The following is a 72,089-nucleotide window of genomic DNA, read 5'->3' as shown; positions in this document are numbered from 1 at the left end:
ATCAAACTGTATGCTAATGCCTTCTAATAGTGCATAGCAATAGATTGATAATAGTGCTGTATAGCCATGTTTTATCATGCTGAAATTTAAAACAGTTGTTATATCAAAAGCATAGTAATGAGGATGTGCGATTTAGATTCTCTCTCACATATTGTATGCACTTCTCAACTGTATTGCCGTTATGAGTGTATCTGTGGCCCGAGCCCCGAATGTTCTGGCCTAGCGATGCCTAGGGTGGCCCACTCCGACATCGGCCCATCTGGCATTTGCCAGAGAGGCAGTTGGGCCCTGGGCATGCCTTAACCACTTCCCATCGGCACGTTGACTAAAAACGTCCGGGAGGTGGTTCTATATCTCTGAATGGACGTTCCAGAACGTCCATTCAGAGATCGCAGTTGCACGCTAATTGTGCAGCTGCAGATCGGGTTGCCCGCTGTCAGTGACAGCAGGGCAACCCTTAGAGAAGGCAGGGACAGTTCCCAGGTGTCCCTGCCTTCTAGATCGCTGTATACACAGCACTCACTCACTGTTATAAACAGTGCAGAAAGCGCTATGTGCTTCCTGTTCCAGCCTGGCGGTCATGTGACTGCTGGGGCCAGAGAGAGTTAAATGTCCCCCAGAGGTCTTGTATGACCTTATGGGGGACGAAAAGTGTAAAATAAAAAAAAGGTTTCACATGTAAAAAAAATAATAATCCCCAAGTAAGGAATAAAAAAAAAGTTAAAAATAGAAAAAAATAGATAAAATAGACATATTTTGTATTACCGCATCCGTGTAGTCTCTATAAATATATCACATGATCCACCCAGTCCGATAAACACCATAAAAAAATAAAAATAAAAACTGTGTAAAAAAAGGCTTTTTTTTCACCTTACATCACAAAAAGTACAACACCAAGTGATCAAAAAGGCGTATGTCCCACAAAATGGTACAAATAAAACCGTCACCTCATTCTGCAAAAAATGAGCCCCTACATAAGAAAATTGCTCAAAAAATATAAAAAACTATAGCTCTCAGAACATGGACACATTAAAACATAATTTTTTTGTTTTCAAAAATGCTATTATTGTGTTAAAGTGAAATGAATAAAAAAAAAGTATACATATTCGGTATTGCCGCGTGCCTTAACAACCAGCTCTATAAAAATATCACATGACCTAACCCCTCGGGTGGACACCGTAAATTTTTAAAAAAATATAAACTGTGTAAAAAAAAGCTATTTTTGTCACCTTACATCACAAAAAGTGCAACACCAAGTGATCGAAAAGGCATATGTCCCACAAAATGGTACCAATAAAACTGTCACCTCATTCTGCAAAAAATGAGCCCCTACATAAGAAAATCGCTCAAAAAATAAAAAAACGATAGCTCTCAGAACATGGACACATTAAAACATAATTTTTTTGTTTTTGTGTAAAGCTTAAATAAATAAGAAAAAGTATACATATTTTGGTATTGCCACGTCTATAATGATCTGCTCTATAAAAATGTCACATGACCTAACCCCTCATGTAAAAGCTGTAAAAATAAATAAATAAAAACTGTGCTAAAACAACCAATTTTTTGGTCACCTTGCCCCATAAAGTGTTATAATGAATGATCAAAAAATCATATGTACCCAAAAATAGTACCAATAAAACTGGCACCTTATCCCCTAGTTTCCAAAATGGGTCACTTTTTGGGAGTTTCTACTGTAAGGAGCATTAGGGGGGCTTCAAATGGGACATGGCATCTAAAAACCAGTTCAGCAACATCTGCCTTCCAAAAACCATGTGGCGCTCCTTTTCTTCTGCGCCCTGCCGTGTGCCCATACAGCAGTTTATGACCACATGTGGGGTGTTTCTGTAAACCGCAGAATCAGGGTAATAAATATTGAGTTTTGTTTGGCTGTTAAAACAAAATCACAGAAATATAGTGGCAAATATGGGGGAACTGCTCAAACCCCAAACACTGTAGCGTGTTTCTCATTGGGGGAGCAGTCCCATTGCATGTGGACTGCAGCAAACGACCATCCCCAGCAAAAAATGCGTACAATGGAGGATGCCGGCGCGGTCAACATGCACCACAAAGGCATCCTACACAAAACGGAGCATTGTGCGGATGAAAATATAATTATATAAATCACAGAAAAAAATGCACCAAACGGATATGCCACTGACTATACTGGCTAGTCATAAATGCAGATATTAAAAGCTGAGACCTTTGCCAATATATTCCTGTCAGGAACACATCAGAGCCCATCATGCACCACATCACGGTCTCTCAGCATGGCAAGGGTCCTACCACTACGCTAACTATGGTGTTAACACGTTCTGAAGGTGATGAAATCCAGCTCACAGCCAAGCTTCCACACAACCGCCCAGCAGGACAACTAATGCAATGTGAATAAAGCAAGACTGTAAGCCACACCCATATCAGACCGTGTGATGGAGGTTACCAGGTGCAAAAGAGTGTTTAAATGCCAGGTATGATGCATGATGGGCTCCGATGTGTTCCTGACAGGAATATATTAGCAAAAGTCTCAGCTTTTAATATCTGCTTGTATGACTAGCTAGAGGGGCGTCTTTTCAGCACCTAGAGGCTCCGTCTACTCACCATGTCTGCCACCCAGCTCGTCCCTCCAGCCCGCCCATCTCCTCTAGATTGACAGCCTCCATTGCGGCCGAATTCTCACGCCTGCGCCGTGTTCGTCTGTATTCGGCGCAGGCGCAGTGGCGGTCGGACCGCTCCTTGCTCCGTTATCTCCACTGCGCCTGCGCCGATGACGTCAGAGTGCTCCCAGGAACAGACGACGCCCGGCCTCAAGTGGAGATGCGCAGGCGCAGTGGAGATGTCGGTGCAGGGAGCGGTCTGACAGTCACTGCGCCTGCGCCGAATACAGACGCACACTGCGCAGGCGTGAGAATTCGGCCGCGATGGAGGCTGTCAATCTAGAGGAGATGGGCGGGCTGGAGGGACGAGCTGGGTGGCTGACATGGTGAGTAGACGGAGCCTCTAGGTGCTGAAAAGACGCCCCCATAGCACCTAGAGGCTCATTTGCATAGCAATAAAGGTTCATTTTTTAGGGTAACCGCTGCAGAGAAAAGTATTACAATAGCATGGTTAGGTACAGCAGACACTAGCAGATCGCTAGTGTCAGACAGCTAATTAGGTCAAAATGTGGTGGTAGAAACCCTTTAAGTAATAAATATTTTATGAGGTATCACTTTCTGTTTTAAAAGCAGAGAAATAGAAATTTTTTAAATTGCTCATTTTTAAAACTTTTTGGTAAATTTGGGATTTTTTTTATAAATAAAGGTGAAATATATTGACTCAAATTTATGACTATCATGAAGTACAATGAGAAAACAATCTCTGAATGGCTTGGATAAGTAAAAGTGTTCCAAAGTTATTACCACATAATAAAAATTAGGCCTGGTCAGGAAGGGGGCAAATGGCCCAGATGTGAAGTGGTTAACAAGAAACACCACTTGCCAAAAATCTGCCACATATAGCATCGAGCATCAGCCACTGCAATAAATCTTGTGCATTTTTAGATAGTCTAGTCTATGTATATACTGTCTAAACATTAGGATTATTATTTCTCTAAACTAACTTACTAATATTAAAGACATGATACATACCCTTAGGTATCCTTAGACAAAATATCTTGCAGTGTTGTACGGAGGTCATCACTCACATCACATATTGGGTATGTTGTTTCTGTCTCTACCTTTTATAAGAATTACTGTATTTTTCGCATTATAAGACGCTATCCAAAGTGTGTGTGTTGGGGAGCCAGTGCGTCTTATAAAGAGAAAGTGCCAAAAATCAAGCTAGCCAGCAGTATTGCAGGATCGCAGGAGCTTTTACTTAACCTACTCCTTATCCTGCGATTTAAGTGTGGGGCAGGCAGTGGCAGTTAAGCATTCAGCATATACCCTCATAAGGGTCCATTCACACGTCCGTTGTTTCTTTCCTGATCTGTTCCGTTTTTTGCGGAACAGATCTGGACCCATTCATTTTCAATGGGTCCTGAAAAAAATCAGACATTGAGCTGTCCGATTTTTTTCAGGACCCATTGAAAATAAATGGGTCCAGATCTGGTCCAGATCTGTTCCGCAAAAAACGGAACAGATCAGGAAAGAAACGGACGTGTGAATGGACCCTTACAGTGTGTCATTCGCAGTGTGAAATATTATTCAATTATTTTATTAAATATTTTAGCACACGTTTTGGTTCAAGATATTTTTTTTCCTATTTTCCGCCTCTAAAACCTACGTGTGTCTTATCATTAGGTGTGTCTTATAAAGCTAAAAATACTGTATTTTTTCAGATAGGAAAATACAGTATGTTAATTTTGAGCTATTACAAAAATGTACCAAGCAAATATTACACTGCAGTAGACATTTATGATATTCAAAAAAGGGAGCCTGGCGCTAATGACTACAAGTAATGTATTGCATGTATAGCTGGTTATTGCAGTCTGCTTTGTTTAATTAGACTTGTCTGTACAATTTCTTAATGCTAGGGTGAATAATTACTTTTTAATTAGCCCTGCCATGCCCAGCTTAATACATAAATTACTAGGTTATTAGAGCTACAAAAAAAACAAAAAGTTTGAACAATACTGACTTTAAAGGGGTTTTCCGGGATTTTAATATTGATGACCTATTCTCGGGATTGGTCATCCATATCAGATCAGTAAGGGTCTGACACCCGACACCCTTGCCAATCAGCTGGTTGAAGAGAAGGCCACGCTTCATGCGAGCGCAGCCTTCCCTTCATTGTTTACCCGCTTGCCGTCGACATCACAGCGGTGAGCAGGTGTAATTACAAGTTGTCCCATTCACTTCTATGGGGCGGCTCATTACACCTGCTCACCGCTGCAATGTCGACGGCAAGCAGTTATACAATGAAGGGAAGGCTGCTCTTGCAGGGAGCGCAGCCTTCTGTTCAACCAGCTGATCAACGGGGCTGCCAGGTGTCAGACCCCCACCGATCTGATATTGATGACCTATCCTGACGATAAGTCATCAATATTAAAATCCCAGAAAACCCCTTTAATCTCCTAACAGTCACATTAAAATTGGAAAAACCCTCCTAAAAATGTCACTTTTTTTATTGTAGATTTTTAATGTGTCTGCAGTAAATCTTGTTAGCACACAACTCAGAAGACACAGTTGCATTTTTAACCTCTTAGTGACAATTAATTTCAGTGACAATTAATTTTAGCCTTAAGGACCAATAATATTTTCCTCCTTTGTGTTCCAGCAGTTTTTTCTTCTTAATTATTTTTCTATTTTTCAGGAATAGGCTACATGCACACGACCGTATGTGTTTTGCGGTCCGCAAAAAAAACCGGATGACATCTGTATGCCATCCGGTTTTTTTGGCGGATCCATTGTAACAATGGCTAAAATGGGCAAGAATAGCACGTTGTTTTTTTTTTGCGGGTCTACGGAACGGACATACTGATACGGACAGCAAACGGAACGGACACGGAAACAAACAACGTTCGTGTGCATGTAGCCTTAGTTGTAGGTTTTTTAGTTAGTTAGTTTAGTGTAGTAAGTAACTTTTATTATTTTATTTTTAGGGAGAAAGATAAAAAAAACTGCAATTTTAAAATAATTTTGTGGAATTTATTTACGGCGTTCACTATGTGGTAAAAATAACATAATTTTATTATGTGGGTCACTATAATTTTATCATGATAGGTCATCAATATTAAACACCTGGAAAACCCCTTTACATACTGGGAAAACATTTAACTGTTGTAACTTGTAAAGTCCCAAAAAGAGAGAAGATTATAGAGTATATTTTTTCTGTGTGTTATGTCTCCCTCACCAGGAGAGATATGGTATTTATCCATAGAGCTAAAAATGACTTATTGGTCCTAAGAAAAAATGTATGATAGTAGATTAAATAATAATTATTTCAAATACTTATCATTGGCGAAACAGAATTTCCAACAGTATTGTAGAGATAGTGTTATACTTCCTCATTTCAGAAGGCTGAAGTCCAAATCTCTCAAGATTTCAAATGCACTTTGATATATTATGCTTCTGTGGGAGTTATCAACTATGGGGCTGATTCTATAGCATCTGAATGGTAAAATGGAGCTTAGCTGGTACTGGTCAAGAGCATGAACGTTATTTTGGAAATGATATGTATTATTATTGTAGTATATGATTTTCTTCTGTATTATGTAGCCCAGGTAGAAAAAGGGATTCATCTGCTTGCAGGTCAGGTCAACATTAGATATCACAAGGTGTGCTGGCCCTAACAAGTAGGTAGCAAGGTCTGCAGCTTCCAGAAAACCACGTAGGCTGCCCTCAGGAGCAGAGGTGGCCCATGCCAGAGATTCCCTTATACATCTCAACCTCAGATGATGTGATCGTTTGATCTCACAGGATCTTCTATGATGCCATAATGAGCTACTGTATGTCCAGGGGCGTAACTACCATAGCGGCAGACCATGCAACTGCTATGGGGCCAGGGAAAGAGGGGGCCCAGTCATAGTTGGGATTATCTCCTCTTCTACTGGAGGTGAAAACTTGGTCTGGATTTTACCCTCCAAAGGAACAATTTTTAGCAAATTGGAAAAATGGCCCAAGCCCTGTGTGGGGGACCTTGTTTGATCTTTGCTATGGGGCCCTTAGGGTACTTTCACACTAGCGTTTTTCTTTTCCGGCATAGAGTTCCGTCACAAGGGCTCTATACCGGAAAAGAACTGATCAGGCATATCCCCATGCATTCAGAATGGAGAGTAATCCGTTCAGGATGCATCAGGATGTCTTCAGTTCAGTCGTTTTGACTTATCAGGCAAAAGATAAAACCGTAGCATGCTACGGTTTTATCTCCGGCAAAAAAAACTGAAGACTTGCCTGAATGCCGAATCCGGCATTTTTCCCCATAGGAATATATTAGTGCCGGATCCGGCATTCAAAATACCGGAATGCCGGATCCGTCCTTCCGGCCTGCGCAGACCGGTAAAAATGTGGAAGAAATTACAAGACGGATCTGTCTGTCCGCATGACAAGCAGAGAGACGGATCTGTTCTTGCAATGCATTTGTGAGACGGATCCGCATCCGGATCCGTCTCACAAATGTTTTCAGTCACATCCAAATCGGCGGATCTGCCAGCCGGACTACGGAACTGCCCGCCGGATCACACTGCAGAAAGTGTGAAAGTAGCCTTACTTCTGGCTATGTCAGTCACATTGCCTGACATGTCACCTCTAAGGGTATTTTCACACTTGCGTTGTTTGATTCCGGCAGGCAGTTCCGTTGCCTGAAACGCAAACGCATGTCATTTTTTCTGACTGATCAGGCATTTTTCAGACTGATCAGGATCCTGATCAGTCTGAAAAATGCCTGATCAGTCAGAAAAATGCATTGCAATACCAGATCCGTTTTTCTGGTGTCATGAGGCAAAACTGATCCGGTATTTATTTTTTTCACATTTTTAAAGGTCTGCGCATGCATAGACCGGAATACCGAATCTGTCAATGTGGCACTAATACATTCCTATGGGAAAAAAAATGCCGCAAAGGCTATATTAGTAAATTCCATATAATCATCTAACAAACACACTGGTCAACAGTAACCAGAAAAAGGCCAAATGTGCATATTTATGGGGGATTAGGAACAGATTGGGCAGTATCTGCATATAGACAGCATTAGGGTACATCCACACGGTCATGTTTCTGCTTGCAATTTTAAAAGGCAAAACCAGGAGTGAATAAAAAAAAAAGAGAAGTTGTATCAGTCCTTTATACTTTCCTGTTATGATCCACTCCTGATTCTGTCTTCCAAAACCGCATGAAGAAACCTGACCGTGTCGCTGTATCCTTAGAGATTTTGCTTCAATTATATGCAGATAGTATTTAGAAGATTATCCAATCCAAAATCCAAAAAAGCTTTAAACAACAACCCCTCCACCTTAATCTTCAAATCAAACCTCACCATTTGTGCCCCTGACCCAAACCCATCCCCAACTTCGCCAATATGGCTATCCCTGCCTTAACCCGCCTCTTCAACCTATCACTAACTACTTGTGCCTTCCCTTCCTCTTTTAAACATGCCATCATCACACCCATACTTAAGAAGCCTTCCCTGGACACATCCTCTATCGTCTCACTACTCCCATTCACATCAAAACTCCTAGAACAGGCATGCTCAACCTGCGGCCCTCCAGCTGTTGTAAAACTACAACTCCCACAATGCCCTGCTGTAGGCTGATAGCTGTAGGCTGTTCGGGCATACAAGGAGTTGTAGTTTTGCAACAGCTGGAGGGCCGCAGGTTGAGCATGCCTGTCCTAGAATAACATGTCCATTTTGAACTGTCCTCCCATCTCTTATCCCACTCACTCTTTGATCCACTACAATCCGGCTTCAGACCCAATCACTCCACTGAATTGTCCTAACCAAAGTTGGCAACAATCTGGTAGCTGCAAAAGCTAAACGTCATTTCTCTGTGCTACCACTTTATGACCAGTCTCTCCTGTTACAAACCCTCTTCTCTTTTCCCTTGACATCAAAGTCCTGGCCCTCTTGATCTCCTAAATCACCAACAGAACCTTCATAGTTTCCCATTCACATACCGCCTCCTCATCACGTCTCCTTTTTAATGGTGTCCCTCAAGGCTCTGTCCTGGATCTCCTAATTCTCTCCACTTATATGTTTGGCCTGGGACAGCTCATAGAGTCCCATGGCTTCCAATACTATCTCTATGCTGATGACTCTCAAATCTACCTCTGTGACCCAGGTGGCTCTTCCCTGATGCTTTGGAAGCTGTCTGGCACAAGGAAAGGTATAGAGTGGGCTCGGCATGCATGTTGGTACCTGCATCCCTTGTAAGTAATGGAGGCCATTATGGCACCAAAAATGGTAAAAGGATGAGTGGACCCAGCATGCATGTGAATCCAACACTTCTTGAACTTTATGGCGGCCATTTTGGCGCATAACAGGTAGTATTTAGTGTTAGGACCCGTCTTACAGAGATCGCCTTGATGTACTGCAGACGGGCTCAGATGGTTTTGTACAAAATGCATTTGCCAAGCATCTCACTTTATAAATAAGCGTAGCATTAGCACTATAATATTTTTTGTTACTATGGCATTATTGTACTTTATCTGTCTTTTTTTCTTCCCTGATGCTGGCGTATTAGCCCTTGTATGCTGCAGTCAGTGCTGACCGCGGCATGCACAGGGTTTACGGGGGGTACGAGCACCCTCCCCCACCCCCTTGCACAGGCATCAGGGCTTGCCTCCTTTGAAGCCTATGAGACCCAGCCCTAGGCGGGATCTTATAGGAATGATGTCAGTGTAATGCATTACAATTCACAATGTATTTGTCACGGCCTTTGTTGTGCGCTGTGACACGGTTGCCGTGCATCCTGTTGCCAGCAGTAACGTGTTGTGGTTGCAGCATGTAGGTGCCTCCTCCTTTCTCCTGGGGCCTTCCCTGTCTGGTGCCGGAGGGGTTAATTATCTAGCTGGTGGGGATTTAGGTGTGTCCTGGGTGTAGCCACGAGGTTTATATTGCCTGTGGCCTGTTGGCTGGGTTGAGTAATCCTCCAGCCTTGCTGTGTGCTGGAGCTGTGCTCCTGCCAGGCCTCTACTATCTGCCCAGTGCTTGAGGGCCACCTTGTGGAACATCCAGAGAGGAGCAAAGCTCGTTCTCCTACAAAGGCAGACAAACAACTGACCTCCAGCTCACAACTCCAACATAGGAAGAGCCATGAGGCCACACCCAGCTCCACCTTGCATACACCTTAACCCCGTACACACCAAAATGGGAAGGAACACCAGACTAAAAAGGGGAAGTGACCACACATGCTAAAACAACACGTTGCCACTGGCAACAAGCATGCACGGCACAAGTGTCACGGTCCACTACCAACAGACCATGACACAGCCGTGACAGTATTGTAATGCATTTCAGAGGGGATCAGACCCCAAAAGTTGAAGTTCCACAGTGGGACAAAAATAAAACAAAGTGTTTTTCATAATAAAAAAATAAAAGTATCAAGTAAAAAAAACGCCCCTTTCCTATAATATAGACAGTGCAAAAAAATAGAAAAAAAAAGAAAAAACATATTAGGTATCACCACGTCCATAACAACCGGCGCTAAAAAAATATAACATGATTGACCCAGTCAGGTGAACGCCGTTTAAAAAAAAAAAGAACTGTGCCAAAACTGTGCCTCAAAAAAACTGTAATACCAGAAGGTCGTGTGTACCCCAATCAAACCGTCACCTCATCCCGCAAAAAATGAGCCCCTACATAAGACAATTGCCCAATAATATGTCTATATTAGGCATATTTCTCGCGCTGTAGTCTGCAACATTTCCCCGCTCATGCCAGGTCTAAAAAAGTGGGCGTGCTGTCTAAAATACCGCTCTTAATAAGTGACCCCCAGGATTTTTTCTTTTCAAAAATGCTTTTACTGTATAAATGTCCAGCTGAATTAATAAACAATTTATAGAGGGATCATAGAGTCCAGAGTGTTCCAGCAGAGTTGACCCTTTAAAACATAACTTTTACTTAATTATACTAATAAAATTACACCACCTTAGTGATTCACCAGTGAAAAAAGTATTGTGAAACAAATTATATAAAGCAATAAAGAATATTTACACGGGGTAACCAGCCATTGATATGGCTATGGAGGTTTGGTGCACACAGGGCAGCAAAAGGGGGAGTGCTGGAATGTCTAAGGGCTCTTTCACACTTGCGTTGTCCGGATCTGTCGTGTACTCCATTTGCCGGAATTACACGCCGGATCCGGAAAAACATGTAAGAACGCATTATTTTTTATTTCCGGATGCGTCTTTCCGGCTTTTTTGGTAAGAGACTGATCCGGAAATCCTGAAGCCAACATCAACGTTTTTTTTTCCGGATCCGGAAAAAACGTTGATGTTGGCTTCATGATTTCCGGATCAGTCTCTTTTCGCGCCAGCCAAGTCCTTCCTACTTCCTGGCGCAGGCGCAGACGCAACTTCCGGATCAGTCGTTGCGTCGTAACAACTGAAGATGTTAGGACGGATCCGGAATAATGCATTTCAATGGGCTATTATTCCGGATCTGTCGATGCGGAAAGTGTTCAGGATTTTTGACCGTAGCAAAAAGCGCAGCATGCTGCTGGATTTTCTCCGGCCAAAAAACGTTCCGGTCCTGAACTGAAGACATCCTGATACATCCTGAACGGATTTCTCTCCATTCAGAATGCATGGGGATAATCCTGATCAGGATTTTTCCGGCATAGAGCCCCGACGACGGAACTCTATACCGGAAAACAAAAACGCAAGTGTGAAAGAGCTCTAACCTGTCCCTGCACTCAACCTGAATAGATCCTCAGCCCAGGGACGTCTCCTGATGGTGGAGACTCCCTGTCCTCGTACCTGGACTTACTGCCCTACGTGCACCCTCCTCTCAGTAAGCAATACCTATGTGCCCCGTAGAAACAACGGGTATCTTCTGTGTCACAGGTAGATAATACCCGTATAGACAACAGCCCATATAGATAAAGAACTAAAACAGATAAACTTAGGTGTAGAGGTAAGGATGAATCCTATATCACCATTAACAGAAGCCCAGAAGAAACGTCACAATGGCAATGCGTTCCCAGGCTATTTGTCATAAGTACCCCAACGCGTTTCCCCTATTTCTAGGTTCATCAGGGGGTCAAAAAACAGTCATGGGTAAACCGTTACAAAAAGAGAGAGTTCATAGATATACTTATGATACACAGGGAGGACATAGGACCGGACACGCGGATACTGATATGTATGTGGGACCAAGCGGACCATTGGATATATCCCACCTGTAGATGGAAGGTAGAGAGATATCAGGATGAGCGCTTGTTAAAGAGTTATTCATATTTACACCCCCTAGGGTCACTTACTTAGTGTCCTGGACAATCAGATAGATCAGAAGCCCATTAGATGAGGGCAAATTCAGTATCCAGAAGGCTGTAAAAACATACAGTATAAGGTTCTGTTCCATACCAGAATCAAAACTAATCAGATAAAACCACATGGTCCCTCCTATGCCTCCAGATGGACACACATACTAAATTACCTGATTCCCTAAATACCCCATCCTCAGCTGTTTGAATTTGGCGCTCAGAGGCCGCCAAATGAACCACTTCCGGTTACGGGACGCGTCTGGTTATGTCACTTCCGGTCTCTGAACCGCATGCGTACCTCACTTCCGCCCTTTGAGACGCGAGCGGGCGTCACATCCGATTTAGAGATCGCACTGGCCGCTGATCCATTTTAACCAGTGATGGAGTACATCACCTCCGTCCCATGGACCGCAGACATCAATAGCATCCGGTCCTATGGAACGCATAGCCATGTAACATCTGGTATAGAGGTCAAAAGGCATTATATCTGTGATGTCAGTTGTCTAGACACCGGGAGGCGCTTCCGGCGATCCACTTGATCAAATATGCTACCATCCCAGTTAATGTCATCCACCGTTTAACGGCTATCAAAATATGTTGATTAGAGCTATTAAAACCACTATGACATTATTACAGTAGATATATGATATAACCATATTACAATAATAGTATATTAAGGTCTCTATCGTACAAAGTGCTGGATGGTATCACAGTAAATGGTACCTGTCTCTTGCTCACATCGCCAGCAGGTACTTGGACAGGACGGGTAAAAGGAATGCAAAAGATCAGGAGTCCTATACCACCTAGACATGATCTTAAAATTCTTCTCTTGTAAGTTGCAGCTTATGGATGATTTATGTGATAAAGTGAATGCCTTCCCCCATTGTTCATTGGAGAAGGATTTACCCAACTCCCTCTCCCACACTCTCACATAAGACAAGGAAGAAGAAGGCCCTCCTCCCTCCTGAAGCAGCCCGTAGACCAGAGACACTAAATGTGTGGGTGGTGAAGATTGTAGACAAAGGGATTCAAAAGGAGTGAGATCCCTGGCAAGTGCTTCAATGGGGCCCAACTTAGAAATAAAGTTTGTCAAGCTAGAATAGCTAAACCAGGCACCCTGGGAATGACCCTCTAAGAAAGAATCCAATGGGCGAATGGCTTTGTTCACAATAAGCTGAGATACCCGCATGTTTTCCTCACTCCGAAGGCCCAGTAACGTACGCCTTCTTACTCCCAATGGGAAATCAGGGTTGTTTAATATGGGGGTCATGGGCCCAGGGAATGAGGAGAGACCTAAAGAAACAGCCATCCTGTCCCACACTTGCAGTATACCTGACGTTATCGGGGGGTGGCGCAGGGGTCTTTTAGCCTTAGGTATCCAAAGCAAATTCTGGGTAGGAAAACCCACCTCTTTCCTCTCAAACTGAATCCAACGTTTGGATAGCCCGCAATGAAACCAATCCAACACATAAGATAGAATTGCCGCTCTATGGTATTTTTGAAGGTCTGGGACCCCTACGCCACCCCTCGACTTATGCCGGATTAAATGGCGCCAACCTAGTCTGGGGGCAGAGCCTGCCCATATAAACTCCAGGAACAATGTTCTAATGGCCCGGAAGAAACCGCACGGTAGAGGGATAGGAATAGTGCGGAAGAAATACAGTATCTTCGGAAGAACATTCATTTTTAGTGTGTGAATTCTCCCAAACCATGATAACGGAAGGTTCCTCCAAGCCATCAGATCCTTTTTTTATTTCTTTTAACAGTGGGGCAAAATTTAGAGGGAAGAGATCAGAAATCTTGGAGGGGATAGCTATTCCAAGGTAGGAATGTATCTGGGTGACCATTGAAAGGGGAATGAGGCCTGTAATGTATGAACTAAGTTAGATGGTAGCGTGATGTTAAGTATCACAGATTTGTGGAGGTTGACCTTAAAGTTGCTGAGATCGCCGAAAGCCGAGAACTCCTTTAAAATATTGGGAAAGCTAACTATTGGGTCAGAACAATAAATTAGCAAGTCATCTGCATAAATCGCAATTTTGGACTCCAAATCCCCTATCTGAAGGCCCTTGATGGACTCATTAGCTATAAGGGCCCTAGCCAGGAATTCCATGACCATGACGTACAGCAGGGGGGAAAGTGGGCATCCCTGCCTTGTACAGTTGTGTATCTGGAAAGGGCCAGAAAGCGAGCCATTGACCCGGACTTGAGCTGTGGGATTGTGATGAAGAGCAAGAATTCTACACATCATGTTAGGGCCTATACCAAAGGCCCTCAAAGATTCACTTAGAAAAGTCCAATCAACACGGTCGAACGCCTTTTCTGCATCAACCGAAAGAAGGCAAAGTGGAGATTTAGTCGCATTGACTCGGGCTATCAGAGCCAGGGAACGGTTGGTATTATCCCTGGATTCCCGGCCCAAGACAAAACCAGTCTGATCCATGTGAATCAAAGAGGGTAGGTAAGGTTTTAATCTATCTGCCAGTATTCTAGCATAAATTTTCACATCAACGTTTATTAAGGAAATTGGGCGGTAATTGCTACAGACCAAAGGATCTTTCCCTTGCTTAGGAATAACACAGATGTGAGCCGTCAGGGCCTGAGGAGGGAAAGAAGAACCGTCTGCTAAAGAGTTACACATTTTGGTAAAGGGGCTGGAGATGTCCTCAAGGAATTTTTTGTGAAGCCGTCTGGGCCAGGGCACTTCCCAACAACTAGCCTATTAATGTTGCATTTTACTTCATGGACTGAAATTTCTTCTTCCAGCAAGTCCCTGTGTTCTCCCGAGAGTTTGGGGCCCAACAGACCCGATATGTAATTCGTAATTTTTTGTGTTTTGACGTCTAAGTGAAGATCAGCAAACTTCCCTCTCAGGTTATAGAGCTCCTCATAATATGTTTGGAATTCTCGCTTATTTAGGGAGGTAATATAGGAGGAGTTAGGTCTTGGTCTCAGAACTCTTGCCAGCAGTCTACCACACTTGTCCCCCTGACCATAGAAGAGCTTTTGCAGTCTATCTCTGGCTCCCAGGTATTACTGGTCAATTATTTTCTTGAGGGCCAAACGTGTGTCGCATAACTCTTGATACACCGCTGAAGAGAGGGAGCCCTTATGACTCTGTTCAAGAGCAGACAGTTTCTGCAGTAAATACCTTATCTGCTCAACTCTCATTTTCTTTAATCTAGAGGCATGCATAAGGAGTTTACCACGCACAACACATTTCAAGGCCTCCGACTGGACGGTTAGGCTTGAGGGATCATTTTTGTGAATCTCCACGAAGTCTGAGACAGCTGTTCTAACATCAGCTACACAGACCGGGTCTTTTAATATGTTATCATTAAGTTTCCAAGAACCCTGGGAGCGGGTATGGTCGCCAACTTCCAAGGTCACCCAGATAAGGGAGTGGTCCGAGAAGAGGATTAGTTCAATACCGGCAGAGGGGCGAGCATCGAGGAGGGAATGAGAAAGGAGGAGATAGTCAAGACGGTAGTAGTTATTGTGTGAGGCAGAATAGAAAGTGTAATCTCTAACTGTGGGGCAGAGAATATGCCAAATGTCTACCAGTTTAAGGTGTTGTATGTGTCTCTTAAATCCACGGGCCACCCCAGCAGGAGCAGAAGACCTACCTGAGGAAACATCCACAGAGGCGTCCAAAGGGAAGTTCAGGTCACCACCAAGTATAATCAGTAGGCCACCAGCAAATTCCTCCAGAGCAGCAAATATCGCGGTGGAAAATCTGGAATGGCCTGTGTTAGGAAAATAGACATTCGCTATTACCAACATTTTAGCATGTACGGACACCTTAAGGAAGAGATACCGACCTGACTTATCTATAACAGTATTTAAAACAGTACAAGGGGTCGACTTGTGTATGGCTATAGAAACCCCTCTGGATTTGGATTCCGGGAATGTGCAGTGAACCCACTCAGAAAAATATCTATTCTTGCAGGTAGGGACATGCCCAGTTTTAAAGTGGGTTTCTTGTAGAAGAGCTATAGAGACCCTGTGCTTATGAAGGCTATACAAAATTAGATTTATCTTAGCAGGGTCATTTAGACCATTAACGTTATAGGAACAGATCTGAATAGAAGCCATAGATCAATATAAAGAGGAGTATCTTTACATCTCGCAGCGCAAGGGAATGTCACGGATGGTGTACAGGAAACAAGACAATACAATATAAACAATGACTCACTGGATCCACAACTAAGGAACAAAAGGGAGACCCCTGCATGAGACCTGCCGCTCTCCCTTATTGCTCAGCCTATGCGACCACCCCAAAGGTGGATGGGCGCATATCCATGTACCTCGACTATCTTACACCTGAAGACCCTACAATAGTGAGGGGATACGACCACCGGCTCCCTACACAGACACGGAGGGAGTCAGGGTCACCTGGATCCAGAAAACAGAAAATCATAAATATATAAACAGCACTTATCTTGCAGACGACTGGGGACTGTGGACTGAGAACTAGGAACAGCATGCACACACACTCCAGGAAGTTGTATAAGCCGCACACTACTGCATTCTGGGGAGGAACTTAAAGGGCAGCAATCAGTCCAACTGCATGACAGCTGAGATAGACTAACGAGATGAGGAACTCAACCAAAACAAAGAAATTCAAAGAGGAGGATCTGAAAGGCTCCTGTCAGAGCTTCTCAGCTGTCTGGCTGTGGCTGTGACAGTACCCCTCCCTCTACGAGTGGACTCCGGACACTCAGAGCCCACCTTCTCAGGATGGGACCTATGGAAAGCCCTGATGAGACGAGAGGCCTTAATGTCCGTCACTGGGACCCACATCCTCTCCTCAGGACCATAACCCTCCCAATGAACGAGGTACTGGAGGGAACCGCGGACAAGACGAGAATCCACAATCCTAGAGACCTGAAATTCAAGATTTCCATCAACCATAATCGGAGGAGGAGGCAAAGGCGAGGGTACAATAGGTTGAACATAAGGTTTCAATAAGGACTTATGAAAAACATTATGGATCTTCCAAGTCTGAGGAAGATCAAGGCGGTAGGCAACAGGATTGATGACAGACAGGATCTTGTAAGGCCCAATAAACCTAGGACCCAACTTCCAGGAGGGAACCTTCAATTTGATATTCTTGGTAGACAACCACACCAGATCACCAACATTCAGGTCCGGACCAGGCACACGTCTCTTATCTGCCACACGCTTATATCTCTCACTCATGCTCTTTAGATTATCCTGAATCTTTTGCCAAATAGATGACAAAGACGAGGAGAATCTGTCCTCATCAGGTAAACCAGAAGACCCCTCTCCCGAGAAAGTCCCAAACTGCGGATGAAACCCATATGCACCAAAAAATGGTGACTTATCAGAGGACTCCTGACGACGGTTATTTAAAGCAAACTCAGCAAGGGACAAAAAAGAACACCAATCCTCCTGATTATCCGCCACAAAACAGCGCAGATATGTCTCCAGATTCTGATTGATGCGCTCCGTCTGGCCATTCGACTGCGGGTGGAAAGCAGAAGAGAATGACAACCGAACCCCCAAGCGAGAACAGAAAGCCTTCCAGAATCTGGAAACAAACTGCGTGCCCCTATCAGAGACTATGTCTGAAGGAATACCATGCAATTTGACAATGTGGTCAATAAATGCCTGCGCCAGCGTCTTAGCATTGGGCAAACCAGGAAAAGGGATAAAATGCACCATTTTGCTAAAACGGTCCACCACCACCAGAATCACAGTCTTCCCCGAGGAACGAGGCAAGTCCGTTATGAAGTCCATAGACAGATGTGTCCAAGGACGGGAAGGAATGGGCAAAGGGAGGAGAGGACCTGATGGCCGTGAATGAGGGACTTTGGCACGAGCGCAAGTCTCGCAAGCTGCCACAAAACCCTCAACCGACTTACGAAGCGCAGGCCACCAGAATCTCCGAGCGATGAGATCCAGTGTGGCTCTTGCCCCCGGGTGCCCAGCAAGGACCGTATCGTGGTGTTCTTTAAAAATCTTGTGTCTCAAAGCGAGAGGCACAAACAACCTCCCAGGAGGACAAAGATCAGGAGCTTCTGACTGGGCTGCCTGCACCTCTGCCTCCAATTCAGGAAAAAGAGCAGAGACCACCACACCTTCAGCCAAAATGGGACCCGGGTCTTCAAAATTCCCACCTCCCGGAAAACAACGTGACAGGGCATCTGCCTTCACATTCTTAACCCCAGGGCGGAATGTGACAACAAAATTAAACCTTGAAAAGAACAAAGACCATCTGGCCTGTCTCGGGTTCAGACGCTTGGCTGACTCCAAGTAGGCCAGATTTTTATGGTCAGTAAACACGGTAATAGGGTGTCTGGCTCCCTCTAGCCAATGGCGCCATTCCTCAAAAGCCAACTTGATGGCCAACAATTCCCTATCTCCCACATCATAATTTCTCTCTGCGGAGGAGAGTTTCTTTGAGAAAAAGGCACACGGTTGCCATTTGGCAGGAGAGGAACCCTGAGACAAGACCGCACCCACCCCTACCTCAGAAACAGATGTCATGAGGCAATTCTCTCTGCAAAAGTCACTCCAACCATTTATTTGCCTCGCTTGCCAATCAATGGTGGGGTTATGTTTAGTGAGCCAGGGTAGTCCCAACACTAGAGGAGTAGGCAAACCGCTAAGGACGAAACATGACACATCCTCAACATGAGCATCACTCACAATTAAACGGATATTGTGAACTATGCCCTTTAATGATTTCTGAGAAAGTGGAGCGGAATCAATAGCAAAAACAGGAATATCCTTTCCCAAAGTGCATACCTGGAAACCATGAGTTATTGCAAATTGATTATCAATGAGATTGACAGCTGCTCCACTATCCACAAAAATCTCACAAAAAATGCTCTTGCTCTCTAGCGCCACCCTAGCAGGTAGGACAAAACGGGAACTACAAGCAAACGGAAAACCTTCAATTTCCGCCTCAACCCTGCCAATAGTAACAGACGGAACATTTTTAAAAGATTTTTTCCTTTTTGTCTCTTTATTACTCCCAGAAAACTGCCTGAATCTCCTAGAGGGACAAACATTTGCCAAATGATTTATACCTCCACAACAAAAACAAACCCTCCCATGCGGGCTGAATCTTCTATTGTCTGAGGCAATCAACCCCAGCTGCATGGGTTCCTGCTCAGAAGGGGCTGACAGTAACTGAGACCCCTGCGCACAGAATGAGACCGCTGCACTGTCCCGGGACTGAGTATGACAGGAAGGAGAGATCTCTCCTCTCTCACTAAGACGCCTGTCAATACGAACGGCCTGAGACATAGCAGAGTCCAGGGAGATTGGCCTCTCATGAAAGGCAAATGCATCTTTCAATCCCTCTGAAAGACCCTGGCAAAATTGACTTCGGAGTGCAGCATCATTCCAACCAGTATCAGCTGCCCATCTCCGAAATTCTGAGCAGTATATCTCTGCGGATTGTTTACCCTGGCATAACAGACGTAGTTTAGACTCAGCCAGAGCAATACGATCCGGATCATCATATATCTGACCCAGGGCTAAAAAGAATTCATCCACTGAGCGGAGGGGCCGTGCCCCCTCCGGTAGCGAAAAGGCCCAAGACTGAGCGTTACCCCTGAGCAGCGATACAATGATCCCCACCCTCCGTTCTTCATCACCAGAGGAATGGGGAAGAAGGCAAAAATGGAGTTTGCAAGCCTCTTTAAAACGCACAAAATTCTCACTACCCCCAGAGAACGTATCCGGGAGCGAGATCTTAGGCTCAGCACAAACTCCATGAACGCAAGCTGAACCGGTCACTTGAAACTGAGAAAAAATCCTACGGAGATCAGCTACCTCCAATGAAAGACCCTGGAGGCGTTCAGCCAAAAGTGAAACCGGATCCATGCTTGAGACGGTTTTGGCGGCTTATAATGTCACGGATGGTGTACAGGAAACAAGACAATACAATATAAACAATGACTCACTGGATCCACAACTAAGGAACAAAAGGGAGACCCCTGCATGAGACCTGCCGCTCTCCCTTATTGCTCAGCCTATGCGACCACCCCAAAGGTGGATGGGCGCATATCCACGTACCTCGACTATCTTACACCTGAAGACCCTACAATAGTGAGGGGATACGACCACCGGCTCCCTACACAGACACGGAGGGAGTCAGGGTCACCTGGATCCAGAAAACAGAAAATCATAAATATATAAACAGCACTTATCTTGCAGACGACTGGGGACTGTGGACTGAGAACTAGGAACAGCATGCACACACACTCCAGGAAGTTGCATAAGCCGCACACTACTGCATTCTGGGGAGGAACTTAAAGGGCAGCAATCAGTCCAACTGCATGACAGCTGAGATAGACTAACGAGATGAGGAACTCAACCAAAACAAAGAAATTCAAGGAGAAGGATCTGAAAGGCTCCTGTCAGAGCTTCTCAGCTGTCTGGCTGTGACAGGGAAGGAATGGGGGGGGGGGGGGGCGAGAGGTTAGACCGGACAAAACAAATAGGATAAACAGCTCTTGTGAGTCATCAACTTAAACATACAGCTCCGATAACTCGGGAATTATTAAGGGTAAGCCAGCAACCCAAAATATGTATGTGAAGGGAAGGAGAGTGGAGGCCCAGATGAAGCATATTGCCCCCCCACCGACCCTGAACCCAAATTAAAATAAATGAACAGAACTATCCATCAATAGTGAACTATAACCAACCTAAGAGGTATAAACCTCCAATGAGGTAACTGAAGCACATGGGCATTACACATTTCCTTAGCAACAAAGCAAGCGTTAAGGAGCACAGTGAATGCTCCGCAGAAGGGCACACTAACAGGCCTCTGCATAGACGCAGTTAAATGCGAAAAAAAGTTTAATAAACAAAAGGTTTATCAAGATGTCTTCCTCTGTTTCGATGATCTTGGGGACACCTTAGACCACTGCTCCCTGTCTCGTAAGTGCCTCGGAGATGGGACTGTCGGCCAGTCCGGGAGGGAGACCTAAGGTAGCGAGAAAGTCTCTAGAAACTTGGGAAGGTCCGTCAGATCACGGAATGTTGCCGATCTTCCATCCTTCCTTGCATGAAGCTGGAATGGGAAACCCCATCTGTAGGTAATGTCCTTATCTTTTAGCAGGGTAAGGATAGGACGCACCGCTCTGCGGAGTTGGAGAGTTCTCCTGGAGAGGTCAGGCATAATACGGATCTGAGACCCTTCAATCTCCACTTTCTCTGCCTGGCGGGCAGCATTTAAGATGGCTTCCTTGATTTTATAAAAGTGAACACGACACACAATGTCGCTTGGTCTGGCTGGGTCCATCGATTTAGGCCCCAGAGCCCTATGAATACGATCGAGCTCCATTTAATAGCTCCATTTAATAAGGAGCCAAAGAGTGACTGTATGGTATTCTCTAGGTCACCAGGTTGTACCGACTCCGCGACCCCTCTGATCCGGAGAATATTCCGGCGATGGCGGTTATCGATGTCATCTAAGTAGGAGAGGAGCTGGGAGATATGCTGGGGGTGGGCCTCTAACACCTAGTGGTGATCTTCCAGGTGCCCCATGACGACCTCCTGCGCCTTCTCAGAGGCTTCCACCCGGTGGCCCAGGTGTTTGATCCCCCCCTTTAGTACCTCCATCTCGGCCTTGTACGTCCTCTCCAGCCTGAAGACAGAGTTCTCTAGATATTCTTTGGTGGGTAATGCCTGCAGCTGGGCACAGAGATCCCACCCATTGTCTGAAGCGCAAGAAGAGGGGTTCCGAGAATCTAGTTCAGGAGGCGAAAGGGCGCGCACTATGTTCAGCGCCAGGCAGGGAGGAAGCGGCGGCCATCTTAGGCGTAGCTTGATGTCCGGCAGTGCTCGATTGGGAGCGGAAGAACTTCTGAATGCCGGTGTTCTCAGGTTGGGGTTCGGTTTCCACCGGACCCTTTGCTGTTTTCCGACCCATTTGGACGGTTGGTGAGGCAAATTGCACAACGGATAGCTGAGTATAGCAGGGAAGGTGGGAGAGCAGTTTCAACGTGCTCTGCCATGAGCAAGCCACGCCCCCCCCCCCCCCATAGAGCAGTTTATATCCACATATGGGGTGTTTCTGTAAACTGAAGAATCAGGGTATTAAATATTGAGTTTGGCTGTTAACCCTTGCTGTGTTACAGGAAAAATGGATAAAAATGGAAAATCTGAAAGAAAAAATGACATTTAGAAATTTCACCTCCATTTTCCTTTAATTCTTGTGTGACACCAAAAGGGTTAACAAAGTTTGGAAAATCCGTTTTGAATAAATTGAGGGGTATAGTAAAATGGGGTCATTTATGGGTGGTTTTTACTATGTATTATAACTGTAATGGTCCTCAAAAAAGATTTTTTTTTGGAAACTTTGTTAAACATTTTAAGAATTGCTTCTAAAATTCTAAGTCTTCTAACGTCCTAAAAGAATATCAGTAGTGGATGTATGGGAAATGTAAAATAACTATTTTATTAGGTAAATTTAGAAAATTGCTAGTTTTTCCAAAATTTCTGTAAATTTTAGATTTTTTTTTATAAATAAAGGTAAAACATATTGACTCAAATTTATTACAAGTACAATGTGTGACACAAAAACAATCTCAGAATGGTTTGGATAAGTAAAAGCGTTCCAAAGTTATTACCACATAAAGTGACATACCAGATTTGCAAAAATCGGCCTGGGATTTAAGCTAATAAGTGGCTCAGTACAGAAGGGGTTAATGACACTTTCAAATAAATAATAATAATGGTAACAGCTTATAATGGCAATTTGTATAGATAACCAGAGGTTATTATAGTTGAATGAAAATGAAATATGGCTTCCTGGTATGATTTTCTGCACCAATGTAGAATTATTATTATTATGCAGTTTGTGTAAGTTCTTTGTATATGGCCTCATGCACACGACCGTTGTGTGCATCCGTGTCCGTTTTTCCGTGATTTTCTGCGGACCCATTGACTTTCAATGGGTCTGTGGAAAACTCGGAAAATGCACTGTTTGTCATCCGCGTCCGTGATCCGTGTTTGATGGACAACGGTTCGCGGACCCATTCGAGTCAATGGGTCCGTGAAAAAACACGGAGGCACACAAGATTGTCATCCGCGTCCGTGATCCGTGTCCGTTTTTTTCCTATCATTTTCTAGGCAAACTTGACTTAGTTTTTTTTTTTCACTTTTCTTGTCTGTTAATCCTCCAAAAATCAAGGAAAACACACGGAAAAAAAAAACGGACACGGAACAACGGAACCCCATTTTGCGGACCGTGAAAAAATACTGTCGTGTGCATGAGGCCTAATGTGTATTTACAGCAATTTGGGGGTATGGATTCTTCCTTTCCAAGCCCCTAAGTGCTCTGTTATAGAACTACTGACAATTTCTACACCAAATATAAGGATGCACATCCTGAAATGTATATTACATGAAGTTTTGTCAGACGCCAAGACTCCCATGTGTTTTCAGAGCCACAGATCATTTAATACATCAAAGAAACTTCCTCTATTTGTTTTGTGATTTGAAAAGAAACATATTTATGCCAAACCACAGATGAGACTCACACAACTAATACTGCTGTGTTCAAAGGCAGGGATGAAAAGCCAGCTCTCCCCACATCCAGTGGACAGTCTGGCCAAATATTGTATTAAATCAGAGAAATAGTAACAGTATGATGGTTTCCTGACCGCTGAGCTCATCCATTACAGATTATTACAAACTTATAGCCTGCAACCTAAGGATTCTTTACATATATACAGTGCCTTAAAAAAGTATTCATACCCCTTCAACTTTTCCACATTTTTTTCACATTACAACCACAAATTTAGGCTACATGCCATCCGTTTTTGTTTTTTTTGCGGATCCATTGTAACTATGCCTAAAACGGACAAGAATAGGACATGTTCTATTTTTTTTTGCAGGACTAAGGAACGGACATACTGATGCGGACAGCACACGGTGTGCTGTCCACATTTTTTGCCCACCCATTGAAATGAATGGGTTTGCATCCTATCCGCAAAAAAAACTGAACGGACATGGAAACAAAATAAGTTTGTGTGCATGTAGCCTAAAATGTATTTTACTGGGATTTTCTGTGATAAGCTAACACAAAGTTGCAAACATGTGTGAAGTAAAAAGAAAATGATGGATGGGTTTCAAAATTTGTAATAAATAAAAATCTGAAAAGTGTGACATTTGTATTCTCAGGATAGGTTATCAATATGAGATTGGCAGGTGAGCCATGGTGTTCACCAGAGCTCAGGTAAGCATCGCTGCCTTCTCGCAGCTGACATAGCACCGTCTATTATTTAATAGCGGCTGGGCTTGATATCACAGCTCATCCCAATTTACTTGAATAGGACTGACCTGTACTTAGGCCATGTGACCAATGAACGTGACATCATAATCCAAGGAAGAGGCTTTAGCATTCATGGAGAGCCATGGCCTCTTCATACAGCTGATCGGTGGAGGTCCCGGGACCACTGCCAATCTGATATTGATGACTTATCCCAAGCATAAATCATCAATATGTAAATCCCAGAAAACCACTTTAAATATCTGGAGACCACTATTTTAACAAAAGCTATTGTCCATTGTAATTTTCAGGGTTTTTTCCTCTTTATTAGGCTTCATGCACACTACTGTGTCTGTAGTTTGATCCGCAAAATACAGATACAGTACCTTTTTTATGCATTACGCATTTTTCTCACTCCCATCAATAGAAACGACTATTTGTGTCTGCAATATGTTCCAGAATAGGACCGGTTCTATAATTTGTAGAAAGGGTACTCAGGTCAGCAAAAAATAATGATGTATGCACAGCCCCATAGAAATGAACGAGTCCGTTGTGCTATCCGCAAAAAAATGCAGCTTGCACATGGACTAAAACAAGGTCATGTGCATGAGGCCTTAAAGGCAGGGCTCCAGATGGCGACCAAAACGGTCGCCAATGCGCCTTAAAATTTGCAGATGGCGAAAAGACTTTTTAGTCTTGTCGCCATTTGCGACTGTACCGCCGCGATCCTGCGCAGCCTAAGTTCTCTTCACTAGCACACGGCACAGTGGAGAAGGAAGGAGTCCCTCCCTCTCCACTGTGACGCGGCCGCCACTACCACCAATGGGGATATAGCAGGGAGGAGGAGGGGAGGAGCTATCGCCACTGCGCCACCAATGAATGTAAAACATAAGTGCCGGCAGCGGTATCACAGACCCGGCACCCGGCCTCAATAACAGGGCAGGCGATCCGCGGCCATTAACCCCTCAGGTGCCCCAGATCGCATGCCCTGTTATTGAGGCCGGGTCTGTGATACCGCTGCAGACACTTGTATAAAGGAGTTAGAGGACCTTTCATGGGTCCAAAGAATATGAACTTATCAGCAGGCTGCATAGAGCAGCGCCCAGGGATCTAAGTGCACTTACTATTATTCCTGGGCGCCGCTCCGTTCGTCCGCTGTGGCCCCCGATATTTTCAGCATTCCGAGGAAGGAGGAGGAGACGCCAGTGTCTGTCCTTCTCCCTGACAGCAGCGCTGTCCAATCACAGCACAGAACTCAGAGCCAGGGAGAAAAAAAACCTCCCTGGCTCTGCGCTGTGATTGGACAGCGCTGCTGTCAGGGAGAAGGACAGACACTGGCGTCTCCTCCTCCTTCCTCTGAATGCTGAAAATACCGGGGGCAACAGCGGACGAACGGAGCGGCGCCCAGGAATAATAGTAAGTGCACTTAGATCCCTGGGCGCCGCTCTATGCAGCCTGCTGATAAGTTCATATTCTTTGGACCTATGAAAGGTCCTCTTTAAACATTCATTGGTGGTGCAGTGCGCTCTCCCAAAGCCTCTCCCCCCCCCCCCATTATCACTGGCCACAAGTCGTTGTGTCCCCCCCCATTGTTATATGGTGGCCACAGGGTCCCATCCCGTTCATTGGTGGCAGATTACACTGCTGGGGCTCAGATAGTTACCATGGCAGCCAGGACGCTACTGAAGCCCTGGCTGCCATGTTCAGCTCCCTGCTGCCGTGTGCACAGGGCAGCAGGGAGAGTGTGAGCTCCTATTCACCCTGATAGAGCTCTATCAGGGTGAATAGCACAAGGGATGAAAAGATCCAGGTTCTAGTCCCTAAGGGGGGAAATGGTTATTAAATAAAAAGTAAAAAAAATAAAAATAAAAAGAAACACCAAAATACTAAAAGTTTAAATGGCCCCCTTCCCAGTTTTACATATAAAATTTACAAACAATAAAGAATAAACATATTACATATCGCCACGTCCCAAAAAGTGTGAGCTATTAAAATCTAAAAAAATATTTCCGCTCGGTGAAGGCCGTAACAGAAAAAAAACTCTAAACCACGCAATTCGCCATTTTTAGTCACCTTGTCCCTCAGAAGATGTCCCTGGATGTGAGAGGCATGTGGTGCTGTTTTCTCCTATATGTAGTGCACCTGCGTCTCATCTTCTCAAAGTCCTTTTTTAAAAATGATATGCATTTTAAATTTGGCGACTAAAAAATTGAATTTGGCTCCTAAATTTTTTAGTTTAGGAGCCAATGGCTCCTGGTCATTTTTTTTTGTCTGGAGCACTGCCTTAAAGGGGTATTCCCATCTCAGACAATGGGGGCATATTGTTAGGATATGCCCCCATTGTCTGATAGGTGCAGGTCCCACCTCTGGGACCCGAACTTACACAAAGAACGTAGCAGGGAAGGTGGTGGCCAGAGCGCTCTCCCCATAGAAGTTAATGGGAGCACATCATACATTCATTTCTATGGGGCCGACGGAAATAGCCGAGCCATCGCTCGGCTATTTTCAGCGGCTCCATCGAAATGAAGGGCGGCTGCGCATGCGCAGTGCAACCTCCACATCCTTCAGGGATCCATACTCGATGTAGATGTGGGTCCCAGAGGTGGGAACTGCACCTATAAGGCAATGGGAGCATATCCTAGCAATATGCCCCCATTGCCTGAGATGGGAATACCCCTTTAATCACTTTATCTAGAGGACTTCTCTATTCCCTTTCTGTGGGTGGACAGCAAATGATCAAGCCTCTGCAGCCCCAGGAGTGCACTGCAATCGTCTCGTTAGCCCCTTCCTCCCTTGCATAGAAAATAGTCCTTTACACACAGTCCCAGCGATACCACTAATAAATAGCACTATTGTGCATAATGCCCCCCCCCCCCAATTTCCTTCTCCACTGTTTAGTTTCTGGGCTACTTCGCTATGAGATCATTATGCCAGCAGAAAATAGAGAGCAGGGTAGTTACTGAACATGTTAGTCCACCACTGAATTTAGTAGAAGGTGACCACAATTTTGGCCAGACGAGAAACAGCCGACCGAACTACCAAAGAGGAAAATTGAATGTACATAAAAGAACAGAATTTTTATTGCATGTACTGTATATTGAAATGGTACTTTATTTGTAATGCCCTATTCATTGCATAGTAATGCACCAGTTTTAGTCAGGCTGAAACCCAGAGCTGATGCTGGGAACTGTCCTATCTCTGCCAGATCCCATTATAGTCAATTAGGCACATTTATTAAGCTCACCTTATTTTAGGAGTAAAAAAAAAAAAGACTGGCGTATTTGAAACACCTGTCTTAGTAAAACAGCTTAATCCTGACCTCTAGTGGTTGTTTTCTTGTAAGACATCTTCATATTTACTAAGATAATACCCATTGAAATGAATGCATCAGGATTCAGTCTGGGTGCTATGCATTTGCAACATAGAAAACTTGCTCTTGTGAAAGAGGCCATAAAGTGTACCTTCAGCAGTTTTGTTTTCTAGATTCATTTTCTAATATAGTATACAGTTTAAGGGATTTGAGCCCCATATTCTGTCAAGTACTGATGACTTGTTCCTCTCCATTAAGGGCAGCCACCAACTATTTGGTCAAGTATCAAGAGAAATAGAAGCCTTATATAGATCTCTCTCAATTGGAGAAGAATACGGGAAAGGTTTAAACACTCCATGCTGCTGAGACAATGGCCATCCAGAGCAACAACATTAAATAAAGTTTTTTTGTTTTGTTTTTTAAAGTAGAAATATATAACTGTAGGTACTCTATAAATAATCTGGCATGATGCCTTTGAAACATTTTTGTTTATTAAGCCCAAACTAAATTGTGCATATTAAATTACCTGACTTCACAAATACAACACTACCACATTCCCTGCCTCTCTTCTGATACTAAAGGGGTTTTCATAACAGTTGTCCCCTAGTCACATTCTAGTAATAACAGAGAAAAGGAGGGCACACATACATAATCCAATATAGTATATGGACATTACACTAACAGCAAGATATGTATCCCTTTATGTCAGTCTTCATCAAAAATTCTAACTGCCTGCAGCCACCACTAGGAGTGAATTAATTTATGCAGATTTTCCCAGTTTCAATTTAATGTAATATAATAATAATAAATAATTGTATGGTTATGGGAAAAATGTATATGTACCGTATTTTTCACCCTATAAGACGCACCCGCCCCATAAGACGCACCTGGGTTTTTGAAGAGGAAAAAAAGCAAAAAAAATATTTTGAACCAAAAGGTGTGCTTTTTGTGGGTTTTGAACTACCGTAATGGTGGTCTGTGTATGGCACTGTTATGGGGGCATCTGTGGATGGCACTGTTATGTGGCACTGTTATGGGGGCATCTGTGGATGACACATATATAGCATCTTATGTGTCATCCACAGATCCCCCATAACAGTGTCCCTGTGTAGTGAATGGGGGCCGGCTTCTGTTTCTGTAATGGCAGCGGGGCCCGGTGCAGTCACTGTATTCTACTACACCGAGCCCCGCTCTCTGTAGTATACGGTAATCATATCTAACTTGTGGGTATTGTTTAAAGTATTCCAATCATCTTAAATCTAGCGCTGTACTACTTACAACTAACTTCTTGGCAGTCAGGAGGCCGGGTGGGCAGGCGCTCGTAGCGTAGCTCACTACGCTCACTGAGCCTGCGCCGCCTGCTTTATTCATAAAGTGGGCGGCGCAGTGAGCTACGCTACGAGCGCCCGCCTGGCCTCCTGACTGCCAAGAAGTTAGTTGTAAGTAGTACAGCGCTAGATTTAAGATGATTGGAATGCTTTAAGCAATACCCACAAGTTAGATATGATTACCGTATACTACAGAGAGCGGGGCCCGGTGTAGTAGAATACAGTGACTGCACCGGGCCCCACTGCCGTTACAGAAACAGATGCCAGCCCCCAGCCCCTCCTCCCTCTCAGCATATTCACCGGACGGTCGCAGCATTCGCCCCATAAGACGCACTGCTATTTCCCCACCCACTTTTGGGGGGAGGAAAGTGCATCTTATAGGGCGAAAAATACGGTATATACACAATTAAGTCACATTTGCAGTGGCCGGGTTTGCGATGGCCCCAACGCTACACTGGGTTCCCCAGACACCGTTGAGGTGTCACCACGTGTTGCTGCTGTCCGAAAGGGATGGAAAAGCGTGGTGCACCCCAATGGTAAATAAGTCCAGAGAGTCAGGGTCTGCAGTAAACCAGTGTGCTTCTATACTTGAGGAATTTAGGTGCAAAAAAATACATACAAGGCATAAGGCTAGCTTCTCCAGTCTCCTCTCTGGCAGAAGAAGGGTTTGATGCTGAGGAAAGGCCTGAGCTAGCTGTCCCTCTCTCTCTTCAGAAGGCTGGTACCCTGGTCAAAGGCTGATGATCCAGGGTCTATGGCAGCATATCCCCATCTCAGCGTCTTCTTCTGGTCACTCAGTAGTCTGGCAGAGTCTCCTCTTCCAAGCACTGTTCCCTAACTGCAGAACACTTGAGGTTCTGACTGCTCTCCTTATATACCATTTCTAGCTAGACCGGAACCTACTAGTGGGAGGGGTGGAGTGGAGAAACTCAGCACAAGCAATTACAAAGTTACCACTCCAGTCTGGCATAAATTACATTGGAGCTTCAATGATACTTAATGGCAAGGACACAGCAGTTTTTCCAGACAAAAACAAGTTTCCAGACATAACAACACAGCTAAAACCAGACATTCAAAAAGTCAGTTTGTCTGGTTTTGGTGGTAAACAAGTCTGGCTTTTTCGCTCCAAAATATGCTTTTCTTCAAACTATGGCAGCTGTGGAAAATTACCAGTTTCTTATTCAAAGTCCCAAAAGTCTCTCAGTATTCATTAACCCTTTCCACAAAGCCTTACAAATACAGTACAAATGAGCAGGATATAGAGTACACCCCTCATTATTGTAAATATTTTATTGTATCTTTTCATGGGACAACACTGAAAATATGACACTTTGATACAATATAAAGTAGTCAGTGTTCAACTTGTATAACAGTGTAAATTCGGTTTGTCCTCAAAATAACTCAACACACAGCCATTAAAGTCTAAACCGCTGGCAACAAAAGTGAGTACACCCCTAAGTAAAAATGGCCAGTGTCAAGTGACTCGTTAGTGTTACGCGGTCTTAGTGTGAATGGGGAGCAGATGTGTTAAATTTGGTGTTATCGCTCTCACACTGGTCACTGGAAGTTCAACATGGCACATCATGGGAAAGAACTCTCTGAGGATCTGAAAAAAAGAATTGTTCCTCTACATAAAGATGGCCTAGTAAGAAGATTGCCAACATCCTGAAACTGCGCTGCAGCACTATTGCTAAGACCATACAGTGGTTTAACAATACAGGTTCCACTTAGAACAGGACTCGCCATGGTCGACCAAAGAAGTTCAGTGCACGTGCTCAGCATCATATCCAGAGGTTGTTTTTTCAAAATAGACGTATGTGTATATGGGTGATGTCAGCATTGCTGCAAAGGTTAAAGGGGTGGGGGGTCAGCCTGTCAGTGCTCAGACCATACACCACATGGCTGTCGTCCCAGAAGGAAGCCTTTTCTAAAGATGATGCACAAGAAAGCCTGCAGTTTGCTGAAGACAAGCAGACTAAGGATATGGATTACTGGAACCATGTCCTGTGGTCTGTTGAGACCAAGATAAATGTATTCGGTTCAGATGGTGTCAAGCGTGTGGCGGCAACCAGCTGAGGAGTACAAAGACAAGTGTGTGGCGGCAACCAGCTGAGGAGTACAAAGACAAGTGTGTCTTGCCTAAAGTCAAGCATGGTGGTGGAAGTTCCATGGTTTGGGGGTGCATGAGTGCTGCTGGCTGGATGCCAACATGTACTGTGACATGCTGAAGCATAGCATGGTCCCCTCACTTCAGAAACTAGGCTGCAGGGCAGTATTTCAACATGATAACCCCAAATACACCTTCAAGACAATCACTGCTTTGCTAAAGAATCTAAAGGGTAAAGGTGCTGGACAAGCCAAGCATGTTTCCAGACCTAAACCCTTTTGAGCATCTGTGGGGCATCCTCAAACAGAAGGTGAAGAAGCGCAAGGTCTCTAACATCCACCAGCTCAGTGATGTCGTCATGGAAAAGGATTCCAGTGGCAACCTTTGAAGCTCTAGAGAAATCCATGCCCAAGAGAGTTAAGGCAGTGCTGGAAAATGATGGTGGCCACGCAAAATATTGACACTTTGGGCACAATTTGTCAATTTTCACTTAGGGGTACTTAGGTACTCACTTTTGTTACCAGCGGTTTAGACATTAGTGGCTGTGTGTTGAGTTATTTTGAGGGCACCCCACATTACACTGTTATACAAGCTGTACACTGACTATTTTACATTGTGTCAAAGTGTCATATCTTCAGAGTTGTCCCATGAAAAGATAAAATATTTACAAAAATGTGAGGGGTGTACTCACACTTTTGTGGGATACTGTATATCACAACATACATATGAAATGCAGTACCAGAGTAATCAACAGTATAAGGGAGCATTCACACCACCGTGTTGGTTTTGCGGTCCGTAAATCACGGATCCGTGTGTTCCGTATGTCTTCAGTTATCTTTCCTTTTCCGTTCCTCAAGTCCGTATAATACAGACGTGGTGCTTCCATGTGTCATCCGTTTTTCACGGTCCGCAAAAAACTGAAATGGGACTGAAATGGGGTTTCCTAGAATGTTTTCAGTCCAGGGGTCCGTTAAAAACGGATGACACACGGATGCATTTCCGTGTGCTATCCGTTTTTCACGGACCCAATGACTTTCTATGGGGCCACGGACCGCGATTTGCGGCCAAGTATAGGACATGTTCTAAAAAAAAAAAAACGGACACACGGAACGGACAGCACACGGATGAGAATAAAAGGCATACCGCAATTTTCACGGACCCATAGAAATGAATGGGTCCGTGCATTGTCCGTCAAAATTGCGGAACGGACGCGGAAGAAAAACACGTTCGTGTGAATGCTCCCTAAGTTAAGAGAAATAAAGTAAGAATTTTTAACTTTGCATAGGGGAAACGGGAAAATGTCCACAAATGTACAAACGTCCAGGGCACTAGACATTATTATGACCATTTCCTACTTTTGACGTTGGCAGCGCAAAGCTCATAAAGAAAGTCACGTGTCGTGAGCGGCCTTGGTGAGTATATAAAGGTGTGCAATAAGCTGTCTGCACACACATCCCTTGTTTATGTCATGGGTAAAAGAGGCGATTTATCAGAGCTGCAAAAAGATGATTATTGGCTTTTGGGCCAAGGATGGTAGTATTTCTGAAACTGTGTAGTTTGTGAACTGTTCATGTGCTGCTGTGGTGAAAGTGTATTGTGATTGGATAAATGGCACCATTGTGAATAAGAGGTAGAAACTGCGGAACACCACATGCCATTGATGCGAGTGGTAAACATTGCCTGCGAAGGTGTGCAAGGATGAGCTACAGTGGACCAGCTCCCCACCAAAATGAACCAGGGGGTTACCAGACGTGTCTAAAACAACAGTCCAGCGAACTCTACTGCGTTTGGGCCTCTGAAGCAGGATAGTCACTGCACCTCTGCCAATGAAGTTGCATCAGCAGAAAAGGCTTCACTTTTTGCAGCAGTATCGGAACTGCACCTCTACTACTTTGCATTCTCTGATAAGTCATGTTTTCTGCTTCGTCAAATGGAAGGACATTGGAATGTTAGGTGAGAAACAGCAGAGAACAAACAGCCTGCGACCTTTGCTGAAAGAACACAAGCTGGCGGTGGCAGCGTTATTATCTGGGGAGCATTTTGGTGGCATTCACTGGGATTGAGCTGTGGAACCCACTGACTGCATGGTTATGAATGAAATCCCCGGTGAATCCCCATGACATTTCCTCAACAGAAAGGGCATACTGCAGATCTGAAAATCCAAAGCATGTCATATACACCATGGATTTTTGTACACTGTGATTGAATGGGGATTGTATGGTTCTTGTAAACTACAACCAGTAAAAAAAAAAAAAAAAAAGCTCCATATAGTTATATTGATCTACGTTTTAAAAAAAACTATGGAATGCACCAACACAAAAAACACCTTTTTATTTTCCCCCCAATATGTACGGTATTTATTGTGCAGACATACAACATTAAAGGGATTATCCCATATTAGACAATGGGGGCATATCGCTAGGATATGCCCCCATTGTCTGATAGGTGCGGGTCCCACCTCTGGGACTCGCACCTAGAGGGAGAATGGAGCAGAGAAAGTTGAGGAGGGCGCACTGCGCATGCGCAGCCGCCCTCCATTCATTTCTATGGATCCAGCTGAAAATAGCCGAGCGCTGGCTCGGCTATTTCTGTCGGCCCCATAGAAATGAATGGTAGCGGTGGCCGCGCATGCGCTCCCATTCACTTCAATGGGAGAGGCGGGGATGGTGCGCCTGGTGGTGGACGGACCCTGGGAAACCCGGGGTCCTCCAGCCGCAACTCTCCCCGGCTCCGTTCTCCTTGTAGGTGCGGGTCCCAGAGGCGGGACCCGCACCTATCAGACAATAGGGGCATATCCTAGCGATATGCCCCCATTGTCTAAGATGGGATAACCCCTTTAAAATATACATATTTGTTAATGATTCCTGGAATAAAATAACATGTTATTTTTACCACACAGTAGACAGCAAATAGAAAAAAAAACAAACAGGAAAAAGCCATCTTCCCGTTTTTCTGCATTTCATTCCCAAAAAGACCCTCATAAAAGCTGATCAATAAATTAAATGTACTGCAAAATGGTACATTTACACTTATTGCTCTTAGTGCTGGCGGTCATTTTAAATTATTAGAAGCTCTTTAGTTTTCCAGTTCCATGAAATATTATACAAAAAGCTGATAATGGTATAAAATAACAAAAGATGTCATACTTAACCAATAACTTGCCGCTTTCATACCAGCACTGTCCTGGTTCCCCACTGGTCTATGTTTAACCTGCTGCAGTGATGTTGTGTCATTTCTACATGTAACTGTTGCAGCCAACCAATGGACACAGGGGTGATTTCAGTATATCACCACTACAGCCAACGACTGGCTGCAGCAGTCATGTGTTGACAGACCACATGATTGCTGGAGGCAGAGAAACAGAGACCACTGGGGAACCAGAGTACACATTTACCCAATGACAAAAAATAAATAAAAAAAATGCACCAAGAAGGATTTCCTAGAATAGAAATAGAATGATGATATATGTAAGTGATTACAATATTTGATAGATATGTTTATTGGGGGAAACTGTACAACTGAAAGAAGGCTCTAGTACTCTATAGGGCCGTCTCTAGTCTGGCCACAAGATGAGATATGGCTGGAGATGGAGGCATACAGGTTCCATATAGTATCCTGCGGAATATTTGCCAACAGATGTTGCAGCTGGGTCTGTAGAACCTGCAGACTCATAGGTTGCTGAAGCTGGCATCCCCCTGCTGGTCCCATAAATGCTCAATTGGCAATAAATCTTGCGACCTGGTAGGCCAAGGAAGTGTTGCAATCTGGCAGAGACATTCCTGGGAACCCTTTGCTGTGTGTTTCTTCTGAAAAATGCCAGTTGGAAGCCCTGCCATAAGAGAGGATGCAGGATGTCCTGCACAAATTGCTGAGCTGTTAAGTGTCCCTCACATCACTACTAGGGGTGACCGACTGTTGTAAGCAATGGCTCCCCAAATCATCACACCAGTAGTTCGTGCAGTGTGTCACTCCACAGCAAACGCAGGGTTGAAGTGTTCACAAGGACTCCATACTCAAACCCGACCTTCATTGGATCCCAAACAGAACGGGGATTTGTTGCTAAACACAACATGGTTCCAGTCTGTAGCAATCCAGCTTTCTCGTTCACAACACCACTGCAAATGAAAACAAAGTTGACTGGCTGTCAATGGCAGGACTTGTAATGGGTGCATTGACACCAAAATTTCCTTCTGTTAAGTGCCTGGAAATGGTCCGGGCAAAGACAGGGGTGTGTAACGAAGGTGCCGCCTAGGGATCGACCGATATTGATTTTTTAGGGCCGATACCGATAATTTGTGAACTTTCAGGCCGATAGCCGATAATTTATACCGATATTCTGGGAATTTTCATTTTTGAGAAAAAAAAAAATTCCTACACAAATCTGCTGAAAATTAATATGTTTATTGTTAATGTGTATTTTTTTGTTTATTGTTAATGTGTATTTTTTTTTATAAGTCTTTTTCATTTATACTTAATATTTTTGTGTTTTTTTTTTTACTAACTTTTAGCCCCCTTAGGGACTAGAACCCTTGTCCTATTCCCCCTGATAGATCTCTATCAGGGTGAATAGGATCTCACACTGTCCCTGCTGCTCTGTGCTTTGTGCACACAGCAGCATGGAGCTGAACATGGCAGCCAGGGCTTCAATAGTGTCCTGGCTGCCATGGTAACCGATCGGAGCCCCAGGCTTACACAGCTGGGGCTCCGATCGGAGGAGCAGGGGAGAGGGGATCCTGTGGCCACTGCCACCAATGAGTAATACTGGGTGGGGGGGGCGCACTGCGCCACCAATGTTTTTACTATTGGCCGGGATTGGGGTGGGGGCGCACTGCGCCACCAATGATTAATACTGGGGGGCTTGGGGGGGGGGGGGGGGGGCGCACTGCGCCACCAATGAAGATAAGTCTCTCAATCATTCATATACAGGAGGCAGGAGCTGGCTGCAGAATCACATAGCCGGCTCCTGACCTCTATGAGCGGTAGCTGCGATCCGCGGCACCTGAGGAGTTAACTACCGCGGATCGCAGCTATCGCTCATAGAGGCCGGGAGCCGGCTATGTGATTCTGCAGCCAGCTCCCGCCTCCTGTATATGAATGAATGAAAGGCTTATCTTCATTGGTGGCGCAGCGGCCACAGCCCCTCCCCTCCTCTTGTCTTCTCTTCTGTCATTGGCGGCAGCAGCACAGGGGGAGGAGACACGGCTTCCTTCTCCCCTGTGCTGCGGAGGGAACACAGAACGCGCTGAGAGCAGCGCGTTCTGTGTTCCCTATACGTTATCGGTATATCGGCAAAATAGATGCCGATAACGTTCAAAATCCTCAATATCGGCCAAACCGATAATCGGTCGATCCCTAGTGCCGCCTATATCAGGATGGTGGACAACTGTCTGGCCTGTGCGTGCATACCTTCACTTAACCACTGCTCCCAACACCTCCTAATGGCTATGTCAGAATGGCATAGATGGCAGTCAATTCGCCAAAAACACCATCCTGCTTCTCTCAGTCCAATATCGTGCCCTCTCTCAGAGTCTGAGTGTGTCGTTCAGGCATGTCTAGCAGCCAACGATTTCTCACAAAGAGGTACACTACCCAAAAGTAGTGTCTGAGAGCCTTTTTCTAGGGCAGTAGGGGAAGAACTTCTAGGCCCTCTTATGGCAAGACCCAGTGTCTTGACAATATTTGTAATCATTTACGTATCTGCATCTGCAACTTGTTATGTTTCTTTCAGTGGTCATAAGTTTTTTTTAGTTTTTGTTTTTTATAGGTGGATGTAGCTGTTTGAGGCCTTGTTTTGTGGGACAAGTTGACTTGTTTTTGATAATATATATAAGGTTTCATTTGGGCCCTAGACCATGTGACCAATGAACATGACGTTATATGACCTAGGGAAAGGTGAGAGAAGGCCACAGCGCTACTGCATTCTCAAACAAATTAGTACAGAAGTAGATTACACAAAAGAATGGCGTAAAGCCGCAGTAAGGGCCCCTCAAAAGAGCTTAACTCAGAAACTGATAGAAAACCTACAAAAGAACACTGAAAGCTGATGAACTATAAAAATATTGTTTTATTTCAGTACATGATTAAAAGCATACAAAGAGATAACAGACAAATGCACAAAGTGCAGCACAATCCTGGGAGAGTTGGTAGAGTACAAAACGTGTAAAAAGACAGAAGTGACCCAAATATGAATATATCTTAACCCCTTAAGGACCGGGCTCATTTTCACCTTAAGGACCAGGCTCATTTTCACCTTAAGGACCAGGCCATTTTTTGCAAATCTGACCAGTGTCACTTTAAGTGCTCATAACTTTAAAACGCTTTGACTTACCCAGGCCGTTCTGAGATTGTTTTTTCGTCACATATTGTACTTCATGACACTGCTAAAATTGGGTCAAAAAAGTTAATTTTTTTGCATAAAAAAATACAATTTTTACCGTAAATTTTGAAAAATTAGCAAATTTCAAATTTTCAGTTTCTCTACCTCTGTAATACATAGTAATACCCCCAAAAATTGTGATGACTTTACATTCCCCATATGTCTACTTCATGCTTGAATTGTTTTGGGAATGATATTTTATTTTTTGGGGATGTTACAAGGCTTAGAAGTTTAGAAGCAAATTTTGAAATTTTCAGAAATCTTCAAAATCCCACTTTTTATGGACCAGTTCAGGTTTGAAGTCATATTGTGAGGCTTAGATAATAGAAACCTCCCAAAAATGACCCCATTCTAGAAACTACACCCCTCAAGGTATTCAAAACTGTTTTTTCAAACTTTGTTAACCCTTTAGGTGTTCCACAAGAGTTAATGGCAGATGGAGAAACAATTTTGAAATTTATATTTTTTGGAAAATTTTCCAATATAATCAATTTTTTCCAGGAGTAAAACAAGGGTTAACTGCCAAACAACACTCAAAATGGGTTGCCCTGATTCTGTAGTTTGCAAAAACACCCCATATGTGGTCGTAAACTACTGTTTGGCCGAACGGTAGCACATAGAAGGAGGGGAACACCATATGGGTTTTGGAAGGCAGATTTGGCAGGACTGGTTTTGTTTATACCATGTCCCATTTGAAGCCCCCTGTTGCACCCCTAGAATAGAAATTTCAAAAAAGTGACTCCATCTAAGAAAGTACACCCCTCAAGGTATTCAAAACTGGGTTTACAAACTTTGTTAACCCTTTAGGTGTTCCACAAGAGTTAATGGCAGATGGAGAAACAATTTTGAAATTTCTATTTTTTGGAAAATTTTCCAATATAATCAATTTTTTCCAGGAGTAAAACAAGGGTTAACTGCCAAACAACACTCAAAATGGGTTGCCCTGATTCTGTAGTTTGCAAAAACACCCCATATGTGGTCGTAAACTACTGTTTGGCCGAACGGTAGCACATAGAAGGAGGGGAACACCATATGGGTTTTGGAAGGCAGATTTGGTAGGACTGGTTTTGTTTATACCATGTCCCATTTGAAGCCCCCTGTTGCACCCCTAGAATAGAAATTTCAAAAAAGTGACTCCATCTAAGAAAGTACACCCCTCAAGGTATTCAAAACTGGGTTTACAAACTTTGTTAACCCTTTAGGTGTTCCACAAGAGTTAATGGCAGATGGAGAAACAATTTTGAAATTTCTATTTTTTGGAAAATTTTCCAATATAATCAATTTTTTCCAGGAGTAAAACAAGGGTTAACTGCCAAACAACACTCAAAATGGGTTGCCCTGATTCTGTAGTTTGCAAAAACACCCCATATGTGGTCGTAAACTACTGTTTGGCCGAACGGTAGCACATAGAAGGAGGGGAACACCATATGGGTTTTGGAAGGCAGATTTGGCAGGACTGGTTTTGTTTATACCATGTCCCATTTGAAGCCCCCTGTTGCACCCCTAGAATAGAAATTTCAAAAAAGTGACTCCATCTAAGAAAGTACACCCCTCAAGGTATTCAAAACTGGGTTTACAAACTTTGTTAACCCTTTAGGTGTTCCACAAGAGTTAATGGCAGATGGAGAAACAATTTTGAAATTTCTATTTTTTTGAAAATTTTCCAATATAATAAATTTTTTCCAGGAGTAAAACAAGGGTTAACTGCCAAACAACACTCAAAATGGGTTGCCCTGATTCTGTAGTTTGCAAAAACACCCCATATGTGGTCGTAAACTACTGTTTGGCCGAACGGTAGCACATAGAAGGAGGGGAACACCATATGGGTTTTGGAAGGCAGATTTGGCAGGACTGGTTTTGTTTATACCATGTCCCATTTGAAGCCCCCTGTTGCACCCCTAGAATAGAAATTTCAAAAAAGTGACTCCATCTAAGAAAGTACACCCCTCAAGGTATTCAAAACTGGGTTTACAAACTTTGTTAACCCTTTAGGTGTTCCACAAGAGTTAATGGCAGATGGAGAAACAATTTTGAAATTTCTATTTTTTGGAAAATTTTCCAATATAATCAATTTTTTCCAGGAGTAAAACAAGGGTTAACTGCCAAACAACACTCAAAATGGGTTGCCCTGATTCTGTAGTTTGCAAAAACACCCCATATGTGGTCGTAAACTACTGTTTGGCCGAACGGTAGCACATAGAAGGAGGGGAACACCATATGGGTTTTGGAAGGCAGATTTGGTAGGACTGGTTTTGTTTATACCATGTCCCATTTGAAGCCCCCTGTTGCACCCCTAGAATAGAAATTTCAAAAAAGTGACTCCATCTAAGAAAGTACACCCCTCAAGGTATTCAAAACTGGGTTTACAAACTTTGTTAACCCTTTAGGTGTTCCACAAGAGTTAATGGCAGATGGAGAAACAATTTTGAAATTTCTATTTTTTGGAAAATTTTCCAATATAATCAATTTTTTCCAGGAGTAAAACAAGGGTTAACTGCCAAACAACACTCAAAATGGGTTGCCCTGATTCTGTAGTTTGCAAAAACACCCCATATGTGGTCGTAAACTACTGTTTGGCCGAACGGTAGCACATAGAAGGAGGGGAACACCATATGGGTTTTGGAAGGCAGATTTGGCAGGACTGGTTTTGTTTATACCATGTCCCATTTGAAGCCCCCTGTTGCACCCCTAGAATAGAAATTTCAAAAAAGTGACTCCATCTAAGAAAGTACACCCCTCAAGGTATTCAAAACTGGGTTTACAAACTTTGTTAACCCTTTTGGTGTTCCACAAGAGTTAATGGCAGATGGAGAAACAATTTTGAAATTTCTATTTTTTGGAAAATTTTCCAATATAATCAATTTTTTCCAGGAGTAAAACAAGGGTTAACTGCCAAACAACACTCAAAATGGGTTGCCCTGATTCTGTAGTTTGCAAAAACACCCCATATGTGGTCGTAAACTACTATTTGGCTAAACGGCAGGACATAGAAGAAGGGGAACGTCATTTTTGGAAGGCAGATTTTGCTGGACTGATTTATTGATACCATGTACCCTTTCAAGCCCCCTGATGCACCCCTAGAGTAGAAACTCCATAAAAGTGACCCCATCTAGGAAACTACGGGATAAGGTGGTTGTTGTTTTGGGACTATTTTTGGGGTAAATTTGATTTTTGGTTGCTCTATATTAGTCTTTTTTGAGGCAATGTAACAAAAAAATGTAATTCTAAAATTGTTTCTACATTCACTATTTGGTTTTGTGGAACACCTAAAGGGTTAACATAGTTTGTAAAGTAACTTTTGAATACCTTGAGGGGTGTAGTTTCTTAGATGGGGTCACTTTTTTGGAGTTTCTAGTCTAGGCTACATCAGGGGGGGCTTCTAATGGGACATGGTGTCAAAAAAAAAACTGTCCATCAAAATCTGCCTTCCAGAAACCATATGGAGTTCCCTTCGTTCTATGCCCTGCCGTGCGGCTATATAGCCATTTACGACCACATATGGGGTGTTTCTGCAAACTACAGAATCGGGGCAATAAATATTTAGTTTTGTTTGGCTGTTAACCCTTGCTTTATTACCGGCAAAATGGATTCAAATTGAAATTTTGCCCAAAAATTGGTGTTTTGGCACAGTTTTTATTTTATATTTTTAACACCGTTCATCCGAGGCGTTTGGTCAAAAGTTATTTTTATAGCGACGACTTTTACGCACGCGACGATGCCCAATATGTATGGCTCTCAGACTTTGGAGACACTAAGCAGGCATCCTAAAACTGCGGCCCTCCAGATATTGTAAAACTACAATTCCCACCATGCCCTGCTGATGGCTGTAGGTTGTCTGGGCATGCTGGGAGTTATAGTTTTACAACATCTGGAGGGCCGCAGTTTGAGGATGCCTGCTCTAAAACTAATATTTTTTGGGGAAAGAAAAATTGTTTCCGTGTCTCCAAAGTCTGAGAGCCATAGTGTTTTATGTTCTCTAGTGGACTGTTGAGGATTATAAAAATTTAGTACTCCATGGAAGTGTGATACTCCCTGAAGCAATTGATAATGCAGAGGCCCGGATGATCGGGGCAAGTGTCACATTGAGTAGTGGTGTCCTTCCGTATCCCCCTCTTGTGACACACTCTGCACTTTTTTTGGGTTCGTCCCTTCTTTCCAGTATGGGGGACCACACCTGGAAAGTGTTGGCCAGGGACGATCCGGGCGCCTCCAATTCCCGAGGTACTCCGGCCTGCTCTTTCCCGGTCCGAAAAGATCAGGTCTTTGAGGACTGCCTCATAGAACTGGAGGAATGTCCCTGTGCTGCCAGCGCTTCGGGATAGTACAAAAGAGTTGTACATGGCAACCTGTACCAAGTAGACCGCAACTTTTTTGTACCATGCCCGGGTTTTGCGCATGGCGTTATATGGCGTGAGGACTTGATCAGAGAGATCAACTCCTCCCATATACCGATTGTAGTCGACGATACAATCGGGCTTGAGGACCGTTGCCGCGGTACCTCGCACAGGGACAGGGGTGGTGCCGTTACCGTGGATTGTGGACAGCATAAGGACATCCCTCTTGTCCTTATACCTGACCAGCAACAGGTTTCCACTGGTAAGGGCACGGGTCTCACCCCTGGGGATAGGTACCTGGAGGGGGTAGGCAGGGAGGCCGCGTTGATTTTTCCGCACGGTCCCACAAGCGAACGTGGATCTGGCGGCAAGGGACCTGAACAAGGGAATGCTGGTATAAAAGTTATCCACGTACAAGTGGTAACCATTATCCAGCAGTGGGTACATAAGGTCCCACACGAGTTTCCCGCTAACACCCAGAGTGGGGGGACATTCTGGGGGTTCAATACGGGAATCTCGCCCCTCGTACACACGAAATTTGTAAGTGTACCCTGAGGCACTCTCACAAATTTTGTATAGCTTCACGCCATACCTCGCCCGCTTTGTGGGAATGTATTGGCGGAAACTGAGTCTCCCCTTGAACGCAACGAGAGACTCATCAACCGCGACCTCCCTTCCAGGTACGTAGGCCTGCTGAAATGTGGCCCCAAAGTGATCGATGACCGGCCGTATCTTATACAGCCGGTCATAGGCAGGATCACTTCGGGGGGGACATGCTGCATTATCGGAATAATGCAGACATTTCCGGATGGCCTCAAACCGGTGACGTATCATGACCATACTGTACAGTGGGGTCTGGTAGAGTATGTCCCCACTCCAGTATTGCCTGACACTGGGTTTTTGGACTAGACCCATATGCAGCACGAGGCCCCAAAATGTCCTCATTTCGGCTGCACTGACCGGCGTCCAGCCACCGGGTCTAGCCAAAACTGAGCCTGGGTTTTGAGCGACGAACTGTTGGGCGTACAGATTCGTCTGCTCCACCATCAAATTCACCAGTGAGTTACTGAAAAAAAAACTAAAATAGTCTATTTCAGTAAACCCCACTGTGGGAATCTGGATTCCAGGATTGCCAGCAAAATCCGGAATCTCAGGCTCAAAGTCCACTGGGGGACACCAGCTAAGTTCATCGGCAGGGGGCTCCGGTGGACTTATTTGGTGGGCCGGGAAACCAGTACGAACCCCAGGGCGGCTCGTACTAGGGTGGGCCACAGGATCCCTAGCATGTGGGGCCCCTGGCTCCGCCTGGCGGCGTCTCCGCCGCCTTGGTGGCTCATCGTCATCAGATGATGATGAGGAGGATGCGGATGACAAAAGGAATGTGGGGTCATCCTCATCCTCACTGGGGCTCTCAGAGTCGGAGGCAATCTGGGCGTATGCCTCCTCGGCCGAGAACATCCGGTGGGCCATGGGTGTGTGTGCGTGTAGGTGTGCGTGTGTGGCAAACTTTATTATATGTGCGTGTGTGTGGGGGCAACGGGTGTTCGCGTACTAAAAAGTCCAGGCAAAAAAATGGGCAAGTGTTAGAAAAAAAAAAAGTTAAAACTTGCTGATCAGCGGTACAACGCTGATCAGCGGTCGGTGGGGTGGTGGGGCGGGCGATGCGCTAACAGTGGACGGACGCTAAAAAGTGCCGGCCAGTCAGCGCACGCAGAAAAAAAAAAGTGGTGGTGAGTGGGGGGTGGGGGGTGCTGGTGGGGGGTAGGTGGGGGGGGGAGGCAGGTGGGGGGGGGGGAAGTGGCTGGTGGGGGGTGGGTGGGGGGGCAAGTGGCAGGAGGGGTCTGGGTTAGGGTTAGATGGAAGTTTGGAATAAAAGTACTTTTTTTTTTTTTTTTCTAACTTACTTTTCCCTTCTTTCCCTGCCTAACGGTGCCTCTCCCTCACTGACCCTAACCTACCTGGGTGGCGATGGGTGCAGGAGGGTGATGGATGCCGATTAGGGGGACACAGGAGCTCGTTCTGGACGGTGCTGCACGGTCAGGGTGCTGGACAGGAAGAGGAGGGGAGAGAGGAGCGCAGGAAGTTTGAATCTCGCGCCTCTCTCCCCTGCACCAATCAGCACCCTGGACAGCGGCATTCAGCACCAGGGCCAGCACCGCCTCTCCAAATCCTCGGACTGCGATAGGTGGTGTATAATTACGCCACCGATCGCAGTCTTTTTCCGGTTCATCGGGTCACAGGACACCCGAATGGACCGGAAACGCAGAAAACCGCAGGTCTGAATTGACCTGCGGTTTTCTGCGATCGCCGATACGGGGGGGTCAAATGACCCCCCCCTGCATTGTTACGGGATGCCGGCTGAATGATTTCAGCCGAAATCCCGTTCCGATTAACCCCTGCGGCGCCGGAGTTCCGATTTTAAGTCAGGACGTACCGGTACGTCCTCGGTCCTTAAGGACTCGGGAAATAGGGCGTACCGGTACGTCCTAGGTCCTTAAGGACTCGGGAAATAGGGCGTACCGGTACGTCCTAGGTCCTTAAGGGGTTAATGAGGCAAAGTTACCATATAAAATATATGTTAAAGGGATACCCACTATTGGTAAGAGTGCACATGATCTCGTCAAATATAAAGTGCAAGTGCAAGCTTATATATACAGTATAAGCAAAGGAGAGGAGAAATAACCCTCCAATATGGGTCCCTAAATACATATATATATATATATATATATATGTATATATATATACCTATTCAAGTAATCTAAGCGGGTAAATAAAGTGCATGTGCAAATCACGTAACGGTTTACAAGAAAAAACACATAATAGGTGTTTGATCAAAAAACAGAACAACCGCAAGAGTTTAACAGGTAAGCAGGTAAACAAGAATGGGGTCACATACCGTATGTAAAATGATGGTAGATCCACAGGAAGACTGCACACCCCGATGCGCGTTTCGATTTGAAACCTTCCTCAGAGGAAGGTTTCAAATCGAAACGCGCGTCGGGGTGTGCAGTCTTCCTGTGGATCTACCATCATTTTACATACGGTATGTGACCTCATTCTTGTTTACCTGCTTACCTGTTTAACTCTTGCGGTTGTTCTGTTTTTTGATCAAACACCTATTATGTGTTTTTTCTTGTAAACCGTTACGTGATTTGCACATGCACTTTATTTACCCGCTTAGATTACTTGAATAGGTATATATATATATATATATATATATATATATATATATATATATATATTTAGGGACCCATATTGGAGGGTTATTTCTCCTCTCCTTTGCTTATATATATAAGCTTGCACTTGCACTTTATATTTGACGAGATCATGTGCACTCTTACCAATAGTGGGTATCCCTTTAACATATATTTTATATGGTAACTTTGCCTCATTAAGATATATTCATATTTGGGTCACTTCTGTCTTTTTACACTTTTTGTACTCTACCAACTCTCCCAGGATTGTGCTGCACTTTGTGCATTTGTCTGTTATCTCTTTGTATGCTTTTAATCATGTACTCAAATAAAACAATATTTTTATAGTTCATCAGCTTTCAGTGTTCTTTTGTAGGTTTGCATTCTAAAACAGTTGATTAGCGGGGGTCCCAGATTTCGGACCCCCACGATCAGATGCTGATGACCTATCCAGAGCAGCATAGCTCATCAGTAGTAAAGTCTCGGAAGACCCCTTTAAGCTTTATATTATAAATTAGTCATTTATTATTAAAAAGTTGCACTGTGTATACACAACTTGTTTATTCTCAATTCAATTTAACATCTTAAAATAAATAATTATATAAATAAACATTTTATAGCTATGGAAAAAGTTGTAGAAAATTTCAGCAAAAAATGATAAATTAATTTGTGAGTGGAGTTTACAATATAACAGCTGGGATGTTCTTGGATGAATAGGAGGACTTCAGTCTTTATGCACTGCGATGGGCAGACTCCAGCACTTGGCTCACACTGGTGCTGTTAAATATAGGTTTCAGCAAAGCAACTAGCTCAAGTAAGCGACCCAGTGTTTTGTTCAGCGTCACCTTCACATATGGCAGCATAAAACTGGTGAGTTTCCCATTGAAAGGATTTTCAGGTTACACACAAAAAATAAAAATAAAAATGACACTAGCACTGAACCTTACTGCATTATATAAATCAGATGATGAAGTTCTGGGAGCATTTTGACTCCTTTAGCATAATTGTGATCTGTGACCCACACCTTGTGTTTACACCATGGCGTAAGTTTCACTGGGAGGGTCGGTAGCATCAGGTCTCTGCCTCTCCTTCCCCTCCCAGCTCGAACATCACAGATCCAAGCCTGCTTGAAGCCCTGCTGGAAAACCCAACCCTAAGACACAGAATCAATGCTGGCATCACGCTGGTCCGGAATACACGGGCACTGGCTGTGTGCACTCCCTATCATGGATGCAGACCCATTTACTTGAATGGGTCCACAATCTGCAAGATACGGAGTGCTTTCTTGGGATTTCGGTCCGTGCCTCAGCACCACAAAAAAATAGGAGGTCCTATTGAAGATTGCGGACCCATTCAAGTCAATGGGTCCGCATCTGAAAACGGCAGGCACACGGACGGTGCCAGTGCATTGCGGACTGCTATTTGCGGTCCACAGGCACGGGTCTTACATGTTCGTGTGCATGAGCCCTTAGTGATGTGTTGTTTCCTGTCAACTGATGCTAAAATCTGCAAAATCAGAATACCCCTTTAATTTGCAGAAACAGCTTTAAAATATATTCATGCTGGTGGCTGACATGCACAATGTGTAAGATAGAGGCTCCCTCTTACCCGATTTTCTGAGAGCAGGCCATGTAGCAATAACCAAGGTACTTTTGCAGAAGGGATTTGGGCATTTATAAAAAATACCCATAGCCATTGATCCCAAAAGGAGTTTGTGACCCCAAGTACCACTGACTTACATGTTCGTCTTAGTTGAATGGGTTTGCCTTCCCCATAAATTGCCTTTGAGAAGATACGTACACATTCTTCTCACAGGTGGTAGAAACAGATCAATGGTACTTGAAGTTAATGGAAGGTTTAATACTTTAGACTAGATATAAGAACATCTCAGAGCTATGATCCAAAACAGCACATCACACAGGCAAACCCCTCGGAGTATTTCTTCTAGAAACCAGCAGTGATCCCAGCCCACAGAATCCCATTGATTCTATCTTCCGGCATGTAAACGAGTAGAAGAAATGTACTGCACATTTCATTAAGTGGTTCAACTTTGTGAAATGCATCAAAGTCTAAGCACATTTTAATACTGACCACTTCTTATACTGGAAAAACAATGTGTACCGTTTTCTGAGGCTTCTAGCATCTAATACATTAACAGCTGTCTTCTAATCTAAATGATCTTTTCTTATTATGTGTCTCTGCGGTCGTACTGTTAATACACACACCTCCCTACTACTGTACATACAGAAGCTTTGTTCACTAAAGTCTATGGGGGGAGATTAATCATCTCCCTTGCACTTGAAAAGTGGCGTTAAAAAGTCGCAAACTATGCCTTTATTACTTTTCAAAAAGTTGCTGCTAGAGATGAGCGAACTTCTGTTTTAAGTTCGGCGTCTAAAGTTCGGCTTCCGGTTAGCAGAGGATCCCGATATGGATTCCGAATTCCGTTGTGGTCCGTGGTAGCGGAATCAATAATGGCCATTATTGATTCCGCTACCATGGACCACAACGGAATTCGGAATCCATATCGGGATCCTCCGCTAACCGGAAGCCGAACTTTAGACGCCGAACTTAAAACAAAAGTTCGCTCATCTCTAGTTGCTGCATCTCTCACTTTTTTGCCTACCCTCGCCACTTTTCAGAAAGGAGTGTGACAAGAGTGGAAGGGGGCATGGCCAGCAGCAGCGACTAATTTATCTTTATTTACGCCAGTTTTCTGGCGGAAACAAGGCCAGAGATCTATGGCAGCTCAGATCTCTGTTTAGACGCACAGACTGCCGGAGGATGTGCATAATTTATGACAAGGCCTGAGCCTCGTCATACAGTAGGTGCATCCTCCGGCAGTGCAGGCGATATCAAGACCAGCACAGAAAGCACCTATCTTGATAAATCTCACACTATGTGTGCACCATACTGAGGAACACAATTTTAATACCTATGTTAAGGTGACATGTTAAAACTACAGAACCTATTAAACAGGAGCATTTTCAAGTAACCAATAAATAACTAGTAAACCTAGAGGGCGCTAGCGTACACCGCGTTTCATTTATCCTTACGCAGAAATGTCTTTTCAAGGGTTTCAATGAATTTGTGCTTGAGCTTTAGTTTGAACTGTCTGTACCATTCTAGAATCCTCTTTCTTCTCTGAATCTTCTCTTGTAAGCTCATGTTTTTCTCCTGATTTATAATGGCAGGAAGTTCTTTCCATGATTTGATAAAAATAAATGGAGCGCCATAAGACTTCAGTAGTTGCAAAGGAGCATTACTGTTAACAGACGAGTTTCCACAATTTCCGGGTGTCATCACATCTTCTACCACTGGAACAGAGCCATAGGAACAGGCCTCATAAATTCTGTAGCACTCCGTGTTTACTCCCACTGGGCTCAGCGTTATATCGCTCTGTAGCAGTGCGTCATGATAGCTCTTATAACTTTCATTAGTTTCTTGTGGTTGCCACCTATAGATACAAAGTTTACTCATTTATGTTGTACCTATATAGTCCTGTAGTAATATAATATATAGATTGGTATCACATGCTTTCCAAACCTACAAGATTTAAAGTCCATTTGCATTAGGGAAGTGGGTAAAGATATTCAAAGTTGTCCACTTTGGACAGCCCCTTTCCATACACCGTATATGAGGTAGAGGGCAGCATCTCTCGGAGTCTCTCTATTAAGCAGCATGAACATGTGTTACAGATACCCATGGATTACAATGGGCACTGTGTAAAGCTGCTTTGACATGGTAATATGTGGTCTGGGTAAAAGTCCATTTGACTGCTGCTTTCCCTTACCAGCTGTGGCTCAACATCCTTAACATTCATTTCTATGGGGCCGCACGATGTGCTGCCCGGATACGGATGAAGGGTTTTGGTACCGCGCTGCTCTGGACCAAGTCTCCCGATAAACGTGGATGGCAGAGGATGAGCCCCTTTCTCCCAACACCCAAAGGATCCAATCTTCAAAAGATCTCCTCCTCTAAGGGTTTAAATGGGATAGGCAGAATAGTGAAGCACCCTTTGCAATTTTTTCTTAAAAGGTTTTATTATACTCACAAGAGTTGGTAGACAAAAAGCATATAATACAAGATATCAGAACGTCAGGTTCCTGCCCGACCCGGGTTTCGCTGTCTCGCTTCCTCAGGGGCCCCTGAGGAAGCGAGACAGCGAAACCCGGGTCGGGCAGGAACCTGACGTTCTGATATCTTGTATTATATGCTTTTTGTCTACCAACTCTTGTGAGTATAATAAAACCTTTTAAGAAAAAATTGCAAAGGGTGCTTCACTATTCTGCCTATCCCATTTAAACCCTTAGAGGAGGAGATCTTTTGAAGATTGGATCCTTTGGGTGTTGGGAGAAAGGGGCTCATCCTCTGCCATCCACGTTTATCGGGAGACTTGGTCCAGAGCAGCGCGGTTCCAAAACCCTTCATATTGTATTCACCAGTGTGTATGACCTACCACACTACTCCGGGACCAGCAGCAGCGCAAGTAATTTGTCGGTGTTGGGACACAGGACTGACTTTTCATTTTGCTTTTTTGCCCGGATACGGAATTGCGGACCCGCACTTCCGGGTCCGCAATTTCGTTCCTGAAAAAAAAAAATAGAACATGTCCTATTCTTGTCTGCAATTGTGGACAAGAATAGGCATATTCTATTAGTGCCGGCGATGTGCGGTCCGCAAAACACGCTACGGACGTGTGAATGGACCCTAACCGTGAGTCTACTGTCCTGTACACAAATGATGCGATGAGTACAAGGCAACAGATCGGTGGTCAGGCTGGAACTCATAGCATAATAGATCACTATGATAAGTGATAGTTTGTCTTCCATGAGCTGTGGTTGGTCCAGTAAATGCAGCTGTCACAAAAATAGTCTTCCCAGACCACACACCTCTGTGTGAGGCCTCATGCACACGACCGTTGTGTGCATCCGTGTCCGTTGTTCCGTTTTCCGTGATTTTCTACGGACCCATTGACTTTCAATGGGTCCGTTGAAAACTCAGAAAATGCACCATTGTTCATCCGCGTCCGTGATCAATGTTTCCTGTCCGTCCAAAAAATATGACCTGTTCTATTTTTTTGACGGACAACGGTTCACGGACCCATTCAAGTCAATGGGTCCGTGAAAACATGAATGCACACAAGATTGTCATATGCGTCCGTGATCGTGGCTACTTTCACACAGACGGATCCCCAGATCCGTCTGCATAAAAGCTTTTTCAGATCTGAGTTTTCACTTCGTGAAAACTCAGATCCGACAGTATATTCTAACACAGAGGCTTTCCCATAGTGATGGGGACGCTTCAAGTTAGAATATACTAAGAACTGTATACATGACTGCCCCCTGCTGCCTGGCAGCACCCGATCTCTTACAGGGGGCTGTGATCCGCACAATTAACCCCTCAGGTGCCGCACCTGAGGGGTTAATTGTGCATATCATAGCCCCCTGTAAGAGATCAGGTGCTGCCAGGCAGGAGGGGGCAGACCCCCCTCCCTCCACAGTTTTAAATTCATTGGTGGCCAGTGTGGCCCCCCTCCCTCCCCTGTATTACATTCATTGGTGGCCAGTGCGGCCCCCCCTCACCTGCATTAAATTCATTGGTGGCCAGTGCGGCCTCCCCACTCCCCCCCTCCTAATTAACCCCCCCCCCCCATCATTGGTGGCAGCGGAGAGTTCCGATCGGAGTCCCAGTTTAATCGCTGGGACTACGATCGGTAACCATGGCAACCAGGACGCTACTGCAGTCCTGGCTGCCATGGTTACTTAGCAATTTTAGAAGCATTATACTTACCTGCGCTGTCTGTGACCGGCCGGGCGCTCCTCCTACTGGTAAGTGAAAGGTCTGTGCTATAAGCAATGCGCCGCACAGACCTGTCACTTACCAGTAGGAGGAGCGCCCGGCCAGCCACAGACAGCGCAGGTAAGTATAATGCTTCTAAAATTGCTAAGTAACCATGGCAGCCAGGACTGTAGTAGCGTCCTGGTTGCCATGGTTACCGATCGGAGCCCCAGCGATTAAACTGGGACTCCGATCGGAAGAGGGAGCCGCACTGGCCACCAATGAATGTAATACAGGGGGGGGAGAGGGGAGGCCGCACTGGCCATCAATGAATATAATATTGGGGAGGGAGGGGGTCTGCCCCCTCCTGCCTGGCAGCACCTGATCTCTTACAGGGGGCTATGATACGCACAATTAACCCTTTAGGTGCGGCACCTGAGGGGTTTATTGTGCGGATCACAGCCCCCTGTAAGAGATCGGGTGCTGCCAGGCAGCAGGGGGCTGTTATGTCCACAGTTCTTAGTATATTCTAACTTAAAGTGTCCCCATCACTATGGGAACGCCTTTGTGTTAGAATATACTGTCGGATCTGAGTTTTCACGATATAACTCAAATCTGATGGTATATTTTAACATAGAGGCGTTCCCATCACGCTTCAAGTTAAAATATACCATCGGATTGGAGAAAACTCCGATCCGATGGTATAATAGGGACTCCTGACTTTACATTGAAAGTCAATGGGGGACGGATCCGTTTGCAATTGCACCATATTGTGTCAACGTCAAACGGATTCGTCCCCATTGACTTGCATTGTAAGTCAGGACAGGTCAGTTTGGCTCCGCACGGCCAGGCGGACACCAAAACGACTTTTTCCTTCATGTCCGTGGATCCTCCAAAAATCAAGGAAGACCCACGGAAGAAAAAACGGACACGGATCACGGAACTACGGAACCCGTTTTTGCGTACCGCAAAAAAAAAAACGGTCGTGTGCATGAGGCCTGAAAGAAGCCTATTACTACTTCTACATTGCCTGGAAAAAAAGTATCAATGTGTGCAGCCGCTATGCTGGGATTCCTTCTTCACCAGGAGAAGAGGCTGCTGGACAAGGGTTGTCCAAAGTGGATAGCCCTTTAAGCATATGTATACTTACTCATTTCTGGGTGAGATCCAACAGTGCTGGTCAAGACCCTCCTTCCTTATAACCTCCATAAGATTTTCTCTAGATGAATTGCCATACACAGTCCCTAGAAAGTTGCACAAGTATGGTCGAGAATCATGAACCAGAGACCAACTTGGATCAATGACTGGAAAGTTTCTGTACCTGAAATATTAATATAATACAATTAATACTTTAAAGACTACAAGAGATATTTGAAACTGAGAAAGAAATGAATAATTGTTAAGCAGTCTACATCTTGAAGTGTCCATCAGAGGTTTGATGACTTGTACCTCCGTCTATTGGAGATGCCCTGCCTAAGACAGATACAGTACTCAGGCTAATTACCGCAGTCCCCTAGAATAAATGGACCTGATACTCCATCATGGTGGGGGTATGGAGCCCACATTGTCAGGATCGATGGGGATCCCTGCAGTCAGAAACCCGCTGATCAGTTAGTTATCCCCTATCCAGTGGACGGGGTACAACCTTTAGTTATGGAATAGCCATTTAATGCCAGTAATAATCCAATACCTGCAACATGCTGTCATAAGGTGAAAGTGCACTTTATATCTTAGGCCTCATATTTTTCATTCGTGTGCTATCCACATTGTTTTGCGGATGTCACACTGATCCATTTATTTCTATGGGGCCTTACTCACACGTACTTTTTGGGGATCTTTGTGACCATTTTGCAAATTATAGAACGTCTTTATTTTTTCTGTAGAGCAGACAAAAAAAAAAGTTCTTTATATTGATGGTAGTGAGAAAAATGAGGAATGTACACAAAAGTGTTTGCAGTCCGAAATACCAACACGGCTGTGTGCATGAAGCTTTAGGGTGTAGTCACACAGTGCGCTTGCGTTGCAGCTCTTGCTGTGCAACTGGGAACCATGTGGTTTTACCGCAAAAGGCCACCGTTTTTGGACCAGCTGTGGAACCACGGCAGCTTGCAGTAAAAATGCATGCAGTTTTTGCTGTCTAGAGCCACAATGAGAAAAATGTCATGTTATTCACAGCCAATGTTTTCATCAACTAATGAATTAAAACATTCTAGTTGACAAACTCAAACACATGGCCCAACAAATCATAAATTTTCAGGGATTTGTTAAGTTTTCCATACTTATATTTGGTTTTCGAAAGGTTGTCTCATCAGCTGATTCCTGCTCCCAGCAAACAGTCAGTCTTGTAGGAGAAAGTCACAGACAGCCAGGCGAGTAGTATTACATCATGGCCATTCAGATGCATGGCTGTCCATATAGTAGATGTATACCTATAGCTTGTCAGAACAAGTGGGTGCCAAACAGGAAACTCCCCCTAAAAGGGTATATGGACAGGGTTAGTCTTCATGAGACAACCCATTTAAAGGAGTTGCTCTACGAAAAATATTCAGCAGTTTTCAAACCAGCACTTGGATCTGAGGTGGACACACATGCTCGGTTCCATCCTTCAACTGCCTCCTGAGCTGTGATAAGGAGAGATATGCAGCATAAAGTCCCCTGTGCTGCCAGCTTGATACAAATCGAGCAGAGTGACTGGAACAATGAATGGGAAGATCTAGCTTTGTTAGAAAGAAGATTGTCATATACTATATGATGCCAGATTTTCATTTTTTACATTAGTCATGGGCTAACCCCCTTAAACATTATCATCCATTCAACTTTTGTATTATGATGTCCTGAAAGCGTAAAAGAATTTAAAAAACACTTACGTAGCTACTCCTAGGGGCCACTGGTAAACATCTTCCTCATTAATCCAAGTACTGTCATAGACGAGATAGAGGACCTCCACAAAGCCTCCATTCTTCTTCAAATAGGGAAGGATCCAGTTATTAATGCACTGCTCACTTCCTAGCAGAACTACAGCAACGTGCCGGAGTTTATGGTTTTCAATCAGAGTCTGGGTGTAATGAAGCCACTGAGTGGCAAAAGAAATCTTTGCTTCTTCTCTGCCGTTGAGAACAAGAACTATATTCTGGACTCCCACCGCGAAGTAACCAGGAACAACTGCGGGACCGGTGATGAAGCTGGAGAAAAAGGGATCAAGCAAAAAATAATAACCAAGGAGCTCATACATTAAAGTTTTAAAACATGATCCTAATGTAAATAATATTTACTGAAATTAACAGTGTTTTCCCGTCTCATACAATGAACATGTAAAGGGATTATCCAAGAATTTGATACGGATGGTCTATCCTCAGGAGGAGGTCCAACTCCCGGGACCCCTGCTGTTTGAAAAGATCCGCAGCACTCCATGAGCGCTTGGGCCTCTTTGTAGTAGTGAAGTCAATAAACATTGGTCACATTGCCTAGACACAGCTCAGTCCCATTCAAAGCTGCAATACCAAGCACAGCTGCTATACAATGCAATGATAATACAATGGTCAGCTCACGCAGTGGCTTCTTCAAACAGCTTATCGGCTGGGGTGTCAGGAGTCAGGCCCCCCCAATCTCATACTGATGACCTATCCTGGTTAATCCTTTAAAGTGATTGTCTATATGTCCTGGTGGATTAAACATGACCATGAACACTAAGGCTCCTTTCACACGGGCAAGTATTCCGCGCGGATGCGATGCGTGAGGTGAACGCATTGCACCCGCACTGAATACCGACCCATTCATTTCTATGGGGCTGTTCACATGAGCGGTGATTTTAACGCATCACTTGTGCGTTGCGTGAAAATTGCAGCATGCTCTATATTCTGCGTTTTTCACGCAACGCAGGCCCCATAGAAGTGACAGGGGCTGCGTGAAAATCGCAAGCATCCGCAAGCAAGTCCGGATGCGGTGCGATTTTCACGCACGGTTGCTAGGAGACGATCGGGATGGAGACCCGATCATTATTATTTTCCCTTATAACATGGTTATAAGGGAAAATAATAGCATTCTGAATACAGAATGCATAGTAAAACAGCGCTGGAGGGGTTAAAATTTTTTTTAAAATAATTTAACTCTCCTTCTGTCTCCTTTGCTGAACAGGACCTGTGGTGAGCATTAATTACAGGTAAAGGACCTTTGGTGACGTCACTCCGGTCATCACATGATCCATCACCATGGTAAAAGATCATGTGATGGATCATGTGATGACCGGAGTGACGTCACCAAAGGTCCTTTACCTGTAATTAATGCTCACCACAGGTCCTGTTCAGCAAAGGAGACAGAAGGAGATGCCGGGCTACGCGATCAAGTGGACTAAGGTGAGTTAAATTATTTATTTATTTATTTATATTTTTTTAACCCCTCCAGCGCTAGTTTACTATGCATTCTGTATTCAGAATGCTATTATTTTCCCTTATAACTATGTTATAAGGGGAAATAATACAATCTACAGAACACCGATCCCAAGCCCGAACTTCTGTGAAGTTCGGGTACCAAACATGCACGATTTTTCTCACGCGAGTGCAAAACGCATTACAATGTTTTGCACTCACGCGGAAAAATCGCGGGTGTTCCCGCAACGCACCCGCACATTTTCCCGCAACGCCCGTGTGAACCCAGCCTAAGGCTGGTTTCACACGGGCGTTGCGGATTGGGGCCGGATGCGTTCAGAGTGCATTCAGTGAAACTCACTATTTTGCAAGCAAGTTCAGTCAGTTTTGTCTGCGGTTGCGTTTAGTTGTTCAGTTTTTTCCGCGTGGGTGCAATGCGTTTTGATGCGTTTTTCACGCGCGTGATAAAAACTGAATGTTTACAAACAACATCTCTTAGCAACCATCAGTAAAAAACGCATCGCACCCGCACTTGCTTGCGGATGCAATGCGTTTTTCACGCAGCCCCATTCACTTCTATGGGGTCAGGGCTGTGTGAAAGATGCAGAATATAGAACATGCTGCGATTTTCACGCAACGCAGAACTGATGCGTGAAAAACAACGCTCATGTACACAGACCCATTGAAATGAATGGGTCAGGATTCAGTGCGGGTGCAATACGTTCACATCACGCATTACACCCGCGCGGAAAACTCGCTCGTGTGAAAGGGACCTAAATGTCCTGCTGAGGAATACTTTGTGTATGAAACTTTAAGGGGTTGTGCCACAAAAAATATTCTACAGTTTTCAAAGCAGCACCTGGACCTGAATTCTTCTTTAATTGCATGTAATTAAAAATTAAGTATAGCCACTGATTTATTTAATAAAATGTATCTGTATAGCGCCACCTGCTGTTTGTTTTTCTTATTTTTTGACCTGCTCACTGAGAAGACCGTACATGCTCCGTTTCATCCTTCAACTGCCTCCTGAGCTGTGATAGGGAGAGAGCTCCAGCAAAAAAGACACTCCCCTTAAGCCTTCATCTTGATATAAATAAAGAGCAATGAATGGGGAGATCTCTGGATCCATGTGAGTTACAGTGCTGGTTCTAGCTTTGTTAGAAAGATATTATCATGTACTATATGATGCCTGATTTTCATTTTTTTACGTTAGTTATGGGATAACCCCTTTAACCCCTTAAGGACTCAGCCCTATTTCACCTTAAGGACTTGGCTATTTTTTGCAAATCTGACCAGTGTCACTTTAAGTGCTGATAACTTTAAAACGCTTTGACTTACCCAGGCCGTTCTGAGATTGTTTTTTTCGTCACATATTGTACTTCATGACACTGCTAAAATTGGGTCAAAAAAGTAATTTTCTTTGCATAAAAAAATACCATATTTACCAAAAAATTTCTAAAAATTAGCAAATTTCAAAGTTTCAGTTTCTCTACTTCTGTAATACATACTAATACCCCCAAAAATTGTGATGACTTTACATTCCCCATATGTCTACTTCATGTTTGTAGCATTTTGGGAATGATATTTTATTTTTTGGGGATGTTACAAGGTTTAGAAGTTTAGAAGCAAATCTTGAAATTTTTCAGAAATTTACAAAAACCCAATTTTTAGGGACCACTACAGGTCTGAAGTCCCTTTGCGAGGCTTACATAATAGAAACCGCCCAAAAATGACCCCATTCTATAAACTACACCCCTCAAGGTATTCAAAACTGATTTTACAAACTTCGTTAACCCTTTAGGTGTTGCACAAGAGTTATTGGCAAATGGGGATGAAATTTGAGAATTTCATTTTTTTGCCTAATTTTCCATTTTAACCCATTTTTCCACTAACAAAGCAAGGGTTAACAGCCAAACAAGACTATCTTTATTGCCCTGACTCTGCAGTTTACAAAAACACCCCATATGTGGCTGTAAACTACTGTACGGGCACACAGTAGGGCGTAGAGGGAAAGGTGTGCCGTATGGTTTTTGGAAGCCAGATTTTGCTGGACTATTTTTTTTGACACCATGTCCCATTTGAAGCCCCCCTGATGCACCCCTAGAGTAGAAACTCCATAAAAGTGACCCCATCTAAGAAACTACACCCCTCAAGGTATTCAAAACTGATTTTACTAACTTTGTTAACCCTTTAGGTGTTGCACAAGATTTAATGGAAAATAGAGATACAACTTAAAAATTTCACTTTTTTGGCAGATTTTCCATTTTAATATTTTTTTTCAGTTACAAAGCAAGGGTTAACAGCCAAACAAAACTCATTATTTATGGCCCTGATTCTGTAGTTTACAGAAACACCCCATATGTGGTCGTAAACTGCTGTACGGGCACACGGCAGGGCGCAGAAGGAAAGGAATGCCATACGGTTTTTGGAAGGAAGATTTTGCTGGACTGGTTTTTTGACACCATGTCCCATTTGAAGCCCCCCTGATGCACCCCTAGAGTAGAAACTCCAAAAAAGTGACCCCATTTTAGAAACTACGGGATAGGGTGGCAGTTTTGTTGGTACTAGTTTAGGGTACATATGATTTTTGGTTGCTCTATATTACACTTTTTTGTGCGGCAAGGTAACAAGAAATAGATTTTTTGGCACTTTTTTTTTTGTTATTTACAACATTCATCTGACAGGTTAGATCATGTGGCGATAAAAAAAATTGTATACATATTAGGTATTTATGTAAGTTTTACACAATGATTTCATTTTTAAAACAAAAAAATGTTTTAGTGTCTCCATAGTCTAAGAGCCATAGTTTTTTCAGTTTTTGGGCGATTATCTTAAGTTGGGTCTCATTTTTTGCGGGATGAGATGACGGTTTTATTGGCACTATTTTGGGGTGCATATGACTTTTTGATCGCGTAAAATGACAAAAAATGGCTTTTTTTACACCGTTTTTATTTTTTTACGGTGGTCACCTGAGGGGTTAGGTCATGTGATATTTTTATAGAGCCGGTCGATACGGACACGGCGATACCCAATATGTATACTTTTTTTTATTTAAGTTTTACTCAATGATTTCATTTTTGAAACAAAAAAAATCATGTTTTAGTGTTTCCATAGTCTAAGAGCCATAGTTTTTTCAGTTTTTGGGCGATTATCTTGGGTAGGGTATGATTTTTGTGGGATGAGATGACGGTTTGATTAGTACTATTTTGGCGTACATGCGACTTTTTTGATCACTTTTATTACCTTTTTTGGGAAGTAAGGTGGGCAAAATTTAAATTTCCTAATAGTTTTTATTTTTTTATTTTTATGGCGTTCACCGTGCGGGGAAAGTAACATGACCGTTTTATAGATCAGGTCGTTACGGACGCGGCGATACCAAACATGTGTAGGGAATTTTATTTTTTTCATTTTTAATCAGTGATAAATGTTTTTTTTGATTTTTACTATTTTTTCACTTTTTTTTACACCCAGACCCACTTGGTTCTTGAAGATCCAGTGGGTCTGATGTCTGTATAATACAGTACAGTACACTATATATTGTTTTGTACTGTATTTTACTTACATTTTGTCTGAACAGATCTCTGCCTTTAGCACAGATCTGTTCAGCACCATGGACAGCAGGATGCCTGAGACGGCGTCCTGTTGCCATGGGAACCTTCTCCGTCTGCTCAGTAGTGGTCAGAACTTCGCAGACGGGGAGGGGTAAGGAGGGGAGCTGTCTGGGGGCTCTCTCCATCGGGGGGCTGCAAAGGCACAGTAGCCCCCCGATGGGAGAGGGAGGGAGCTCCCTCTTACTGTTAACTTTTTCCATACAGCGGTCCGTACGGACCGCTGTATGGAAAGGGTTAAACGGCTGACATCTGCACAGATGTCAGCCGTTTATACCAGGGTGTCAGCAATGTGCTGACACCCTGGTATACCCACTGAACACCAACGAATTTTCAAGAGGAGGCGGGCGCACCGCCCCACAACTCCCCCCTCTGCACCACCCGCTGGCAAAAAATCATGCAGGGGTGCAGGGTGCAAAATCTATATTTTAGGGACATTAAAGTTTCTGATCCCCGCGGTCCCAGAAACTGCAGAAAGTGCAGCAAACCGCAGGTCTGAATTGACCTGCGGTTTGCGGCGATCGCCGATATGGGGGGTCACATGACCCCCCCTGGTGTTGTGACAGGATGCCGGCTGAATGATTTCAGCCGGCATCCCGTTCCGATTAACCCCCGCAGCGCCGGAATCGCGATTTAAAGTTAGGACGTACCGGTACGCCCTGAGTCCTTAAGGACTCGGGAAATAGGGCGTACCGGTACGCCCTGCGTCCTTAAGGGGTTAATATACTCATACACTAAGTTCACAAAATGTTTTTATGTGCCCTCATCGACATGCAAAATTTAACTGCACTTATCAGTTTTATGCACTTCAGAAAAAAACTGGATATGTTAAAGTGACATTTGGGCCAGCCAATAGCAGGCCGCGATGGTGACGAGCCTCCGTAACGTTACCTGCGATGCTAGGGAGGCTCGTTCCCGCCACGGCCTGCTATTGGCTGCATCAACAATCCTCCCCCCCTTGTCGCCAGATGTTTTGATCCTCGCAATGGGGGGGGATGTAGCTTTGGCCGTGAGGGTAGCAGGAGCAACGCGGGTGCTTTGTTTTGTCACCCTTTTATAGAATTGATAAGTAAACCCCACTGTGTTCAAAATCTGCAGTATTTCTACACACTGGTTCTGGAGATTTAAAGGGAATCTGTCATCAGTTTTATGTTGCCCTAAGGAAGACGCTGGGTCACTTTTGTGCCATTCGAGTGCTAGAGTCCACCCAAACTGCATGAGCTTTCTTCCTATACATAGTATACGAGGAGGGCCATCAGTCACCCACAGGGGGCAGGGAGAGACAGGAGCTCAGGATTTCGAGGACTCCTGATCTTTTGCAGTTTATTCCAAGTGGACTCTAGCACTAGGCTCGCACTAGAGCTGCTCAGTAGACATTTTAACAATAGAGGCAAGTGACCCAGCAATTTCACCAGTTTATGTTGCTCGCAGATAAGGAAGCATAAAACTCATGACAGATTCCCTTTAAACATCTTTATTTTTCTGTGTACATTTGAAGAGATGTACTGTGCTGGGAGACAGAGATAGAGAGACACATAGATGATTAGATTTTCTTTCAGACTTTTCCAAATATGTATTTGACAAATGGATATCGGATATTCACTTTACATGACTATGTTGCTATAGCTTGTTAGGATTCATAGAACATAATACTGTGCCCTCTTGAGACGTATCAGCATATAATACCTGATGTCAGTTCTTTCAGTTTTAAGCTTGCCCTCCCTCCAGTGAGCAGTATCCTCAAGAGGTTCAAGTGGTCCCTCCAATATATGCTGCCAAAAATAATGCCCTAAAGGAAATAGAAAAAAAATTGTGTAAAACTATACATGACATTTTCCTTTATTAGACTGGCTTTTCCATAAAGCGGAGTCTGATTTCAGAAGTCCCTTTTAGTTTAGGGCTACACGGCATCTTTGGCCACAACACGTCACATGCTGCCTTCATCACAACTAATGAAAGTAAGTAAGGTGGAGTTGCGACTCACACGTTGTCACAAGAAGCTCAAACTTGCTTAATTATTTGCGACTGTTGTGTGGCTGCAACTTTCAAGTCGCAACCTCATTTGCTTCCGTTACTTGCAAAGCACATGAAATAAAGAGAGGAGGTGCATCACGTATAGGGCGATAAAAAAGGAAAGAAAGGTTCACCAAGGGTTCTCACCTTCTGGTGGTATGGTCAGGGCATAACATCTCCGGGCCTGTAAAGACAAATGTGTGGGGTCCACTGCTGCACGTCGCGGGCTCCGTTCCAAGTATCACAGGTACGATCAAGTACAAAAATGCACGGCACTTCTTTAATAACCTTTATTGTTTACAGAATAAAACGACGCATTTCAGGGATGTCCAGTGAACCGGACAAAAGGGGCGTTCCATCTCCAAAATGCCATGAGTTCTATTCTGGAAACAATACAATTTATTGAAGAATCCCTGTGTCAGACGTCCTGTCCTGCAGTGCTGCACATTTTTCTACTTGATATTACTTGCCAAGCAGAGATTTCCAGTGGGGCAACATGTGTCAAGGCCACAGTCGCCTTGCAGCAGAGTACGTAGGAAGTACCTCGGACCGGTATAGACAAGGGTGCGTTCCTACATTTCAGCTTTTCCAAAGAGTCAGTGAACGGAGAGCAGTAAGTAAATTTTTTTTAAACGCTACTACAAAACCATGACTGACAAAACATGCTGCGGGTCGATAAAAATATCTGAGAATGCCATAGAAACTCCACAATTATCCGCCATGTTTTGCGAACAGGATTTTTGAAAACCCCCTCACTACAACATACAATCTTGAAAAACACATATGATCGGACCCCAAGTCTATTATATGATGTCTACCCATCACCTACCAATGGCAGCCTTGCCCCAGATCTGCACCTGGAGCTCTGCTTGTTCTTGATGGGAGTTTGGGTTTAATAGGTCTTTCCAGTTTTTTTCTCCTTTTTGCAAACGTGAGCCCTTATGTCCGTTTTCATCTTCTTCCCAAGGATTCCATTGTTCACTTCCAAGGTAGAGAGACCCTGTCAAGCAGGAAAATATTGCACTCACACAGAAACAAAAGTGATCATTGGGGTTAAAATGCTGGAACATCTGGAAATCAGCCAGTAGAGATGGTAAAGCTGCCAGCTTGAGCACATTTCCCTTGCAGTTAATCTACAGAAGAAACGTAGTATTAGGCCTCATGCACACGACCGTATTTTGTTTCTGTGTCCGTTCCGTTCTTTTTGCGGATAGGATGCGGACCCATTAATTTCAATGGGTCCGCAAAAAACGCGGACAGCACACCGTGTGCTGTCCGAATCAGTATGTCCGTTCCGTTGCTCCGCAAAAAAAATAGTGCATGTCCTATTTTTTTCTAGTTTGCGGACAGGGATAGGCATTATTACAATGGATCCGCCAAAAAAACGGATGCCATATGGAACGTCATCCTTTTTTTTGCGGATCCGCAATTTGCGGACCGCAAAACACATACGGTCGTGTGCGTGTAGCCTTACCCTGAAATTTTATAGGTGAGACCCACACCATTTCTTCAGAAGGAGGTGCCCGAACCAGCCTGGTGAGGCGACCAACGGCCACCGACTGCAGGAGGGGAAAGAATGGAGAAGTGACCACAACGCTCCCTATTAATTTTTTATGGGAGTTACAGGAACAGCTGATCAAGTACACCCTGTCCATTCATCCCTCACATGGATGGTGCTGCCTGTGGGTATTGGGGGGCCACCTTTCTGGAGGCAGGTATGGGTTTTACCTCTGGGATCCCGACCTATTAAACATTTATGGTACATAACCACCATATAAGGCTACATGTACACGACCGTATGTGTTTTGCGGTCCGCAAATTGGGTAAATAAAACGAATGACATCCGTATGCCATCCGTTTCTTTTTTTGCGGATTCAATGTAACAATGCCTAAAACGGACAAGAATAGGACATGTTCTATTTTTTTTGCGGGGCTACGGAATGGACATACTGATGCGGACAGCACACGGTGTGCTGTCCGGATTTTTTGCGGACCCATTGAAATGAATGGGTCCGCATCCTATCTGCAAAAAAAGAAACGGACACGGAAACAAACAACGTTCATGTGCATGTAGTCTAAATGCTACAAATATCAGTGATGAGAATGCCCATTTAAAGAGGAACAGGTCAGTGTCACCATCGGGTGCACTGTGTTGATCTTAATCAACATCCAAGGGTTTATTCACCAGTCACGGTCCTGTCACAGTTTTTTGCACCATTTTCCAAAATCTCAGCAGAGCTCTTGCAGTGCTTTCGGACCGATACTACGGCCGTGTTCATGGGGACTTAGGAAGAAAACTATGTAGAGCATTTCTGGGTGGGTGTATTTATATAGGATTATGGGCTGTTCACATTTTTGTCCCACATTTAACATATACATTGAGAAAAAGTGATAGATTATATACACACACACACACATTTTTTGCTGCATTCTACAGGATGGGAAAGCATTGCATACTACACTTTTATATGTTCTATGTCAGCCCATGCTATGATGTGAACACAGCCTGAAACACTTGTAAATGAGAGGGCACTATAAGTATCTAAGTTCTACCTCTGACTTGTAGACCCCCACTGGTGACCACCATTTCTTTATCCCCCTAGTTCTGGTCTACAGGTCAGATAAGAGCTCCTCTATACATGTGTCCTGAATCATATATTCACACATTGCATTTGTTTGTTTTTTTAGAAATTTCTGTTCCATTTATCTGAATGGGCTTGCTTCTGCTTCATGCACATGGCTATTCTCCAACCTCAAATCCCAGGAGACAGCCTCAGACATTCCTGCAACAAACCTGCCAGGTGTGAATGGAACCCAGCAAGTTACAGAGCCAGTATATGCCTATATACTCTTACAGCCCCCTAAATAAACGTCATACAGCAGACTTGTATTAGTCCCCAGTAACCAATCAGGCCACTGCTTTCATTTATTATGGTGGCTTTTAGAAATGACAACTGTAACGGGATTGGTTCCTTCCTTCTCCGTATAGCCCCCCCTTTGTTATAGTCCAGAGCTGCAGACGTCATTACCTCTGCTGCCTCCTTCCTTCTTGCTCACCACCCGGTGCACCCGGGACACCTGGGGAGGTCGGAAGAAGACGTTATAGGCGGCGTAGAAGGAGAAGGCGCAGTACACGAGCACTAGCACATAGCAGCAGAACTTCTTTCGAGAGAATCTCATGCTGCTCCCTCTGCAGCCATATCCAGCTCCTGTCACAAGTGACTCCGCCCCCTTTCCGCTCACGTGACTAGCGCCCTGATTGGTCCGGGTGGAGGTCCTCTGAGAGGCGGGGCGGTATAAAGCGGACCTACTTCCGGTTAGAGGCAGTGCGCAGTCGCACTGCGCCTGTGTATGGGGAGGCTTTGGAGTGAGATTATTCATGTGAATAACTGAGGAGCACATGCAGGCAGTGGCTAAACCGACCTCTGTTCAAGCGCTGTCCAGAAAATCCGCGCACGGACAGCTTTTTCCGTGGAAACGCCACAGTTTTTACCTTCTATGTAACTTATAGGCTTGTGTCCCCAGCTTTTATAGTGCCATGGTCACTAGTCCTGGTGGCTCTCCCCTTTAGGTCTTATTCACACTTTTGTGCTGCACCTGCAATACGCTGACAGTTTTAGCCCGGCGGTGAGGGCCACATAAGGGTTCCTTCACACGCTGCAGATTTTGTTGCAAAATTTTCTGCGACTGAAAATCAGTTCCATTCATTTATAAGGGGCGGCAAGCACGTGAATTTCTGCCAGCCCTATTCAGGTGGATGGAACTGATTTTCAGTCGTGGAAAATTCTTCAGCATGTGAAGGCACCCTTAGGTGTCTTTCACACGAGCAATATGGATTGTGTCAGGATCTGTTCAGGGTAAGGCCTCATGCACATGACCATATGTGTTCTGATATCTGCAAAACATGGATCCACAAAAAAACGGATGACGTAAATCAGGGCGGCTCCAGATTCATGTGGGCCCTCGGGCGATAAAGCCTCAGTGGGCCCCCTTGTGGCATTTTGCACAACACACAAGGCAACAAAACTGCATGTATTGTATATTGTGCCAAATACAAAAGACAGAACACGCTACAGAGCGGATATACAGGTCCTTCTCAAAAAATTAGCATATTGTGATAAAGTTCATTATTTTCTGTAATGTACTGATAAACATTAGACTTTCATATATTTTAGATTCATTACACACAACTGAAGTAGTTCAAGCCTTTTCTTGTTTTAATATTGATGATTTTGGCATACAGCTCATGAAAACCCAAAATTCCTATCTCAAAAAATTAGCATATTTCATCCGACCAATAAAAGAAAAGTGTTTTTAATACAAAAAAAGTCAACCTTCAAATAATTAAGTTCAGTTATGCACTCAGTACTTGGTCAGGAATCCTTTTGCAGAAATGACTGCTTCAATGCGGCGTGGCATGGAGGCAATCAGCCTGTGGCACTGCTGAGGTGTTATGGAGGCCCAGGATGCTTCGATAGCGGCCTTAAGCTCATCCAGAGTGTTGGGTCTTGCGTCTCTCAACTTTCTCTTCCCAATATCCCACAGATTCTCTATGGGGTTCAGGTCAGGAGAGTTGGCAGGCCAATTGAGCACAGTAATACCATGGTCAGTAAACCATTTACCAGTGGTTTTGGCACTGTGAGCAGGTGCCAGGTCGTGCTGAAAAATGAAATCTTCATCTCCATAAAGCTTTTCAGCAGATGGAAGCATGAAGTGCTCCAAAATCTCCTGATAGCTAGCTGCATTGACCCTGCCCTTGATAAAACACAGTGGACCAACACCAGCAGCTGACATGGCACCCCAGACCATCACTGACTGTGGGTACTTGACACTGGACTTCAGGCATTTTGGCATTTCCCTCTCCCCAATCTTCCTCCAGACTCTGGTACCTTAAATTCCGAATGACATGCAAAATTTGCTTTCATCCGAAAAAAGTACTTTGGACCACTGAGCAACAGTCCAGTGCTGCTTCTCTGTAGCCCAGGTCAGGCGCTTCTGCTGCTGTTTCTGGTTCAAAAGTGGCTTGACCTGGGGAATGCGACACCTGTAGCCCATTTCCTGCACACGCCTGTACACGGTGGCTCTGGATGTTTCTACTCCAGACTCAGTCCACTGCTTCCGCACGTCCCCCAAGGTCTGGAATCGGTCCTTCTCCACAATCTTCCTCAGGGTCCGGTCACCTCTTCTCGTTGTGCAGCGTTTTCTTCCACACTTTTTCCTTCCCACAGACTTCCCACTGAGGTGCCTTGATACAGCACTCTGGGAACAGCCTATTCGTTCAGAAATTTCTTTCTGTGTCTTACCCTCTTGCTTGAGGGTGTCAATGATGGCCTTCCGGACAGCAGTCAGGTCGGCAGTCTTACCCATGATTGCGGTTTTGAGTAATGAACCAGGCTGGGAGTTTTTAAAAGCCTCAAGAATCTTTTGCAGGTGTTTAGAGTTAATTAGTTGATTCAGATGATTAGGTTAATAGCTCGTTTAGAGAACCTTTTCATGATATGCTAATTTTTTGAGATAGGAATTTTGGGTTTTCATGAGCTGTATGCCAAAATCATCAATATTAAAACAAGAAAAGGCTTGAACTACTTCAGTTGTGTGTAATGAATCTAAAATATATGAAAGTCTAATGTTTATCAGTACATTACAGAAAATAATGAACTTTATCACAATATGCTAATTTTTTGAGAAGGACCTGTATGTGAATCAATCCTTATGTCCCTACTTTTATTTTTTATCTACCCAGTGTTCTAATCCCTCAGGTCTACTCACAGTATTCCGTTTTTACTGTACACCCTCTAAAGAGAAACAGACAGACATTGAATATGAAAATATTTTATTTGGACATACTGTAAAGACATAAAACATTTGAAAAAGTACAAAAGGAAGTTAATGCAGAACACTATGAAATGTCTTGTTGGAGTCCATGCATTGATGGGCCAGAACTTTTTTGGCAGAACACAAAAGTGGTATCTTGTGTAAATCAGTTAAAACACTTTTCTATGTGTTTTTTCAGCTGCAAAAAAATGTAGGCTATTTTCACACTAGCGGCAGGACGGATCCGTCCTGCCGCTACTCGCCGGACCGCCGCTATTTTGCTGCTCCGTCCCCATTGACTATAATGGGGACGGGGCGGAGCTCCGGCCCAGCATGGCAGTTCGCGGTGAGAGGCCGCCGGACTAAAAAGTCAGACATGCAGTACTTTCGCCGTGCACTGCCGTGCTGCATCGGAGCTCCGCCCCCATTATAGTCAATGGGGACGGAGCAGCAAAATAGCGGCAGGACGGATCCGGTAAGGCTAGTGTGAAAGTAGCCTTACCTGATTAAAATCTACACATTCTGCTTCTTGAGATTCGATTGAAAGAACCGCCAGTGCATTTAATCTGTTTTGCTACATTTGGGACCTTAGGTAGTTTTTAATTAGCTTCAATTTAGGGTACTTTCACACTAGCGTTTTTGTTTTCAGGTATTGAGTTCCATCCTAGGGGTTCAATACCGGAAAAAAAAACTGATCAGTTTTATCCTAATGCATTTTGAATGGAGAGCAATCTGTTCAGTATGCATCAGGATGTCTTCAGTTCAGTCACGCTTCATGCTGCGGTATTTTCTCCAGCCAAAATTCCGGAACACATGCCGGATCCGGCCTTATTTTCCATTGAAATGCATTAATGCCGGATCTGGCCCCAAGTGTTCCGGCAAAACGGATCCGTTTTTTTCGTCCGTGCATGCGCAGACCATTAAATTTGTGAGAAAAATAAGTACCGGATCCGTTTTTCCGGATGACAACCGGAAACATGGATCTGGCATTGCAATGCATTTGTGAGACGGATCCGCATCCGGATCCGTCTCACAAATGCATCAGTTTGCGTCCAGATGACGGAACTGCCTGCCGGAATCCTCTGCCGCAAGTGTAAAAGTAGCCTTAGGCTACGTCTACACGACGACATTTGTCGCGTGACATTTTGTTGCACTAATGTTGCGCGACAATTTTTATAATGGCAGTCTATGGTGTCGCACTGCAACATGCTGCGACTGCGACGCAACAGTCGCCGAAAATCCATTCGAGATGGATTTTTCTGCGACTGTTGCGTCGCAGTCGCAGCATGTTGCAGTGCAACACCATAGACTGCCATTATAAAAATTGTCGCACGACATTAGTGCAACAAAATGTTGCGCTACAAATGTTGCAGTCTAGTTGTGCCCTATCTGTCGCGCGACTTATTGTCGTCGTGTAGACGTAGCCTTACTGAAGCTCCTTTCAGCAGATGCAACTGAAACAGGCACTGTTAAAAGGGTTATCCGAGTTATGGAAGAAAAAAAAAAGCTTATAAAACTCATCAGGACATCATATACATTAGTTAAGCTTGATTTCTTAACCCCTTCCCGACACATGACGTACTATTACGTCATTGAAGCCACTGCGTTCCTGCAATTTGACGTAATAGTACCTCATGGTGATCAGGCGGGCACCGGAGCGGTGCGCTCGTGATCACTTCAGGGGCCCAGCAGTCCCTGGTAGCCGGGCCCCTGCTGTATCCGCCGGCATCGCTATAAAAGTCGATGCCGATGGATTAACCCCTTCTATGCCGCGGTCCACGCTGAACGCGACATAGAAGGGGTTTGTGTAGGGTGAGGGAGCGCATCGAGTCCCCTCGCTGCTGTGGCGGGGACTCGATGTGTCAGAAGGCAGCCCGATGCCGTGCAGAGGCTGCCCAATGCCTTGCACGGCATCAGGACCTGCCTTCTACGGGAGCCGAGGAGATCCAGCCTCAGGCTGAGTCTCCTAGGCAACCTGTTAGTGTATGACTCACTGTAGCACACGAACAGACAATGCATCACAATACAGATATATTGTAATGCATTGCAGAGGGGATCAGACCCCCAAAAGTGAACATCAGAAATAAAGTAAAGAAAAAAAAGTGTTTTAAATAAAATTAATAAAGTTTTTAAAGGGAACCTGTCACCGGGATTTTGTGTATAGAGCTTAAGGACATGGGTTGTTAGATGGCCGCTAGCACATCCGCAATACCCAGTCCCCATAGCTCTGTGTGCTTTTATTGTGTAAAAAAAACGATTTGATACATATGCAAATTAACCTGAGATGAGTCCAGCGTGAAGGAGCCCAGCACCGCCCGCATCCTCAGAATCTCCTCCTTGCTCCCCGACGTCAAATAACTAGAGCGCCGTAATCTCGCGATGCGCAAACTAGCGCATGCGCAGTGTCCTCGTGGTGTTCCTTCCCTGTGATGGCAATATATATAAAAAAATATACAAATTAGGTACCTAAGACAATCGGTCAAAAAATAAAAAAGCTATCACTCTCAGACAATGGAGAAACTAAAATATGATTATTTTTTGCTTCAAAACTGCTATTATTGTGCTAAAGTGAAATAAATAAAAAAAAGTATACATATTATTAGGTATCGCCACGTCCATAACAACCAGCTCTATAAAAATATCACATGACCTAACCCCTCAGGTGAACACCGTAAAAAACAAAAAAAGCCAGTTTTGTTACCTTACATCACAAAAGTTGCAACACCAAGCGATCAAAAAGGCATATAACCCTCAAATAAGTGCCAATCAAACCGTCACCTCATCCCGCAAAAAATGAGATCTGACCTAAGACAATTGGTAAAAAAATAAAAAAGCTATGGCTCTCAGACTATGGATACACTAAAATATCATTATTTCGGTTTCAAAAATGCTATTGTTGTGTAAAACTGAAATAAATAAGAAAAAGTAGACATATTAGGTATTGCCACGTCCGTAACGATCTGCTGTATAAAAAGTCACATGACCTAATCCCTCAGGTAAACTCTGTAGAAATAAATAAATAAAAACTGCGCCAAAATAACAAATTTTTTGGTCACCTTGCCCCATAAAGAGTAATAATGAATGATCAAAAAATCATATGTACCCAAAAATGGTACCAACAAAAACGTTAACTCTTCCTGCAAAAAACGAGCCCCTGCACAAGATGATCGGCAGAAAAAAAATAAAAATAGGGCGTTCAAAAAATAGAGATACAAAAACCTAATGTCACGGGGTTCCGAAGGTGCACTCGGTCCCCCATCGCCCGCAGACCTGTTGCTTAGCTTTGGGAATGAGGATCTGTGTTTGACCTCATTCCCAGGGCGGCTTTACTAGCTGGGTGGCTCCCTGCTCCTCAGTCTGCCTTGAGCGCCGAGCTGATCACTCGGTGCTCGACTGGTTGGTCTGTCGGTCATGTGACGCTGGCCACGTCACATGACCCTCACTCCCCACTATAAATACAGGCAGCCTGCTGGCTACAGGTTGCTTGTTAATTTCTAGGTTCCTGGCTATTTGTTGGACTGCTGAATACTTACCTGATCCTGTTCCCTGACCATCCTTTTGCCTGCTCCTTCTGTACTGCGCATCCATCCTGGTATTGTGACCTCGGCTCCCACCTGACTACTCTCTTAGGACTCCTCTTGTACTTCTCTGCTCTCCTGGTATTTGACCCCGGCTTCTCCTGACCATTCTTTGCTTAATCCTTTGTACTGCGTAGCTCTCTTGGTATTGACTCGGTCCGTTCACGTTCTGTTGTTTGTCTGTCTGTCATCCCTGCACTTATTCCAAGTTAGGGATTGCCGTCCAGTTGTCCCCTGTCATTAGGACTCGCGAGGCAAGTAGGCAGGGCCAGGGGTAAGGGTGGAGCGCAGTGGTCACTTCCCTTCCCCCTGTGTGTGTGTGTACCCGACCGTTACACCTAATTTTTGTTTTAAAAAATGCTTTATTATGTAAAATTGAAACAAACATCATAGAAAGTAGACATATTTGATATCATTGCGTCCGTAACAACCTGCTCTATAAAAATAGCACATGATCTAACCTGTCAGAATGTAGTTAAAAATAAAAACGGTGCCAAAACATCCATTTTTTGGTTACCTTGCCTCACAAAACACGGATTAAAAATCATATGTACCCCAAAATAGTACCAACAAAACTGGCACCCTATCCCGTAGTTTCAAAAAAGTGGTCACTTTTTTGAGTTTCTACTGTACAGGTGCATCAGGGGGGCTTCAAATGGGACAAGGCATCTAAAAACCAGTTCAGCTAAATCTGCCTTGCAAAAACCATATGGCGTTCCTTTCCTACTGCGCCCTGCCGTGTGGCCATACAGCAGTTTACGACCACATGAGGGGTGTTTCTGTAAACCGCAGAATCAGGGTAATAAATATTGAGTTTTGTTAACCCTTGCTTTGCTACTGGAAAAAATTAATTAAAATGTAAAATCTGCCAAAAAAGTTAAATTCTGAAATTTCATCTCCATTTTCCATTAATTCTTGTGGAACACCTAAAGGGTTAACAAAGTTAGTAAAATCAGTTTTGAATACCTTGAGGGGTGTAGTTTCTAAAATGGGGTCATTTATGGGGGGTTTTTACTATGTAAGCCCCACAAAGTGACTTCAGACCTGAACTGGTCCTTAAAAAGTGGGTTTTGGATATTTTCAGAAAAATTTCAAGATTTGCTTCCAAACTTCTAACCCTTCTAACGTCCCCAAAAAAAAATAAATGTAATTTTCAAAATGATCCAAACATGAAGTAGACATATGGCAACTATTATATGAGGTATCACTATGTATTATAAAAGTAGAGAAATTGAAATTAGAAAATTTGGGAATTTTGCCAAATTTTTGGTACATTTGGGATTTTTTTTTACAAATAAAGGTGAAATATATTGACTCAAATTTATGACTATCATGAAGTACAATGTGTCACGAGAAAACAATCTCAGAATGGCTTGGATAAGTAAAAGTGTTCCAAAGCTATTTCCACATAAAGTGACACATGTCAGATTTGCAAAAAATGGCCTGGGCAGAAGAGCTAAAACTGGCCCGGGGTAGGATGGGTTAAGAGAAAAACCATACTTACACCTTTGCATGGGGCCATGTAACAACAATGACTGAGCTCTCCCTTATGAATATTTGTGGGTGTGAATAATCGGACTTCCCCGCCCCCTGCTCTGCACATCCTAACTTTGCATAAAAAAAAAAACAGTCACATGATCATCACCTAGCTCACACAGGCAGAAGATCTTCCTGTCACATTGCAGATACACAGATATATATATATATATATATATATATATATATATATATATATATAGATGGTAAAATAAATGAAATCCGCAGCACATCCAGGTAGTGAACAAGTGAAAGAAGCTTTAATCACCAAGCATGCGACGTTTCAATCCTCTCAATGGGATTTTTCTCAAGCAGTGACATAGTGGGCAGTGCATAGTACATATTTAAACACATTGACATAATCAAACAATCAATGAGTAAAATACAATCATTTACAGTAATATGTTAAAAAAATCATGACAACAGCAGTGTTATCATTACAAAATAGCATTTCATGAAATTACATACAGTGTTACAGTGCAGGCAATACCCGTATCAAATCCAACATACAGTGTACAGGCAAAATACTTTAATAACAATCATAATTAATTCAGGTGTATGTCATTATAATAACCAAAATGTGCAGGTGTACCT

The 72,089-nt window shown here is 44.0% G+C and overlaps 1 protein-coding gene across 1 annotated transcript; it reads right to left on the bottom strand.

Annotated features, from left to right (window-relative positions):
• Nucleotides 1-47,403: 47,403 nt before the first annotated feature.
• Nucleotides 47,404-63,788, bottom strand: RXYLT1 (ribitol xylosyltransferase 1). The gene is made up of 6 exons (XM_040409077.1): nt 63,597-63,788; nt 61,397-61,567; nt 60,241-60,343; nt 53,450-53,764; nt 51,733-51,903; nt 47,404-48,258 (listed from the first exon to the last, which is right to left on the bottom strand). Exons 1-6 carry the CDS (start codon nt 63,745-63,747, stop codon nt 47,844-47,846), a joined length of 1,326 nt encoding a protein of 441 aa, XP_040265011.1. The 5' UTR covers nt 63,748-63,788; the 3' UTR covers nt 47,404-47,843.
• Nucleotides 63,789-72,089: the final 8,301 nt, after the last annotated feature.

The sequence above is a fragment of the Bufo bufo genome, chromosome 1 (genome assembly GCF_905171765.1).
Source record: "Bufo bufo chromosome 1, aBufBuf1.1, whole genome shotgun sequence".
Taxonomy (NCBI): domain Eukaryota; kingdom Metazoa; phylum Chordata; class Amphibia; order Anura; family Bufonidae; genus Bufo; species Bufo bufo.
Note: the sequence above shows the minus strand (reverse complement) of the source record. Positions and strands in the feature narration are given on the sequence as shown.

What these genes read in the sequence shown, in the direction of transcription:
- RXYLT1 (XM_040409077.1), bottom strand. Translation starts at nt 63,747, where the DNA reads ATGAGATTCTCTCGAAAGAAGTTCTGCTGCTATGTGCTAGTGCTCGTG. An exon ending in GAAGGAAGGAGGCAGCAGAG is followed by an intron (nt 61,568 to 63,596) that starts GTAATGACGTCT and finishes CCTGCTTGACAG; the next exon opens with GGTCTCTCTACCTTGGAAGT. An exon ending in CTGGGGCAAGGCTGCCATTG is followed by an intron (nt 60,344 to 61,396) that starts GTAGGTGATGGG and finishes TATTTCCTTTAG; the next exon opens with GGCATTATTTTTGGCAGCAT.